Raw genomic sequence first — 61,250 nt, forward strand, 5'->3', positions numbered from 1 at the left:
TGCTAGGGGAGGAAGATCACCCTGGGGGCAAGGTCCCACCCTACAGTTGTCTGTTGCTAGATACCTGGGGCTTTCCACCTGGTGACCTTCTGAATCTGGCCCATTGTCCTTGCTCTGCTTACGTGTGGCTAACAGTCTACCACAGCTCTAGGCTCCAGGTGGTCAGATCCCCCATCACAAAACTGGGAAAGACAGATACTAGTATACTGGTGAAAAGACAGGGGAAACAACACAGAGAAAAGACAGCTCTGGGAACTACTATGCTCTTTGCCCTGTGTGTGAGTATATGATACACCTCCTTGGATATGCGACATAACAGATCTAAACAGGGCACGGTGGAGATGGGGAAGGAAAACATAAAAAGAAGGGTTATTCATAGTCATCAAGAGCCTATTATGTGCTGGGAGTTAGATAAATGTCATCTTTGATTCTTCTAGCAACCACTTAACGGAGATATTTGCTCCAGTGTACACTTGGGGAAATGGTGGCTTAAAGGGGTCTAGGAGACACACCTGAGGTCATGTAGTGAGTGAGGAACAAGGCTGGGCTCGGAAGCCATGCCTGCCTTTGAGCAGAGGCCACGTTTCTTTCACTCTGTTTTTCTTCCCCCAAGAGCAGCAGCCTCTGGTGAAGGAAGTGCTTGCTGCAGGTAGGCGATGACTGAGATATAGGGGTCAGAGGGGGAGAATCACAGAAAAATGTGGTTGGTGGTCTGGGTTTTCTATCCTGAAGAATTATGTGATAAAGGGAAAATTCTGCAAAGGAACTGCTGGGGGTCCCATCCTCTCAGACATAAATTACGTTGCATGGCATGGCGGAGGATGTGCCCACAGAAACGAGCCTTCGGAAAAGGAGGCTTTGTGTTGTTTTTTTTAGGGTTGTGCTTGTTTACCCAATAGCATTATTGCGTAATCTGCCTGGTCCATGAGGTTCCGTTAAGGTGGTTAGGGTCAAAAGGCATTAAGAACTTAGATTTTTATTTTTTTTAATCTGTCTGTGAAAAGCAGTGATTTTGAGTAAAAAAATGATTGGGGTCAAATTCTGGCTCTGCAGTGGAAACTTGGGCAAGTTAAATAACCTCCTGCACGTCAGTTTCCTTATCCGTGAAGTGAGAACAATATATCTAATCAACATAATCTTAACAATAGAACACTGTTATGAGCTCAGACACAGGAAGCTATTGGCACAGCCTGGCATACAGTAAGTACTCAGCGAATCCTGGCTCTGTTGTCACAATTTTTCTTTTACTTGTAATTTACAGTGTAAATAACTCTGAAGTAGATATCCATATGCATAGTTCTTTGACCGTAATTATGATTGTTTCTCTATGATAGGTTCCTAGGAGGATAATGACTTGGGTACAAGTATAGGATCATATTGAATAATCCTGTTTTTAAAGTTACCCAGAAGAGGCAATTCAACGGCTTGCTTCATTTGACTACCAGGGAATGCTTGGGCTCTGGAAATTCAATTCCTAGTGTATATGTTATTTGGCAGATTCCAAACCTAACTAAGGTGTGTGTAAAAGTCTAGTGTTCATTGAAATCGCTTTGTGATAAATCCTTCGCAGTAAAGAGAAAATAAAGTGGAAACAGTCCCTGTTTATAGCAAACTCCCAAGAGTCACAGAAATGCTTGTTCAGTTTAGGAGACCTTGGCCCTGGCTTCCCGTAATCCTTCCCCTGCATTCACTCCTTGGCATTTTGTAGCACCTGCCCCTTTAAATCCCTCACTTTGCACTGCCATTGAGAGTTTAGATTTCCTCCTTATCTTTGACCTTTTCCTTTAAGGATGTGGCTTTTAACTAACCTTTGGCCTGTGGGTCAGCAGTTAAGCTGTCCATTCTCCCAGACCCCTGAAAAGATGAAAGACCCTTTGCCTTTTTAAGGACAAAGCCTGTTGTGCATAACTCGCACATAGTTTGGTCATCTCAAGCCATGCTTGGGTGACGAAACCTCATGAGGCAGGTGCTGCAAGGGCCACGCTGAGTGGATATGATGGGAAACAAACCTTGAAGAAGAGCTTTAAGACTTTGGATTTCTCAGTAACATTCGGCCTGTCCACATTTCATGTCATCTTTTAAGGGAAGCTAGAGGAAGATACTTAACAGAGCTGGTCCTGACATACAATAGCTTCCTCACTCTGAAAGCAAGGCCACCTACAGGGCTGTCTTAGGGGTTAGGTGTTAGATAGACGCTGTCACTGTGTGAAGGAGACCTTACCTGGGGGCAGGGGGACAGACGATGCACAGGTACCTGAAAGACAAGGTAGAGGAAATAAGGGCCGTGAAGCACATAAGGGGATGCTAAAAAAGGAGAGATTGGACGGAGCGGTGGAAATCTAGGAGGACTTTGTGTAAGAGATGATGTTTAAGATGAGTGAAGCTTCCTGAAGGAGTGTTATTTCAGGTTAGCCATAAAAGATTTTAGCAAGTGGAATTTGGTGCAGATGGAGGGGTGAGTAAAACAACTGAGAATGGAACATTCATGCAAGCAGATGGAGTCACAAGAGGGAAATCAGAGATATTTGGGGGGGGGGGGATTGTTTGGGGACAATCAAGTGAAATGGTTTCATTTGCATGTACATTTCGGGGACTGTAAAAGGTAGAGAGAAGGGTACAGTGGGGTCAGGCTGCAGAGGTCCTTGTTTGCTGGGGAGCAGCATTTTTTTCTTGACTAAAGACAGTGAGGGGGAGGGGGGTTCAAAGCCAGAAGATTGACTGTGAGGATGGAGTGAATAGGCGGGTGAGCTTAGTTAATTATAAAATTCTTTTTAAAAAGAAAAAAAGAAAGAACACTTTCTTTTCTTAATTTATTTTCAATAAATTAATAGTTAAATAGTAAATTAGAATCAATGGTAAAAATATCACAAAACAACAGATAACATCTTTGGCTGATACTTCTAATCACTATAAAGCACAGAAATTCCATTTCAATAAAAAGGCGTAGAAGGAGATTACAGAGCACTATTAAGAGGAGAGGAGCCTGATCATAAGGTGCTGGTCCGTTTTCAATCCTAAAATACTTAGTGACTAAACAAGGCTGTAGAGCGGCTGGTGCTGGATCAGGAGACTGGCACGCACTGGGTTTCCATTAACTGTCCATGTGACCTTTTCGAAGTCACTTTGTAATGCTCTGGACCTGTTTTCTCCTCTCTCACATGAGCAGTAATATTAGCCAACTTAGTGACCTCTATAAAGAGATGGACTTGTTTATACCTAGTATCCAGAGTTTCCAGTGGCGTCTGGAGCAGCCCAAAACACTTGTGTTCAAGTAACAGAGTAGCATCGATGAGATAATCTGTCTAAACTCTTCTGTTGGGTTCCAATGGTCCCTAAGAAGATGTACCACCAGTGAACTACAGTACATTCCAGCCGTAAATTCTTACTATCGCGATTGCCAAGCCCTGAGTACTGGACAACAACGAAGACTATAGCGTGATTTTCGAATTCGCCTCCAGTCTTACAGCTACCTTGCCAAGGTTTAGGTCTGACAGTCATGTTAATGTAACACAACTTGATATACCAAAATCCAAGCATGCAAAAGAAATAACCTAAGAGGTGAATTACATAAAGTCATGTTTTAAATTCTATCAAGGGGCTTTCCTGCAGCGTTTCATTAAACAGTGATGCCCCTCAAATAGTTTAATGATCATTCAATCTCCCTAGGGCTTTGTAGGAGCAAAGACCCTCTGCACCCACAGACGTGGCCCCACCAGCAAAAAGGTGCTCTCACTCTGAAAAGAGCATTGAACCCTGTAGTCAGGCCTCCGTGCAGCCCTCAGCAACATGGTAAAATGAAACTGATATCAAAATATTGTCAAAAGTGTGATTTTGATTGAATGCCAGATGGGAATAAGTAGTGTTGCTCAATTGACAACTATCAGCAAAGTATTGGTAATCTGGGGGCACATTTAAGTCCCCGCATGCTTGTGAGAAATGCCCATTTGTTTCTCCGACTATTCTGGGTCCATGGGGAAGTGTGCTGAGTGCAGGCAGTTTAAAGAAAGGACTCAGAAGGAAATGCATTGCTTCACAAACACAGTGTGCTACAAGTGTGAATGCTGCATTGAGTTTATTGACATAACGGCCTTGCTAATTTGGGGAATGAGATTTTGAGGGGGCCTCAGCCAATTTTCTCCTGATTACCAAACCAAAGGGGCTCATTTCAGCCTTTCATAAATCACATATCTTCTTTCCAGAGTGGCAGGAAATGCTAACTCCTCTGTTGTGTATACACTGGAAATCCATAACCGCAAATCCATCCATTTCCTATTGGTGATTCAGAAGGTTTTAAAACCAATGTACCATCAAGAACTTTGGAGAAATAAAATGTCCCAGAGACAATCAAATGACATCATTTGTATTCTGGGCTCAGCTGTGGGATTCATCTCTGAATTCAAGCATCATCAGGGTGGCACGTGGTGGTGAGTTATGCCAAATCCACACTGTTCCTTTGGCCTGTGGGTACCACCCCTCCCAACATAGGATGGAGCTAATGCTCCATAGCAGGGAAGACAAATTCCAAATTCATTAATTCATTAGAGTCTGGTATTACAGTCCTATTGTCTGCTCTAAATCTTTTGTTTAAACTAAGCTCTCTGTTAAATGAGTCGTTAAATGATAATGTTTGGATTTTCATAATTATATTTGAATTTTACAGGTCTTAAATCAGCAGGAATGCAGACTGAATTAGAAGTATTCATACCTGACTGAAACTGAGGGGTTAGAGAACCCATTTCAACTGTTTTTCATAAGAAAACTAGGAACTCTAATTTATAAGTGATCAAGTCCTTGCCTCTCTCAGATATAACCCACCATGTGGCTTTGGAGTTAACATATATGGGAATGGCTCATGGCAGGTAACACCTCCCATTTCTATAGAGATAAAGAACACAGAGCTCTTTCATAGGTATTTGTTGTATTCCTGTAGCCTTCCCATGTCAGGAGAGCCTTTTCTCCACCGATTTTCCCACAAGCCTCCAAGAATTTTTCCTGCAAGAGTCAACCTGAAGACTTTTTTGTTCCTCCTTGATCAAACATACTACATTTTTCAAAAAAAACTTTAAAATATGTTCTGTGGGCCCTAGCTGGTTTGGCTCAGTGAATAGAGCATGGGCCTGCAGACTGAAGGGTCCCAGGTTTGATTCCGGTCAAAGGCCCATGCCTAGGTTGTAGGCTTGCTCTCCAGTAGAAGGTGAGCAGGAGGCAGCTGATCAATGGTTTTCTCTCATCATTGATGTTTCTATCTTTCTTTCCCTCTCCTTTCTCCAAAATGAATATATATATATATATATATATATATATATATATATATATATATATACATATATATATATATATATATATATATGGAGTGTTCTGAGGGAGCCCTAGCCAGCTTGGCTCAGTGGATAGAGCACCATCCTGTGGACTGAAGGGTCCCAGGTTCCATTCCGGCCAAGGGCACATGCCTGAGTTGCAGGCTCGATCCCCCACACAGCCGATCCAAGATTCTCTCTCATCATTGATGTTTCTATCTCTCTCTCCTTCTCCCTTCCTCTCTGAAATCAATAAAGAAACATATTATTTTTTTAAAAAGTTCTGAGGAAAGCAATTTTAATCATCTGAAATGTGCACTTCTACTCATCTTGCTTATAACTGAAAACATATTGAGCGATTGTTTTTTCTTCAAACAACATCTTCTGTGGATGTTGGACATATGAAATAGACAGAAACAGGCCACGTTCCAAAGCCACTCCTCATGGCCTCCGGTCGGCTCCTGGCAGCTGTCCCTGAGCCACCTCCTGTGACGCTTAAATTCCTGCCTCACAAATTCTTCACCAAGTTGGCTCTGCAAAAGGCTGTCGGTGGCCAGTGACTGCCGAACACGGGTCTCCCCGGTGATGAGAGTCCGAGCTGTCCTAAGGGACGTGGTGGCTTGGGCCGGGGGAGGGAACCTGGTAGTCACTGAGCTGAGTCCTGTCAGGCAGGTGGGGTCCCGGGGGGAAGAGTCCCAGAAGGTTTCCTGGGGCTGCCGCTCCCGTGTGCTGCAGGCTCTGCTCCCCCAAGACCTTGACCAAGAAGTTGATGTACCTCATCGCCAGGCGCAGCGTTTCGTTCTTGCTCAGCTTCTTGTCTGGGGGGTGAGTGGGGATGAGCTTCCTCAGCCTGGCGAAGGCGCTGTTCACATTCTGCTGCCTCCACCGCTCCCTGGTGTTCGTGAAGATCTTCCCCGTCATGTCTGAGCTCCTGGCCAGGGAAAGAGAAAGGGCCCTGAGGGCCAACACCTTGTAAGAGGCCTGTTGGGTAGCACGTGTCCTGCCAAAAAAACCTTGAGGTGTTTGATCTTCTTGACCCAGATTTTAGGAAATTCATTTCCTCATTTTCAGGGTGTTTTTTTTTTTTTTTTTTTTTTTTTTTTTTGTTGTGTGTGTGTGTGTGTGTGTGTGTGTGTGTTTAATTCTCCTTTTGAGAAGGGAAAAAAAATGTGGCAGAAGCGAGGGCAGGCAGAATAAGAACAACACCCTTTGGCCTTTTTCCCCCTCGCTGTTTTAAAGGTTATTTTATCCCAATACCCCCATCCAGTGACAGGGTTATTTTTATCCTAATACCCCCATTGCTTCTTTTATAATGAACTCTTCCTAACTTTTTGGAGTCAGGCACAACATAGAACTGAGTAGTACATGCGTAGGATTGAATAATAAAATATATATGTAGTCAGTAGGGAGTTAACTATGGATTCTTTTTTTAAAAAGCTGTGATCCTAGGTTTCATGAATAATACAATATTTGGAGTGATGAAAATAGAATGCCTCTCTGCTCTTAGCTGGCAGACCTCCCTGGAGGATTGGACCCCATAGCATAAGAACTAAAATATCCAGAGTGGACCATGTTTAGAGGAGGGTGAACAGGGTGCTGAAGAGTCTTGAAAGCCTGTTGTGTGAAGAACAGAAGTGGGGTACTTCGGGTGACAGAGAAGAAAGGCCAGGAGCATATGGGGGTGATGATTTGGCACGGATGCTGTAGAAGGCTCCATTTCTGTGACCTCTCCAACCCAGGGGGAGTAATTATCCTCATATATGGCCAAAAACGACTGTGCCATTTTTAACTCTGAGAAACATGACCCCCCTTGTCACATGGTTTGGACTGACATGCATCAGTGGGAACATTTTGATGCGTCAGCAAACCAGCCAAAGCCCAGACCGCAACAGTTGGGTGCTCTTGGCTCACTGCCATCAGCTGGCCATTCCTGTTCCCACAGAGAGTCACAGATATTCCAACTCCACTCCTCTACACCTGCCTTGCTCTGTGCCTTGAATTCCCTCCTCACTCTCTTGCCTACTTCTACACATTCTTTAAAGAGCAGCTCAAGTCCTCCCTTTCTACAATATGAAACCGCCCACTCCATCCCAGAGCCCCCACGCCCTCTCTTCACTGAAGGCCTTCAGCCCTTGGTGGTAAACAAAGGCTCTTAAGAGAATGAAATATTTGTCAATCACTTATAGCAATGCCTGACACACAGTGATTGCTATAAAAGTGATTGACAAAAGTGATTGCTACATACCACAAAATAATAAATATATTTATCAGAAAAATGACTTGTGGGTACTGAATGATTCTTGGGGGTGATATCTTGTTCTTCCATAACCAAGCCTGCTGTAATCTCTTTGTCCTTTTATTTTAATCCTTAACCAGTTGTACGCTATAAGCATCTATAGATCAAGTGGTGAACCTTTTTTAATTAAATTCAAAATATAGAATGAGCCAAAGCCAGTTTGACTCAGTGGATAGAGCATTGGCCTGCGGACTGAAGGGTCCCAGGTTCGATTCCGGTCAAGGGCATGTACCTTGGTTGCGGGCACATCCCCAGTTGGGGGTGTGCAGGAGGCAGCTGATTGATGTTTCAGACTCTCTATCCTTCTTCCTTCCTCTCTGTAAAAAATCAACAAAAAATATTAAAATATATATATATATGAGGACCTGCAGCTGAAGGCTGTGGGCTAACTGCAGTCAATGCAAATGCACCACAAGGTCTTCCTCAATGTGAGGTCCAAGGTCCAAGCCACATACTTCCATGTGAACTCAGTGTGTGGCCAACGTTGAGAGCCAATGCTCTACTCTCCAAATCGGAACACTGATGCCTCACAACACCACGCTTAGTAAGGAAGCAGTGTATTCACATATCAGGTACCTGCCATCGTAGAGGAAAGCACAGCAGGACAAAACAGAAGAGAAATGCCACCCTCTCCCTCACAGGTGGTATTCTAGTCACAGCACCAAACACTAAGCAGTCCTGGTCCGCCCCCTGTCAGTTCATGGGCCTCAGTTCCTCCCCTGTCAGATAGGTTAACGGTACCATTCTCTCCCTGTGTGGAGAATACATGAAATACCGCATATGAAGGCATCCTGTGAACTACACAGTGAGGGAAAATAAGAGCAAGCAGAGCACTTGCCTTGTGGCAGGCACTGTTTCTGTGTTTTAACTCATGCTACAGCAGCACTGGTTGTGGCAAGCGTGTTGTAGACATTGCTGGTTGGCCTAGTGACGGAGACACGTTCCAGAAGTTATCCAACTACTCAGTATGCTTCCATAGGAACCAAATGAGGATGATCCCAGTTCATTGGGATAAGCACTCAGATATCACCAAGCCCTGACTCTGTAGGAGTCAGATAGCGGTGGAGGCATCCAAGCGATGGTTAAAAGTGTAGGCTCCAGACCCTGGTTTGGCTACTGCCTCTACGCCTCCTAGCTGTGTGACCCTGAGCAATCTCTTGGGGTTCACATGCCTCAGAAGTGAAGGACAACTGTGAGGCCACATAGAATGATACCTTAGTGCACTGTCTGGCACATAGTAAGTGCTCAATAAAGGATAAATGATCACACTGATCCCTACCAATAAAACAGAGAAAAGAAAATGTTCATTGTAATTTATTTTTTCCTAATGAAGAAGCTACCATAGCTTTATTTATGTATTTGTTCATTTCACTCTATAGGAGTGTATGGTTGTATGTGCACATGTGTGAATGTATGAGTGTGTGTGTGTATGTAGATACAGAGCCAAACACCTGGAAGGATTCAGGCCAAAACATCAACAGGGCTTCCCTCAGGGGAAGGAGAGTGGGTTGGGGGGGAGATAGAAAAAGAAGACTTGTGGGTTTTATTCTGTATACTTTGGTATTATTTTACATTTTTATAATAAAATATTCATATATTACTTGCCTCACAATAAAAAAGAAACTAAGAAAGTTTATAGGTTTTAATGTAGAAAGACCTGGCTTTGAATCCCAGCTCTCAATTTCCTAGGCTCCCAATTCCCTAGTGATGCCATTCTGAGAAAATGCGTTAACTTCTTTAAGCCTCAGCTTTCTTTTCTAGAAAACGGGAATAAAGCCATGCTCAGTTTCTTGTGAGAACTAAGTGAGATCCCCTATGAAGTAGGTAAGGATATCAATGAGACTCCATGTGCCCAGCACATAGGCACTTAATAAACACGAGGGCTCTCTTCCCTATACAAATGAGACATGTCATTACTCCAGAGCCTGGCATGTGTCAATCCTCTGTACGCCCAGCACACGTCCCAGCCGGTTCTGATTGCCTTTCCTGCGCTGTCCCGACTGGAGAGTCCAGTGCTGTGCCGGAACCGGTGCTGAGCGAAACCCCGGCAGCGCATGGCAGGCTTCCGGCTCCCTCCACCAGCCACTGAGGTCCATGTCCTCGCTCTGCGGAGACACTCCCATTCGGGGCCCTGGTCCAGTTACAATCCTATGCCCTCCAAGCTTTGGCATCAGCAGTCACCGACACTGCGTGCCAGATACTGTGCTGGCAGTTGGCCACGGAGGAGCCAGCAGCTGCCTGTGTGACACGGAGAGGGAGGCGCAGGGCTGCTGGAGCAGAGAAACCGCACCAATCCCGGCCTGCGGGGGGCTTCCCGGCAGCCCACGTATCCTTCCAACTAACAGGGTGGACTAGTCGACCCTGAGGCCATTTTCTGTTCTGAAATACCACGCCACCCCCTTACTGCCAATGAGCTAACCTCAGTCAGTTCTCAATAACCAGGCCGTTGGTTTGACAGTGAAAATATGAGTGTTGTCAGAACTGTGCTCACCTGTACCTAAAACTGAAAGCTTGAACAAAATCGGGAGGATTTTAAGATCGAAAGAAAACGGTCATGTTCTCGCCTGGCAAGGCTGGCTGCTTAGCCAGGACTGGGAACAAAGTTATTTTCAAGCTTCTCTTGTCAAAAGAGGGTTTAACTCATTCACTAAGTCAACTCCGGCCCATGGGGATTCTTTTCAAAGTGGCAAGAAAAAGATTAGGCAGGATAAACTAACTGGTGTTCTCTTCCGAGAGGGCTCCATTCCACTGTGCTGGACGCAGACAGAGGAAGACAAGCTTCTGAAGCGAGGCCTGCCCTCCCAGGAGCTGCTGCATAATTATTTGCGGGTTTATCCTCAAGTGCGCCCCCCTCCTTCTCCATGGGGGGAAATACAAATCAACGACCTAACAAGCTGGAAAAACTCAAAGCGGAGGCCACTGGAAAATAACAAAGCCCTGACTGGGGTGGTAAACACACAGTGCGATATACAGATGACGTATCATAGAACTGTACACGTGAAACCAATGCCACCCCAGTACGTTTCATTTAAAAAATTTTTTTTAATTTTATGTAGTCTTTTTCTAGTTGTGAGGACTGACTGCTGCTAATCTTGATTTCAGAGTAAGTAAAGAGCTTTAAAAAATATGCCAGATGCCACAGAATCAGAAAACATCTGGTAGATGTCAAAACAGGGGTGAAGAACTTTGTCCCAGGTCACACAGGGAATCAATCAGTGTCCCAAGCCTGGGTGTTTATGCATTTGTGTCACCACTGACTCCTGCTGGGTCAAGGTGCATAACCTTTTTCTTGTGCCATGGAACCTTCTGGCAGTCTGAGGAAGCCATCTCAGAAAAATGATTTTCAATACATAAAGTAAAAAGACTTTGGTTCTCGTCTCAGAATAATAATTTTAATTGCATCGCTTAAAACACATTGACCCATCAAATAATCAATTATGCTTAACAGTTATGAAAATAATTTTAAATTTATATACAATAATGCGTGTGCTTTGCTTCATCACACATTAGGTGCATTAGCATAATTGATGTATAGTGTATATAAATGATTTTTTTTCAAAAGATGTGAACATCTGTAACATGGAAGTGTCTATGATTTCTACTCGTGACTGCTACTACCACTGCAATTTACTGCCCATGAGCATCAACAAAGGAGAGGTTACATTTGGATGAAAGGTTAGTGGCAATAAAGATGTAACTTTTTCCCAACTAAATATACAGAACCCCCGAATTCTATCTACACACCCCTGAGTGGACCCCGGGAATGCCAGGGCAGGAGGAAGGTCATAGGAAACAAACCTGTGTTGTATCGTCACCACTGGCAGTACAGGTCACCAGAGACATGAAGGACAACCATGCCCGCAGAGAAGGTGACTCATGTCCCAAATAGGAGCTGCCTCTTATTTGTGCTGGTGGTTCCGGGACACAGCCCAAGCCAATGAGCACGCCTGCCACACAGGCACCCAGCCAGCACGCCCATGGGCATTCCCACACCTACGGCTCACAGGAGCCGTAACCTTTCTCCTCCTGGCCCTGGTCCTGGCCCTGCGTCTTTTATCTTTCTCCTGACAGTGAGTGAGAGCTCTCTCCAGACAGCCGGAGACAAGGGTGGTCTACAGAGTTGCCTTCGTAGGAGATGCCCAACCTCCAACACCAGGCACAGCTTTGCCTTTGGAAATGTTTGTAGAAGTAATCTATGCTCATTTAAGGAAAATGATCAAGCAGTATACCAGTTCATAAAGAAAAACCAAATTTTAAAAGATTAAAAAACGGCAGTCTCCCTCCCTCCCTATCTATCTACCTATCTAATCGCATTCCACAGCAGTCACCAGTTTGATGTGTACATATACACTGTTTATATCCTTTATATGTAATATAAACATCAGAATACCTACGGTTATGCACGTTACTGCTCTCCTTAGACAACTCTGCACATTGATGTTCTCAATCAGCTCATTGGCCGCGAATGCCAGCCCAGGGGGGGCCCTGAGAGAGCCACCTGTTCCAGGTGCGCTCACCACCCGCCCCTCAGGGCTCACCCCGCCCAGCCTTCCCCGCTGTCTTTTGGATAATCTCAGCTCCCCAGCCCGAAGCCCTGCCTGTGAGTCAGGAAAGCCTCTCCTGCTAACGTTTCGCACCTGCCAGGTGCCGGGAGCCGCTCACCGCCGCACCTGAGCCATCGGGGTGCTCCGGGGTGTCTGTCCCTGGCCTCCCCGGAGCGGCGCCTGGGCCCCGCCCGGCCCAAAGCCCAGGTCTTCTCACCGAGTTGACTTGGTGGCTGCTACCTAGTCGTCTCCACATTCCTGTCCCCAAGCCCAGTGCTCTGGGACTGGACTCCCGGGCTGCGGAGCCCCGCGGGCCCACTGAGCCCCTGCCCCCCGCTCCCACTGACCCCGCGCCCCGCGCCCACCCGGCGCCCGGAGCCCACGCACCTCTCCGCCCGGAGCCAGCAGCCGCGCCGTCCTGGCCATGTGCGCCCTCACCCGCCCGCCGCCGCCGCCGCCTTTATAGGACCCTCCCTTTGTTAGCCAGGCCCTGGGGGGCCCCTGCCCTCCCAGGACCCCGCAGGCCCCGCCCCACCCCCGCGCCCCCGCGTCCCAGCACCAGCCCTCCCCGCGCCCTGGGAAGGGGGTAGAGGCGGCAGGAGAACCCGCTCTGGGTAAGCTCAGGACAGGAGGGGTCCTGCGGCTCACCGGGCCGCAGCTAGAGGCCCCGCGGGCAGCTCACCCGCCCTCTCCCACGTCCACAGCCTCGGGGTGTGCGTGCCCGCGGTTAACGCATCAGGTGTGGACTGTGGACGGTCCAGCGAGGCTCCAGCTGCGCTCCGAAAGCCACTTTGGAATCAAGGGTTGAGGGGAGGCAGGTCTCAACCACCACAATCCAGCCTCACCAGACCAGGTGTTCTGGGGTGGGAGCTGAAATTGGCGTTTTTAAATATACATTTTATTGATTTTTTTACAGAGAGGAAGGGAGAGGGACAGAGAGTTAGAAACATTGATGAGAGAGAAACATCAATCAGCTGCCTTCCGCACACTCCCCACTGGGGATGTGCCAGCAACCAAGGTACATGCCCTTTATTGGAATCGAACCCGGGGCCCTTCAGTCTGCAGGTCAATGCTCTATCCACTGAGCCAAACCAGTTAGGGCTGAAATTGGCGTTTTTAACTACCGTATTTTTCGACCATAAGACGCATTTCCCCCCCCCCCCCAGAAGTGGGGGGGAAAAGTCCCTGCGTCTTATGGTCCAAATATAGCCTACACATATACTTTTAAAAAAAAGTTTTTTTACTTGCCCGGCTCTGTGTGGTCTCTGTGTGCTTGCCCGGCTCTAAAATGGTTCTAAATGCTGCTGTTTACTTTACAGGGTTGATTACATGTGTTTATGACTGTGATGTTGGGTTTTAATGCACATAAAATATTTTAGGACACTATTTGTTTCAGAATCTTTTTTTCTTCATTTCCCTTCTCTAAAAACCAGTGCGTCTTATGGTCCGGATCGTCTTATGGTCCGAAAAATACGGTAAGCTCCAAAGGAGAGTGAGGAGCACCAGGAAGTCAATCACTGCACTGAGCGGATTCCCAGTTTCCAGCGCCCAGCACTTGGCAATCACTGTGGCCTCTCTGCCTCTACATTTGCTTCTTTCTGTCTGTAGTCCAGCATCACCCAGAATGATGCTGTGAAAACTCCAGCCAGATTCCATCAATTCTCTGCTCAAACCCTCGGTGTCTCTACATTTCACAGAGACTCAAACTCAGGTCTTACCTGTGGCTCTGAAGACAGCCTTTCCCTGACCTCTCTGCTCCTTTTCTCCTGTTTTTTTTTCAGCTCTAGCCCCTCGGACCTCTGTTGTTTGAGGAACACACCGCATACCTGCCCTGCCTCTGTTTCTGTTTTCTCTGCCTACAACATTCTCCCCCTCGGTATCCACATAGTTGCTCCATTCCTTCCTTTCATTCATCCAACCAATTATTATGGAGTGCCAACCTCGGGCCAGTGCCTGTCCTGAGCAGTGGGATCACAGCTTCAAACAAAACAGACCAATCCCTGCACTCAAGGAGTTGTCATTCCTCAGGCCTTTGCTCCCATGTCACCTTCTCAGTGAAGGTTTCCTCTTTGACAGCAATATCTGAAATCGACCTTCACACCCACAAGTACTCTTCATCCTCCTGTCCTGTAATATTCTTCTTATCACTCATTTTCATTTAGTAATATTATACGTATTTATCTTGCTGCCTCCTGCCCAGCCTAGTGAAAAGACATTCATCAAATGTTGGTTGATTAATGCAATGGATTATTGATGAATTTCTAGCCATCGCCCTCTCTGAATGACCAGCATAGGATTGACACAACAAATGCACAAATACACCACAGTTTAGTAGATAAGAGCACAGGACTCTGGAGTTGCATATCTGGGTTGAAACCCCTGATTTACCCACTTGTGTGATTCCAGGCAAATTAGGTAACTTCTCCCTGCCTCCGTTTCCTCATCTCTAAAATGGGGACAATGATAGGCATGTGAGCATTAAGTGAGGAAAACCAAGCAGGCAATGAGTTTAGCACTGTAGGGTGTCAATGACAAAAGACAAATAGCTGAAGGATCAGAAATGGCTTGTGGGAGGGGTGGCATTTAAGCCAGGCCTGTGGCAGGGCTGCCTCTGCCTGACATTTGTGGGACTCAGGGCAAGGGTACAAATGCAGATTCCTGACCATCCCCAGCCCCATTTTTTCCTCCCCTCCAGTTCTATAAAAGGCCCTGTGCATGTGAAGTGGGCTCCCAGCTCACACGGATCTCAGGAAGAGCCCTGTGCAGGCTCTCAAAACAAAAGCAGGGCCATTTGAGCAGAAATCCAGAAATACCAAGAGCGTGGTCTAGAAGGTGGGAAATGGGCACCAGATAGGTACTGGGGGAGGCCCAGAACCCAAGGCTGCGTGGGGAAGGCTAACCAGGAAGTACACATGAAGGAGTGGAGGAGAGGGCAGTCCATGTAGAGGCATCCATGTGCCTTGAACATGGGAGTCGTATGTTTAGGTTTACACTGGCTACAGAACTCATTCTGGTGGTAAAGAAGGGATTGGAGAGAAGGTAGGAGAAAATTAACTGGTCACTTTGTCCACAGGCACAAAAGGGCCTTCATAACCTACTATGTGCAGTAAACATCGCCAAGCCGTTGTCTTTCTGCCTCTGCCTTCTCTGTGCCTCGAGGTGCCCATGCTTTCCCACCTGCCTACTGTGCCACAGCTCAGCTAGGGCTCTAGTTAGAATTTGCACCAAGAACCCATATAACCTTTCATATTAGCCAAACGCCTGTGAGATGATATAGGTTCTTAATGGCATAGCCTACAGCTAAAGGAAGGAAGGAAGGAAGGAAGGAAGGAAGGAAGGAAGGAAGGAAGGAAGGAAGGAGGCACCTGAGTAGCAAGATCGGATGCTAACTGAAACAATAAACTGTGAAGTAAGGTCTGTGTACAGCTGGATTGGGACTGAGAGGGCGAGAGCCACAGAGAAAGGAGCACCGTTGTGTTGGTACGTTGGAACCATACTGTCTTACATATGATTGCTGGTTTCACAATTTTTAACGTGGGGAAGGATTCTGATGCACCATTCCACTAGCCGTGACTCTTCAGAGTGACCAGTCCTCTCCATCCCGTCTCCCAGTGAGAGCTTCGGGGCTGGGTCCTGCAAGGGATGGGGTTGAAGTAGGAATTTACATAATCTGATTATTGCGGATTAGGTTTGGGCAGCTAAATGCCTCAGTGTGCTTCAGCTAAAACCCTTACTATTCATGGCTCTCACTGCCCCCCGGAGAGACTGCACCTGCGGGCTCGTGGGGAGGGGAGGGCGGCTGGGGAGGGAAGGGCAGATCCTAGGAGGGCTTGGGCATTGTCAGGATCTGGCTTTCCTGGCTTAATTGATCTGTCTGGAGGGGCCTGTGAACACTGGACCTCTAGTCGTGTGTATATGGCTAGTCAGCTTCAGGGAGGACTAAACCTGAGGTTTTCAGAGGGGATTTCTGTCAGCCCAGAAGGTTGTGGGCCATGGTCATTTGGCAGGAGGTCATCCAGTCTTTCTTTTTTTAAAAAATGTATTTTATTGATTTTTTACAGAGAGGAAGAGTGAGGGATAGAAAGCTAGAAACATGATGAGAGAGAAACATGGATCAACTGCCTCTTGCACACTCCCTACTGGGGATGTGCCTGCAACTAAGGTACATGCCCTTGACCGGAACTGAACCTGGGACTCTTTAGTCCACAGGCTGACGCTCTATCCACTGAGCCAAACCGGTTTTGACGGGTCATCCAGTCTTAAAACTCCCTTCCTCCCACCTCATTCTTAACCCCTCTCCATTCTCCAGTTCTGCATGTCCCAATGTTTCTCTCCATCTATCCATTCCTTCTCTGTACTGATTGTGTCTGCATCCGTCAAATTATTAATCACACGAACTAGCTGGTTTATTTTTTTAAATATATTTTTATTCATTTCAGAGAGGAAGGGAGAGATAAAAACATCAATGTTGACAGAGAATCATTGATTGACTGCTTCCTGCACACCCCACACTGGGCATGTGTTCTGACCAGGAACTGAACAGTGACCACCCCAGTTCACAGGTCGATGCTCAACCACTGAGCCGTGCTGGCTGGGCAGTGAGCTCGTTAATGGAATTTACGAGTAAATCCTCTTAGGTAGTTTTTGTTCCTTGAAGTGTCCTATCTCTTAAGGCAATTTTACTACTTTGACATGTAAACTTTGACATTTTCAGAACCTTTAATAAAGTGTTACATACAGTAATGTGACGATGTAAATAAAGTCTCTGTATTTGCGTTACTGCATTTCTCATTCTTCATTTTCTGCGTTCATGACTTCTCTATGCTCGATTAGCTCTGCAGAAGCTGGTACATTTTATTGTTCTTTTAAGAACCACCCCGTGATTCATCATTTTTACGGTTTTTCTAAGGCATTAATTCCTACTATATCTTTATAAAATATGCTCTTTCTCACTTGCTTATGTTTATTTTGCTCTCTCTCCACCTCCCATTCTTAGATTCAGTGTTTATTTTTATTAATCTGCATTCTTTCCTGTTCAGTAAGAAAAGCGTTTTGAACTATGACTTTTCTTCTGATATACCTTCCTGTCATTCTGTGTTTCCATTTGCAGTATCTCTGTCATTTGATTCTAACATTTGTTGTTTTTTAAATTTTCTTTTAGAAAGTAGTGTCCCCCCCTGCCTTTCTTATTGTTGTATTTTTTTGTGACCATTTGCTAATTGTACTGCACTGTAGGCAAGAATATTCCCTGAACATTTTTTGCTTTAGGATATTTATTGAGATTTTCTTTTTGGTAAAGCATGATCAACTTTCATAAATGTTCCATCGGTAATAGAAAAAGAGGCATATCCTCTGTTTTAAAAATAATACATATCCATTAAATCAATTCTTTATATTTTTAGGAGCCAATTCGACTAGGAATAATAGGTACTCATTGATTTGCTGTGTATTAAGTGGGATAAAGTATTGAGAAATACCAAGTGGGAGGTGGTTTAGTGCAGTAGCTAAGAGAAGGCTTTTCTTTGGAGTGGCTGTGGAGTCAGACTGACCAGTGTTTGAATCACTGTTCTAACAACAGCTGTCATCCTGGGCAAGTTGCCTCTCCCAGGCTCAGTTTTCTCAGCTGTAAACTGGAAATAATACCAACTTCACGGGTAAATGTGAACATTGAGTTAATGTGTGTAAAATTAGTTATTTGGAGCAAATGCTTAAAGGTATCTAATAAACTCGTAGTTGCTCAACAAATAGTTTTACTTTTTTATTATCAGAAAAACTCTATTCAAAAAGCTAGGTGAATAATCTGAATACATGCCTCTAATTAGCTCCAAAGGGTACTGTCATTTGCTCAACCCAGCATCTTGCCGGCCACCTCTCTCCCTCCAGTTGCTTTGGGCCCTGTGCCGCTAAGAGGCATCTATTTCTTCCCACCATGTGAAGCAAACAGAGCCCAGGACTGGATGAGGGAGATGTCCAAGAGGGAAAAGAAAAGCTTCTCTTGATTATCTTTTTAAAAAATATATATATATATATTATTGATTTTTTACAGAGAGGAAGGGAGAGGGACAGAGAGCCAGAAACATCGATGAGAGAGAAACATCGACCAGCTGCCTCCTGCACACGCCCCACCGGGGATGTGCTCGCAACCAAGGTACATGCCCTTGACCAGAACCAAACCTGGGACCCCTCAGTCCACAGCCTGATGCTCTATCCACTGAGCCAAACCGGGTTTGGCTCTCTTGATTATCTTTTAAGACTCATTTTTACAATTAATTTCTACTCTCCAGCCCCCAGACCCAGGACCCCTTGGTAACACCCACACATCCACATGCACACACCTTTCCCCACCAAGACACTTGGTGCTGAGGCCCGGCAAGCATTCCTGTCCAGAGCACATGTTGACTATTGCAGCAGAAAGCGGGGCACGTAACTGACCCAACTGAGTGAGTTTTTCTCCCCGTAGTTACCAATTGGAGGGACGGACAGCCCTGGGTGTGCCCAGCTGCCGAGGCGGCTCAGACCCAGGCTGGCTTGGCCTTGACTCTGCAGGTCTGGAGCTCTGAGCTTCCATTTCCAGCCAACAAATCTAAAAAGGCAGTTGGAAAGCAAGGGGGATGGGATCAGAACCAGGTACTAGAGAAAAGGAAGGTTGGGGTACAACTACCCCTTTCCTCTTTTTTCTCTGGTCTTTGTATAGGACATCACTCATCAACGGGTCCCCCAGATGAGGATTTAGATGCTCTGTGGGCAGCAGATAAGAGAGCAGCCTCCTGGCAGAAAGTAAATTCATTGAATGCGGCCCATAAAGTCAATAACTGCCAGGCTTATCAGCTGTCCTCATACCGCCTTTAGCCCCCTGGGGACCAGACTTGAAATAAAGGCCACAGCACCAGGGTCTGGAGACTGGAGGTGCAGGACTGGGCTTTAGGGGGGCAGGATTCTGCCCTCCCACCCCCCGGGCTGAATTCCGGGCAGGTGGGGGAAATCTGCCAGGCCTGAGCTGCCCAGAGCCTCCAGCTTTCCACACTGACAAATCCCAAACCAAACACACACCCCCCCGGGGGACGAGGCCCTGTCTCCCTTACCCTTCAAAGCCAGCAGATGTTTTCCGGAGGCTTCACTGGGGCTTCTTAGAAAAATGAGAGGATGTTAGTTACCTCAAGTCTAACCAATAAAAAGCCTGCAGAGGAAACCCTGATTCCCACCACTCCTCACCTGGCTCTCCATAGCACTTAGACTGCTGCACTGGCTAAGAGCACATGCATCTTTTCCAGCTGGTGGGGATTCAGTTTCTTTGAAAATTATCTGAAATAAGTAGGCTACCAGCTGGATTTTATTGAGACTCACACTGTAGCTGAAGCTGACTGTATTGACAAGATACACCCTCTCACCGGTCACCCTGTGATCCGGGCAGGCATTACAGGCTGGCCCAGGTCCCACCAGCCAGGGCCCCCGTTTGAGCTCTGACCCAGGCAGCAGAATCTGGGTGGGTGGAAATGGGGAAGAGTGGAAAGCGGATGGATGTGACCAGGCCTGATTAGTTGCCTGGAATTACCCAGAGAACCAGTGAGTCCCAAGCCTTCTCAGGGTAGCAGGTAGGCTGGGGACAAAGAGGCATCTGTCAGCATGAATTGTGCTCCTAGAACGACAACTCCTCGTTGCCCTTTGGAGATGAGAGTCTGCAGAGGTGAGCAGTCAACAGGGAAAGGACGGATTCAGACCCAGAATTTAGCATCTCTACTGAGCCCACATCCTTCCCTAGCTCCTGCTTTCCCAGCAGTCTTTCCTGGTTTCTAGCTAAGGGAAGCAGCAGGTGCAGAAATGGCACCAGCCTCCTCCCCACCTCACTGCCTGCATCGGGCCAGACCTAACACTGACCACTGTGTCTCCACCCCAACCCCTTTCCAGAAATTGCCTTCATGCCTTTCCCAGAGCCTAGGATCTCACCAACTCTCCTGTACCAGTTCACCTCGTAAACTTTGTCTTGGGCCTTAGATGCCTGCTCTAACTCCCCAGAGCCCTCAGGAGACCTACCTTGGTCCACTATTCTTCCTCCCTATGGCTGGCAGCCTGGCTCTTGAACTCGACTTTCCAGACCAGGGATGAGGAACGTCCCATCAGGCCTGTGGGCCATATAAGGCCCGAGAAATTGTTTAGTCTGGCCCTGCCAAGGCATTAGAGGTTAGTTAATTAAATGTTGGACCAAATATAGCAGGCTAATTTTTAAGTTGATAATTTTGTATGACCGGTGAATGATGTTATAAATATCCAAATGGCCTTTGGCAAAAAAACAAACAAACAGTTCCTCACCCCCATTCCAGAGCAATACCAAGTACCAATCAGACTCACAAACTTCTTGTCCTTTGACTCAGTGTCTGTGCCTGACACTGGCTGGGAAGGCCTAGGAGTGACCTTATGTGGGCCACCTCGGGTCTAACGCCCACCTGGCTAAGCCTCTGTCCTCTTCCCTGCAATTTTAGGGATCTGAGATCAGTCTCAGTGAATCTAAATTTCCCCAAATTCCTGTTTTCTTCCAGGAGTGTTATGGTTTTAAGGTCTCATATTTAATTTTTTATTCCACTTTTAGTTAATTTGGGTAAGTGGTGTAAGGCAAGGTTTTAGTTTCATTCTTCTGTACACAAATATTAAATTTCCCAAGCTCCATTTATAGAAGAGACTGCCATTTCTCTAATAAATATTTTTGGCTCCTTTGTCAAATATTAGTTGACCATATATGAACGGGTTTGTTTTCAGGCTCTCAATTCTGCTCCATTGGTCTATGTGTCTGTTTTTAATGCCAGCACCACATTGGTTTGATTACTGTAGCTTTGTTATATACAGGAAGAGTGATGCCTCCCGCTTTGTCCTTCCTTCTCAGGACTGATTTGATTAATGGCGCTGAACATCTTTTTAATGTGCTTGTCATCTGTATACCCTCTCCAGTGAAATGTCCTTTTTTGTCTTTTACTCATTTTTCAATTTCATTTTTAAGATTTGTGTTACCTCTAAATTACAGCTTCTTGGTATGCAACATAAAGGATAAAATACCTACCTTATAAGGTCAGATGAGACATCTACTGAAATGTAAGGACAAACTTAAGTCTTCCAATTCCAAATCTTTCTGCTACTTTGTTCTTCTTTGTCAAGATTGCTTGAGCTGTTCTAGACTCTGTACCTTTCCACATACATTTTGCAATAAGCTTGCCTATGCCTACTAAAAACATTGCTGAGATTTTTATAGGAAATGCATTAAACGTATAGAAGTGACATTAAACCTATTTTGAGTTTCCCAGTCCATGAACATGGTATGTATCTCTATTTATTTAGGTCTTCTTTGATTTCTTTCATCATCATTTTCGTATACAGATATTGTATATGTTTTACCAGATTGCTTATAAATGTTATTATCTGTTATTTCTACTGTAAACTTCAAAAATAAACACAAACTATTTCAAGAAATTAGAAAAATTTTATTCATCATCACAAACTGGATTATATATTATAAATTTTGATCAAAGGAGTAATAGTAAAGGTATTTTCAGTAGTACCACAAATTATTTGTACCTGAAGTAAACTGGTAAGCATACACTAAAATTTACTCATGTTTAAAATATCACTTTGTTTAGAAAATTCACATACATATTTTTCTGATTATACAGTAGAAGGGACAAAGAGCTACATTTGATTTTTATTTAATGGGCACATGAAACACTCCTCACACTGAGTCATCAGAAGGCTACAAAATCTTGTAACTTTTTAAATATGGTACACGAGACAGAATAATTGTTTTATAGAAATACAGTACTTTTAATTCTCTTAATTCTCCCTTTTAACCTCCTTGTGGGAGCTACTCACAGTATATAGCTGCTTGGCTGGCTAATGTGTTCTCACATAATCTCTGCACTGAGTTGGGGTGGGAGGTGGCAAGAGGGGCATTCTTGGCTGGAAGTTCTGAGAATATAGAAGCAGGGATTTCTCATTGGAAAATTTATGCTTGCCTACTTTAGCAATGGTTCCTGTACAAAAGCTATCACCACTAAACTGGTCTGTCTGACTTATGAACTATAATGAGAATTTCTCTCTGATGGGGAGCAGCTTAAAATAGCATCATATACCCTGTTGATTCTTTCCTAGTTGAGATAGAAGCACAAACTAGGGGAAAGAAGATGGACATGGGTACTTTCAATGATCTTTTATTAATATGATATAATCATTTATTCATCAGAATAGACAACTAAACAAAACTAAGTATTCTAAATCCTTTCCTTCTCCAAATCACAACTTATATCTGATTTTGGCTGGGCAGAGATTTACTAACAAGGAGGTGACGTGTTACCTGTAGGAAAAGGTGGAATACTGAAAAAACAAACAAACAAAAACAACAACCCAACAACAACAACAAAACCACACACAAAGAAGTCCAGGGTAGAGCAGGCACCAAATCTATAATAGAAAGGTACAGAGAGTGGATTGCTTGAAACTAAAGAACTAGGTAGCATATGAGATAGTATAAGAAGATCTTAGGAGACAACAGCTTGACCAATAAAATAAAAATACAAAGTTCGTTTTAGAAAAAGAGGCAACTTGGTAAAGTCTCTGAATTCACAAACCATACAATTTGTTCTTTAATACCTTGATGAAAAACTTGTTTCCTAAAGCAAATTGAGTTATGCAACCTTCTCAGTAAGAATTGTGTCCTGACCCAGTTTCTTTTACCCCTTTTGAAGAATAATTAGAAAAGGACTTGGAAGTACAAAATGAAAAATTTCTTGAGAACTTACTTAATCCTAGGCCTTATGCTAAGCACTTTATATTTCATTCGTTCCTTACAAATACACATCATTTCTCTAATTCACTCACGTGAAAATTAAAGCTGAGAGGTCCTTTGCCCTAGGTCTCATGTGATGAAGCAGGGATCCAAACTCAGGTGTAAATTAAAAGCGTGTTGTCTTTTTAGGCCAACATATTGCCTTCTCTTAGTGAGATGTCAGAGGAGACTTAGCCCAGGTCTTAACGACAAAGGAAAAGGAAAAAGAAATAGCTGCGGGAAATTTCTTCAGAGAAAGGCATTTGGTGGGTCAGAAACTAGAGCCATTTCAAAGGACGATTATGGGTTAGAAGGTGGGAATGTGGCACTTTCTCTGAGTAGGTTTTGAGAGGAAATTTCCCCTGGGGTTTATAACATTGAGGAGAAAAGACCTGTTCATTTCCCAGGTGAAAATAGGGGGAGGCAAAGGAACATTTGCAGCCTTAAGCTTGTGATATTGGGTGGTTTCAGGCCAGCGTGGGAATTCATCCCAAGTGTGTTTCCCAGATACTGTTCTGGTCCCCGATCTTTAAGCCTCTGCTTTCCTGTAACACCTGCTGTCCACACCTCACTGTGCTGCCATTTGTAGTCCTGTAAGACTAGAAACAATGGTTTGGGGTCACAAAGCATAAAAAGAATGCACAGTCTGGTTTCAAATAGTCATATCAATAAAAGAATAGCAATAAAGAGGACGGGGAGAGGCTTCAGATACTGGCACTTAGCAGACTGATGGTAATGCTTCCTGGGAAGCAGTGGGTGGCAACTGGACACCTCTTGAGCTTCCAAGTAGGTACTCCTGGATGTGAAAAGCATCCTGACCAGAGGCTGATGTACCCAATAAACTATTTCTTTCACCTTTTGAAGCTAAACCATTTTTCAGTAAAGGTATAAGATAATCTAAGAATTTTGGACAAGAAACAGTCCTTCTTGACCTCTTTGTCACCTTGGGTGCTCTATCAAATCAGAAAGATAGTAAATGGGGAATGGCAGAAACACCCTGAATTGTCATCCAGTTGGGGATGAGTTCTTTGTTGAGCATCTCGAGCTGGGTTAGACATGCTGTGCTGTGAGCAATGAAACAGGCACGGGCTGGAAGTCATGGCTCTTGGGTTTGAGCTTCAGTTGTTTCTTGATCAAATCACTCATTTCTGATTTAGCTACAAAATAATGGAGTTATTTCCAATTTAGCTACAAAATAATTGAGTTAGAATGAATGAGGCATGAGGCCCCCTCTGCTTGTAAGATTCAAGAGAAAGGTGGTTTTCACTTGAATGCTGACTTGTTTGGGGGAATGGGCATACTCCGCCACGTGAGCGTCACATTTCAGGTTTCCAGCCTGGCCTGCAGTCTGGGGAAAGGCATCACTCCCTCTGACTTCCCTAACATTTAGCTTCCCTTCCTGGACCAAAAAGAAAGATAAGTAAAGGTGTTTATTGTGCCTACACATTCCTTTACTTCTCACTTAGAATATGTAATCAAAGTGACTCAGGCAGAGTCATCCCAGCCCATGCAGGAAAAGGAGTTCAGAGTGAGAGGTATTTGGTCAGGTAGGGAAGTCTGAGCTCTTACTCCACTGATGTTCAACAGACAGAACCACTAAACCTGATACAGACTTTGCGAACACTGTGATCTGGGACGGGGAAACAGTTACAAGGTTTTCCACTTATCCTCATTTTGGAGACCTGGTGTAGTTTTGGAAGAGAGAGGAAAGGGGCAGGCTTATATACCATTTAATCAGTTTATAGCCATATGTGAAAACTGTGGAGCTATAATTAATTAACAAGTACACTGAAGAGAACATTTAAAACACGAGGTATTTCTATGAATATTTTAGTGTTAAAATTGGGAGTGCAAGTACTATACATCAGAAAATGTTAAATGTCCATGATTAGCTCATGTTTTTACCCAACAGATGGTTTAGAATGAAAGAAGGAAAGTAAATTTTGTAAAAAGACAACCCTTTCAACATCGTGTCCGCTAGCATGGTCCCACTTGCACGCTTTGTCAACAAGTGCTATCAGAAGTCAGTGAACATTCTCAGGATGGCTAGAGATGCAAGCATTACGCACACAGAGGCTTTCCCCTCACTTCAAACATGAAAATGGAAAATGTACGGAAATGCAGGGATCTTTGACAAGGCTAGAAATGCGCTCTCCTCTCATTGGATGCTGCCTTATGCTTTAAATCAATTCCAAAGCAGGATGCTTATCAAATGAATGTGCTGGCCTATTGTCTTGATGCCACCTAAAATCTGATCACTTGAATATTAACTCAGAAACCACAACCTTAAAAGCTGCACTGATACACAAGCTTAAGTGTTGAGAGCAAGGTCACTCTTTTTAGCTTCTTCCTTAACCTCGCAGGGCAAGCCCATCTTGCAGTCCAAACATTATCCAACATTTGAAAGCACTTAGAGCTCTTCAAGGAGTGAGGGTGTTTCCCTCAAAGGAAAAGTGGGGTGCTTAGCAAAGGGAGGGAAAGGCAGGCCTCTGTCTCACTCATCTCTAATCTCCCCGGTAACTGAGCCCTGTACCTGGCACGCGAAGACGCCTCAATAAATGCTAAAATGAGAGAATTAAATGGCCTAGGACTTAGAACTCTTTCTGAGTTTTCAAACTTGTTTTTCTTTGGCTCCCACTTATGCTTGACAAATAGATATGTATCTTTTAAAACAGTTTTCCGCCTGGTTTTCAGGAGAGGAATTCTACCGTTTCAACCCACTGTCTCAGTATAACTGGATAACCTCATCCCACTCAGAAACTGGCCAGACGCCGTTGGGCTGCACGTTCGGGGGTGAGCGCTTCCAGTCCCACGTCTTCACGGGAATCTGCCAGGTCTTCCCATAGTTGGCTTCAATGTACTCGATGGTTTCGCAGGGCACGTGGACCTTCATGTCTACAAACTCAGTCCAGCACAGTGTAAACCTGGGAAACAGGTATCTGTGGCAAAACAGAGGCAATGGGGAGAGGGCTTAGGACTCCACATTGGACATTTTGGCTGAGGAACCAGCTGTTAATAACTGTTGCTGAAGGACAGTGCTCTCTCACTAAATACCTTTGGGGATAGATGTTTTTGACTGTCCAGCATCTCTTTTCCCTTCTAATGTTAACAGCATCCTCATTTCCCTCCTCTGTCCCCAGTCCCAGGGACTCAGGCGGGCTGACCCTATCCCTGGGTTCCACAGATGGGTAACAGGCCCAGGGCTAACCAGTTAACTGTAACCATCTATTCTCTGTTGTTTTCTGGAAAATGTTTCCTCTCTTCACAACCTGGGAAGACCTTTCAGCAATGAGACTTGAAGTCACCATAGCACATCACAGAAATCTGAAATATCACAGGATTAAAGAAAAAAAAAAAAAAAAAAAGAAAAGAAGAAAAAAAAAAGAGGAGCAGGGAAAAAAGCCAGATGTCAAAGTATAATCATATGGTGGAAATGAGATCTAACTGGGACATTCTCCAGGGAAAGGTCAGTTCTCACATATTCTGCTTTTGAACATCATCTTTATTACCAGAAGAACGAACATAAAGCCATGCACGAAAACGAGAGGCTGAACAAGTTCTAAAGAAAGCAACAAGTTCCTTCCACCCAAACCATGGGTGCTGGCAGTTTCGACAGCCCCAGCTGGCTTCTGAGAAAGGACGGCCACAGCGAATCTCAGAGCTGAGGAGGAAGACATAGCGGGGCCCCACCATCTGCTGGTCCTACATATACTCGGCACACTCAGGATCATAGAGCTGCTTATTTTGTCATCAGACACATCCCTCCATCACCAGCCTCCCCCTGATGCTGATCAGCAGAATGTCCATCCACCTGTCCCATCCTATCAGGTTGACACACTAAAGTCGAAATGAGGCGTAAATCATGGTCTACCTAGTTAGATAGGCCAAGAAACTTCTCTCTTAAATATTAATCTCTACAGTCTCACCAAAACGGTGACAGAAAGAAAAACCATAGGCAGACAGGGTGAATAAGAATACCACAAACTTTACAAAGGTAACATACTCCTTCCATTCATTTTCTATCTCATATCATTGTTATTTTATTTTTTATAAAAGAGTAGTTTGTTGGAGTAGACCATTTCCCCCCTCACAGACATCCTTAAAATCTGTAAAACTACTTATTAGTGGTTAGATAAAGTAATTTATCAGTTTAATTGTACAACCTATACACATAATTGTTAAAGAAAACACATTTTATTATTATTAGTTAGCAAGACTGAATTAGAGACATCAATTACAATTGAATCTGACCTTTTTTAACATAAGTTTACATTAATCTCTAAAGCTGGAGCAGCAGAGCCATTTTATTAACCACGTGTCTAAAATGGAAACCATCCCCACATGCCACGATATTTTGAATTTAATTAAAAAATCAATTTGTAACGATTATTACAAAAATAAATATATTACAATCTGGGTATTCTTGAATATTTTCAGCTGAAAATTCCCACGAGAAATGATTTTAAAGTTGGTCAGGGCTGCCACTTAGGGAAAACATTTTTTTTTTTTTTTTTTAATAGATGTGCGTGGCATGTGGGGAAGTTCCGCCGCTTGCGTCTACAGACGCTTATGGCGTACAATGGGTTAAATAAGAATTTCCTGTGAAACAACACAAATGGTTTATTCTCTTTACCAATTTTGTCTCTTCTTTTAACTCTTAACTTCTTTTTCTTGTGTTATTTCAGTGCCTTAAACCCTCTAGCTTAATAGAAGTAGGGACAGCATGCATTCTTATATTCTTTTCTAATTTTAATAGAAAAACTTCTAAAGTTTTATCACTAAGTATGACTGCGCACTCTAAGTTTTTGGTATATTTTCTTAACCAGATTAAATGAATTCAAGATCCCTTTTATTCCAAGGATACTAAAAATCCTTCCTTTTATTTTTAATCAGGAAATTTATCAAAGGTTTAAATATCATCTACTTAAACAATCACATAGTTTTTTTTTTCTCCCTTTAATTTTTTAATCCTTTAATGTTGAGAATTATACTAATATACACATAGTATAAAATTGTATTCGTGTTTCATTTAGGATATTTTTATCTGTGCTCACTTAACTGTAGTATTCCTTTTAAAAAATGTTCTTTATCTTGATTATTGTAGTAGTTACATATGTACATGCGTTTGTCAAAACTTAAAATGGGTGCATTTAATTATATGTAAATAAGGGGGAAAAAGCAGGTACAATAAAGCATGCATATAGTAAATAATAGAAGATAAATTTCGAATCCTCGAGGCATAATTATTACTTCATTACTGTTTACTGGTGACTGGGACTCTGAAGAACAAAAATAAATATAAAAACGCCAAAATTTCAGAGAAGAATTTAGGTTTTAGGTCTGGAGTTAAATCTTGGCTCTGCCATTATGGCAAGAAGACCTTGAGTGAGTTACTTCTCTCCTCTGAGATTCAGCTTCCTCATATCTACTGGGAGTGAGAACATATAACCTATAGAGATAATGTAAAGCAGACAATATAGCAGATACTGTGGTAACAATATCTTTATTGATGCTGTTAATATTATAATTATTATTAAATCTTGAGCCAAAAACGTAATTCTGAAGGCAAAAAGTAAAGTTTTGAAAAGGGAAAATTTTTATTCCTTCCTGAGTTTCTCTCCAATCTTTTAAAAATGGTAAACATTCTATGATATTAAGCTTTTCTCAGAATTAACTTTGTTGAAAAAATAGTAGAATATTATAAAGACCCTTAGATTAGCTCTAAAGGTTTTTCCCTGCCCCCTATCTAGAAAATACTGTAGTTCTTTAAAGCAAATAGTGCTGCAAAGAATGAAAATGGCATATGGCTGGGGGAATCTTCCAAAGAAACTACTCTACACAGCCATCCCGTTCTTTTCTCTGCCTTTTAAGGTCACAGTAACATGATAGAAAATCTGGGACTCACACCATCTGTCCAGACAGCTCTACCACTGCTCATTTCTTCTGTGAAATCATCAGAACACTTCACACTTCCCAAACACTGCCACCATAAAGAGCAGTTACAGCAGAATGAACGAAATGAGTGCTTAGAAATGAACAGTTCTTTTGAGATTTATGGGTTTCAGATCATGTCAGTGAGAAGACATGCAAGCCTTAGAAGGAAATTTATGAATAACAGGATTATTATACTGGCTCTAGAAATTATTTTTCTTAGAAAAAGGTGATATTATCATATGAGTTCTCTAAGAATAGATTTGGCAATTTAATCTCTAAATTTCTCATAAGACTAAGAAAAGGAATAGTTTTCTTTACCACCACCACCACCACTACTAGTCCTATGTAATCCTATATAATAAAAGACAAACATGTAAATTGACCGTACCTCTGCTACACTCACCAGCCAATCAGGAGTGAGTATGCAAATTAACACACATAGATGGTGGTTAATTTGCATACACAGGCACCATGCTGAGAGTGGAGAGGATTGGGGAAGTTGGCTCCCCAAGCTGCCAGACGAAGAGCAGAGAGGGAGAGCTGGCGGCTTGGAGGACTTGGCAGAACAGGAGGTCCTGGGACGGCCACATAGCAGGAAGGGAAAACCAAGAATGTGGGAAGGACCAGGAATTTTGGGAATAGTACTTCTGATGGCAGCCCCAGGACCTGAAGTGGAAGCCCAGGGCATGGGGAGAACTAGGAATGCTGGGAATCGTAGTTCTGGTGGCAGATGGAGCTCCTAGACACTAGTGCAAAGTGAGTCTGGAGCAAGTTACTGTTGCGGGTGAGGGATGGAGGGAAAGCAAAGGTGAGAGACACAAGTAAAATCAGAGTATCTAGGAAAAATTAAAGGAAAGATATCCTAAAATGTATAGGAAATCACCAATGAAGCAAAGGGGGGAAAAAAAAAAAAGCCTCTATTATTCTGTGAACAACAAACCAAACTGGGTTGGAGTCTCAGACAATTTGCTCATATGACTGCACAGATGGACAGACAGAAATTCCCAGATTGGAGAGGGATACCCTGAGGGATCCCAGATTGGAAAGGGTGCAGGTTGGGCTGAGGGACTCACCAGCCTGTGCATTAATCTTTGTGCACCGGGCCCCTAGTAATATTAATAGCAGCTAATAATTACTTAACATTCAGGACGTGATTATTCTCTTAAAACCCTTTTGTCTATCAACTCACTTAATTTTCAAAACCACTCTATGTAGCAGTTTCTATTATTATTACCATTTCACACTCGAGGAAACTTAGGTACAGAGGAGTTAAATAACTTTCCCAAGGAAATATATCCAGCTAGTCAAATGTAGAGCTGGGATTCAAAAGCAAATGGGCTGCCACCATGTCTTTAATTTCTATGCTATACTTTCTTATAGATTTTTTTTAAAGCCTCCAGATTATACATGAAATTTGGCATCTTTATCACATTCTAAATAAACAAACTGTGGCTAAATGTCAACCCTCCTTCCCCCTTTCACCTAGCCATGAGAGTGTCAATTATATATTCGTTAATTTATCATCAGAACTTACTCAGCATGAATGTATTTGTCAAAAAGCAAATAAGTTTTTATCTATATACTAGAGGCCCAGTGCACGAAATTCGTGCAAGGGAGGGGGACTTCAGCCTACCCTGCACCCTCTCACAATCCAGGACTGCTGGCCCCTAACTGCCTCTGCATAAACTCCCCTAACCACTCACCTTCCTGATTGCCCCTAACCACTCACGTACTTGCCTGATCACCCCTAACCACTCTGCCTGCCTGCCTGATCACCCCTAACTGCCTCTGCCTGCCTGCCTGCCTGATTGCCCCTAATCACCTCTGCATGCCTGCCTCATTGCCCCTAACTGCATCTGCCTTGGCCCCTGCCACGGTGGCTTTGTCCAGGTCATTTGCCTGTCCGGTCTAATTAGCATATTACACTTTTATTATTATAGAAGATATAAAAGCCTGAGTAAATGTTACAATGAAATGATCAGTTACTATGATGCACACTGACCACCAGGGGGCAGATGCTCAATGCAGGAGCTGCTCCCAGTCTGCAGGCCCCAATCGCCAATGGGGCCTGCTGGCCAATCGCCTGGCCTCTCCCCCTGGCCTCAGGCCCTGATTGCCCCATCGAGTCTGGGCCCTCAAGCTGGAGTGGGGAATCAGGGGTGGGTGGTGGCAGAAATGGCCCCTTTCCCAGGGAGCCCTAGGGTTGGCTCCCTCCTTGGGTCTGGTGTCCAACTTCTTGGGTCTCTCCATCCATCCCTCCCCACAGCCAGCAGGCCCCAATTGGCCCACTGCCCGCTCACCTTGGTGGTGGTTGGCCCCTCTCCCTGGCCATCAGCCCCCAATCACCCAATTGGGGCCAGGCCTTGGGCTGGGACAGGGAACTGGGGGTGAGTGGTGGTGGATGTGGGCGGCAAGGGAAGGAGGAGGTGGGGAGGCGGGGAACCTGATCAGCCCTGATCACCGTCCACACCTAGGGATCCCACCTGTGCACGAATTTCGTGCACTAGGCCTCTAGAAATATATAAAAAGTTTTAAGAATATACTCTGAGGTCAGTGTCAACTTGGAAATGCTTTATAACTTTGAGGAAAAAGGTTTGTATTACCTCAAACCTCCGGACCAACATAAATTTCACATGAAGGCTCCTTGCCTTCAAAAAGAACCCAGCAATTCCAGGAGGGTATGCCACAGTGCACAAAAGAAACCAGGACGAGTGTGGATTCCCTTTCTCTGTTACAGAACATTCCCCACTGTGCCCAATGGCTCCACACACTCAGTGATCGAAGTCATAATCTCAGCTTATTGGTGAGGTAAATTTATGCCACTAATTAATATCATGACAGTCATGATATTAATCAGATTAGTAATTACAGTATTAATAATATTAAATAACTAGAGGCCTATCACCAACTTACACCATATACAAAAATAAACTCAAAATGAATACAGGACTTAAACATAAGACGGGATACCATAAAAATACTAGAGGCATCCACAGGCAGCAAAATCTCAGACTATGCCAAAAGAACTTCTTCACTGATACTGCCCCTAGGGCAATGGAAACTAAAGAGAAAATAAACAAATGGGACTACATCAAAATAAAAAGCTTTTTTACAGCAAAAGAAACCATCAACAAAACAATAAGAAAGCCCACAGCATGGGAGAACATATTTGCAAATGTTACCACTGATAAAGGTTTAATCTCCAACATCTACAGACAGCTTATACAACTAAATAAAAGGAAGATGAATGATCCAATAAAAAAATGGACAATGGACCTAAATAGAATATTTTCAAAAGAAGACAGAAGGAAGGCCAAGAGGCACATGAAAACATGCTCAAAGTCACTAATTATCCGAGAGATGCAAATCAAAACAACAATGCAGTACCATCTCACACCTGTCAGAATGGCCAACATGAACAAATCAACAAATGACAAGTGTTGGCAAGGTTGCGGAGAAAAAGGAACTCTAGTGCACTGCTAATGGGAATGCAGACTGGTGCAACCACTGTGGAGAACAGTATGGAGCTTCCTCAAAAAACTGAAAATGGAACTCCCATTTGACCCCGTAATCCCACTTCTAGGATTATATCCCAAGAAACTAGAAACACCAATCAGAAAGGATATATGCACCCCTATGTTCATAGCAGCACAATCTACAATAGCTAGGATTTGGAAACAGCCTAGGTGCCCGTCAGCAGACGATTGGATCAAAAAACGATGGTACATCTACACAATGGAATACTATGCTGCCATAAAAAAGAAGGAATTCTCATCATTTGCAGCAACCTGGATGGAATTGGAGAACATCATGCTGAGTGAAATAAGCCAGTCAATGAAAGAGAATCACCACATGACCTCACTCATTTGGATAATAAAGAACATTATAGACTGATGAACCAAAAGATAGATATAGAGACAGTAAAGCAACAAGTTGACTGTCGAATTACAGCGGGGAGGGTAGGGAGATCTGGAGGAGATAACAGAAGGACTTGTATACATGCATATAAGTACAACCAATGGACACAAAACTCTGGGGAAGAAGGGTATGTATGGGGGGGGGCACATGTACACAGATAATAATTTAATAATAATAAAAAAAGATAAATAACTAGAGTCCTGATGCACGAAATTCATGTAAGAGTAGGCCTTTGCAGCCCTGGCTGCCTCGGCCCTTGCAGCCCGGGCTTTGTTGTCTGGATAGTTGTTCCGCAGTCCAGCCTCATATTAGCATGTTAGCTCTTTATTACTTAGGATAACAGCACTGATAACCACTATTTACTTAATAAGTATTAAGAACTACACTAAGTGCTTCCAATTGTCAAGTGTGTTGGAGAGGCAGTGGGAAATAGTGGTTAAAAGTATGAATTCTAGAGACAGGCTGGGGTCTGATCCTTTACTTACTTGCTATATCCTTCATAGAATATCTACCTCTTAAGGATGTTTAGCATTAGCTGTGTTAATACATGTGAAATGTTCATAATAGTGCCTGACTCACAGTAGCACTACCCACATTTAATAGATGATAAGATTTATGTTCAGAAAAGCTAAAGGTCACATGTTAGTTGTCGTTGAGGTTTTCCAGGTAGGCCTGACCCCAAAACCCCAGCTCTAGGTTCTCCTTCCCATTCATTCTCTCTCAGAACTGAGAACAGGCCAACTGCATTACAAAGGAGAGCACAGTTACTCTAAAGTTATTTCTGTTTTCTCTCATCAAGGACTTTTACCATAGCAGCATTAAAAATATTTAAAATGCCAAACTAATATACTACATTCCTTCAGTTCTGAGATCCCTCCCCCCAAATTCTTCCATCTGTGACTCATGTGTCTTATGATTGTAACTGGCAGTTTTTCCTTTCTTAGTAGCACATAAAATAATAGTGCATCTTACAATGTGTATCATCTTACATTTGACAAAATATGGTAGCTGTTACGCCCAATGGGCATCTTTCAAGGATTAGCCCTCAGCCTCTGTTAAGCGCACAGATCAGAGCTTGCCCAGCACTCAAGGCCTCATTCAATCCCAATTTCCTCACTTCCCCTTCACTTCACAATGATCGCCTCACTGACCTTTACCCATTCCCAACCTTACAGTTTTAAAGGTCAATCCGTGTTTGGGCTCAGGCTCCGGGTCTAGTTTTTGTGTTCCTTGTTTTGGTTTTATCTTTCAGATAACATTCTAATCATAATGACTCTCTGGACTGACAAACCCAGGCATACTTCCTCCCACAGATGTCCTGATAGATGGTTCTCACATTGCAAACATACCTGGGCTCTAAGGGCAAGCTGAGAGAGTATTACCTAATAATGGAGCCTTGACAGAGTCTCCCCCACCCCCAACCTCTGAATATTTCTATAGCCCCCTTTATAAGTACTTATCTGAATCATACTTAAATTTTTTTCCTGTTTTGGCCTGAGTGCCTCCATTCCACATATGGTCAGTCTCTTCATAGAAGAAAAAAATGTCAAGTTTTACATCATCTTTTCCCTGGAAAGATAGTTCCAAGCTGTCTTCTACCTAAAGGGAAGATGAAAATCTTCACAGACTGAAACAAAGGAAATATATATCTTTTTAATTAAAAAGATAATGTTTTATATAGAGTATGGATTTAAAGACACATGTGTTTTCAAATTGGAGTACCACTGAATTGGGGATGCATCAGTAGCACAGTATCATTTCATTTCTTTTTTAAAAGCATATAAAATAATGCTGCTTCTTACAACTGATGACAACTCAGGGTAATGACTTAACAGTAGCTAAATTATCTCTCTGCAGAATTTCCGCTCTGTTCCTGAGCCCCTTTCTGACTAAAGAAAGAAAAGAACCACAGATAATCACTCCCTTAAATAATCAACTATAAGGAAAGAAGTTTTTAATTACAATCAACCAATAAGTACTTGTTCTATTACAGAAATCCATATACATACCATATGTACATGAAAAACATAGATAAAAGTAAAGGTACAAAGAATTTTGAGAGTATTTTCCTAAGAAATTTATCCTACAAATAATTATGTTCCTACTGGACTTGTGCCTCTATTACAGAATCAATAACATAATTATTTATGCAATTTTTTCTCCCACTTAGTGGACTATACCTTATTCATCTTATGTCCCAGGTGCCGACCACAGTGTCAGGCATAGAGTGAGGGTTGAGTAAATGTTTGCTAAATGACTAGAGTTCTATTGCTTCGACTTTAACCACAGGAAACATTGTATTAAATTTTCTTAATAAACTAGAATGTTTATGATAAGGAAAGTAATTTTCCAGTGACTAAACATACTTCTATTTTATTTCCTGGACATTACCCTTCTGGAAATAAGAAACTTAATAGGAAGGTGATTGCAAGGGATCATAGGCTTAGGGCATAGGAATCAAATTGTCTAAAAGGAGATTTCATCTAAGCTGCAATGACCTTTTCCCAGCTGACCTGAGAAAATTGCTGTGACCTAGGGCAGATGAAATAAACAAGAAGTTCAAGCACTGTTTGAAATGAGTCTGTATTTCTAACCCTTAGCAAGCAATGAAATGTTTCATGTTGATAATGATATGATGCCAAAGTGAACATAAAACTAAGTTACTCATGAGAGACAATATAATTTTAATAGGGTAGATGGACTTCTTATATTAATTATTACATACTGTATTAACTATATATCATATTGTTGCCAAATATAACGGGAATAAATTCATCTGCAAGAGTACAAGGTCTTTCTCTCCTGATCATTGTTAACAGAAAGCCAGATTTTCTCGTTTTCCTTAAAATGTAGAAGTCACAAGTCACAAGCTTCTGTGACTCACACTGGCAAAAACAGAGTGACAAAACAACACATGCAACGGTCTTAATCATTTCTGAGTTAATTCAAGTTTTACTTTTGAGACATGTTATTTACGAAGTAAAGCAGACTTTTATTACTGACCTTCCCGAATTTGTGTTTGAGTGGAAGTCCTGCATCCTGAAATGCTGAAATAATATTAGATCGATAATCTTGTATAAAAATTCCTAGGTCAACATCTTTACTATAAGGAATAATACTGCACTGCCGATACCATCCTAAAAATAAAGAAAAATAAGAAAAATAAGAAAACAAAACAAAAAACTGAGTTTAGAAAAAAATCAGTCATTATTATAATGATCTTTGTACCAGTGGATTTTATTTCATAGGAGTAGACTTATAGTGCTTCACTAAAATTATTTATTAAAAATGTTCTGGTTGATTTTACAGAGAGAGAGATGAAAGGAGAGAAAGAGAAACATTGATTATCTACCGCCTGCACACCCACTACTGCCCTAACTGGTCATTGAACCAGGTGACCTATTGGTCCATGGGACAACACTCCACCAGCTGAGTCACAGTGGCCAGGGCTTACTAAAATTATTTTTAAAAATTAGATCCTGCCTGATCGGTTTGGCTCAGTGGATAGAGCTCTGGCCTGCAAACTCAAGGATCCCAGGTTCGATTCCAGTCACGGGCATGTACCTTGGTTGCAGGCACTTCCGGGGTGGGGGTTGTGCTGGAGGCAGCTGATCAATGTTTCTCTCTCATCGATGTTTCTAACTCTCTATCTCTCTCCCTTCCTCTCTGTAAAAAGAATAAATAAAATATATTAAAAAGAAAAATTAGATCCTAAGATCAAATATGTGGTTATCGGACCCACCTGCTGACGAATCAATCTTCCTTCCCTTCCTTTCTCCTTCCCTTCTTTCTTTTTACTAGTCTGAGCACTAAGCATCCTCACAAATTTTCATAATGTATTTAAAATTTATCTTTATTGTTGAAAGTATTGCAGATGCCCCCTTTGTGTGTTGTTTTTTTCCCCATTGATTCCTTCCACTCTGTACCCGCACTTCCCAGGCCTTCACCACTCTATTGTCTGTGTCCATGTGTTATGCATACCTATATATAAAAAAGTCTAAGCAACTGAAATACTGATAGCTATCACACGCACTGACCACCAGGGGGCAGACACTCAATGCAGGAGCTACCCCCCCAGTGGTCAGTGTGCTCCACAGCGGGAGTGCTGCTCAGCTGACTGACTGGTGCCAGACGCCAGAATCATGGCTGGCAAGCACAGCTGCGGCAGTGCGAGTCTCTCCCACCTCTGTGGCAGCGCTACCAAGCGGCAGTGGCGGCAGGCACAGTGGGGCTGGGATGAACAAGAGCAGAGTGACGCCTGGCTCAAGCTCAAGCTCAGCCTCCTCCCCAGCCACCTGCTGCTTTGTGCACCACTGCATCCCTCGGGGGATGTCGGATGCCTGTTTTGGCCCAATCCCTGCAGGCCAGGCCCTGGATCAGGCCAAAACCAGCACTCTGACAACCCCTGAGAAGTCCCGGATTGCAAGAGGGCTCAGGCCAGACTGAGGGACACCACCAGTGCACGGGGCCTCTAGTCCTATCTAATAAAAGAGTAATTTGCAAATTGATCATACCCTTGCTACCCCCATAAGCCACGTCCACAAGCCAATCAGGAGCAAATATGCAAATAAACTCAACCAAGATTGCTGCGGCCACGGAGAGTAGGAGGGAGGCTTGAGTTTCCTGGTAATGGAGGAAGCCACGCTTTCTGCCTGCCCTTGCCAGCTGAGGCTTCCACTCCAGGCTACAAAGTTTAAATGATATAAGATAAATAAATCCCCCCCAAAACATGGCTGTGGCACAGAGCGGCTGAGGCTTCCACTCCAGGCTACAAAGTTTAAATGATATAAGATAAATAAATCCCCCCCAAAACATGGCTGTGGCACAGAGCGAGCAGGAGGCTTGGCTCCACTCAAGGCTACAGAGTTTCAATTATAGAAAATAAATAAATGCCAGATACAAGGGCCTCTGCTTGGGTTGCTAGGAGGCATGGCTGGCCTGCAAACCACCACAGGCTCCTTGCCCAGGCCACTCCATGCCCCAAGGGAATCCCACCCTAATCCGGACACCCTTCAGGGCAAACCAGCTGGCCCCCACCCCTGTACCAAGCCTCTATCATATCTAATCCAACCCAATAAGAATAATATGCAAATTGACCATCACTCCAATACACAAAATGGCTGCCCCATGTGGTCAAAGATGATTGTTCCCATGTGGACACAAGATGGCCATCATAAGATGGCCAGCAGGGGAGGGCAGTTGGGATGGACCAGGCCTGCAAGATAGGGCAGTTGGGGGGCAATTAAGCCTGCAGGGGAGGGCAGTTAGTGGTGACCAGGCTGGCAGGGGAGGGTAGTTAGGGGCAAACAGGCTGGCAGGGGAGCAGTTAGGCATCAATCAGGCTAGCAGGGGAGTGGTTAGGGGGTGATCAGGCTGGCAGGCAGAAGCGGTTAGGGGCAATCAGGAAGGCAGGCAGGTGAGCAGTTGGGAGCCAGGAGTCCTGGATTGTGAGAGGGATGTCTGACTGCCCATTTAGGCTTGATCCTACCTGGATAAAATTGTAGTTTGAGAAAAATCTACAATTCACATTTGTCAAAGAATAATAAACTATTAAAAATGGAAGGCTCTTAAATATTAGGTCTAGTAATAATTAGTGTCGTTTTCTAATACTTTTTTAAATCGAATTTATTTAAACAATTCAACAAAATTTAATCAACAATATAGTTGCCGTTGTTTTCTACTACTTGTGCCCAATGCTCAGGAAGCATTTTAATCCCTCTGTTGTAAAATTCTTGTGATTTTGATGCAAAAAATTCGGTCAATGCATTTTTGAGGCATTCTTCATTATTAAATTTTTTTCCAAGAAGAAAGTTTTGCAAAGAACGAAACAAATGGTAATCGGAAGGGGCAATATCAGGAGAATATGCAGGTTGAGGGAGAACTTCCCATTCCAACTGGCGCAGTTTTTCAGCAGTGATTCTTGCAGTATGCGGTCGTGCGTTATCGTGGTGAAGAATTACGCCCTTCCGATTAATCAGCGTGGGTTCTTTTTCTCTTAAAGCTTGGGCTAACCTTTCCAATTGGGCACTATACACTGCACTTGTAATGGTTTGGTTAGATGGTAAAAGTTCATAATGAAGAATTCCTTTAAAATTCCACCAAACACACAACATCACTTTTTTCGCATGCAAGTCAGGTTTTGGCGTGGGCTGCAGAGCCTCATTTTTGTCCAACCATTGAGGCCGCCTTTTCAAATTAACATACAGCACCCATTCTTCATCTACGGTAACAATTTGCTCTAAAAACGGCAAACGGTTTTGACGAGAGAGGAGCGAACTGCAAATTGTGACTCTTTGATTACGGTTGTTGTCGGTCAACTCATGAGGAACCCATTTTCCAAACTTTTGGACTTTGCCAAGTGCATGCAATTGATTGGAAATTGTTTTTTGTGAACAATTTAAAGTTGTCGCAAGCTCTTGTTGGGTAATTTGAGGATTTTGCACCAAAAGAGCTTGAAGAGCTTCTTGATCAAAGTCGGACACACGGCCTCGACCACTCTTGTCATCTAACGAAAAATTTCCCTCGCGAAATTTCTCAAACCAACGCTGGCATTTTCTGGCGCTAACTGCATCTTGACCAAGAGCACTACAGATGCTTTTTGCAGCCTCACTTGCTTTTCTTCCTAATTGGAACTCGTAAAGCATGCAGTGCCGAATATGCTCTTCATCCGCCATCTTCTTAGCCCTAGTTTTGCAACCAAAACCAAACCAAACACAAACTTTTTCAAGCAAAACTTGTTAATTGCACTTCACACGTTCTGTAGATACCACGTGTTTGAAGGTTATGTCAATACAAGTCAACGCCAAGCAAGATTTTAAACGAATGTTTAAAAACGACATTAATTATTACTAGACCCGATATAATCTAATACAACTCCCTCTTTTCATAAAAAACACACACACACACACACATGGGGTTAAAATCTCAAAACACATCACAACAAATAATTAAGAAGTATTTTTGATGACAATCAGTAAAACAATTTTGCTTCAAAAGTTAAACTTGCATATATCACATAAGTAAGTGAGATGTACTCCTTTTTGGCTTACTTTAGCTGTAAACTCCTTCTTGGGGAAAACCATGTGAATTTTTCACAAAGTCTAATAGGCTACCAAATATCCCAGTCTAGGCCTGTTACCCAACATAATTATTAATGGGACTCCCTTTCACTCTCAAAGGTTTCTTGAATTAGAAATAAATGATATGGAAATTCTATAAAAGCAGGAGCAAAATTAATTTTTGTACACATATAGTTATACTTAAGAAAGGAACAGTTATAACTAACTACAGTTACAAAAAAGAGGGAATAAAAACAACAAAATTTAGATTCTAAGTAATTTGAAATTCCAAAGGGATTTACTCCAATGCACAGTGAAAAGAGATCCAGAAATCTTTCTCAGATTCTAAGAGCAACTTGTCTAAGGACTCTAGAAGCGTCTACATTCCCCATCTCGAATAATTAGAACGTGGCAAGGCAGTGCCTTCCCATCAGTGATGCTACCGATGACCTGGAAAGGCTTGTGGCATTCCTTTCAATCTTCCTCTCAGTAGCAACTTTTGGTGCAAGTAAGTTGTTTGTATGATGTGCAAGTAAAGAAAATGAATAGTTTTTGTTTAAATGCAACAATAATCGTTGGGATAGAAATAATAAAATGGTAATGTAAGGCTTACCTGAGAATCAATAATTAGTCTATAAGTTCTGATGTAAAGTTTATACACGTGAATTATTTTTGGTAAACACACAGATGGCCTTCCTAACTCACTTCTGAAATTAATTTCTTTAAAGAAATTCTTGCTCCATGCTCTATATTTATTCTATCTATAAATATGACACTTAACTATCACTGACATTTTGCCATCTCAAGCAGTTATTCCTAAAGGGAAAGAGGACAAAATGACACAAAGACAAATGTAAAGTAAGAATTTTACCTAGACAAGTCCCACTGCTCAGCCAGAACCGCACTCCCAATTGCTTTAATGTTTTGGCTGCAAGTTGCAACAATTCCTTTGCACTCTTCCGAAAGGTCACAGCTTCCACAGTGCTATCATCAAGGTACTGCTACAGATATAATAAATGGTCAGCTATTACTGCCATTTCTAAATTGCTAGAAACATTTCTGTGACATACAAGTTAAATTTGAAAATTAGCCCCATATATTTTTCTATTATAAAAATTAAGTTTCAGAGTTCTCTGTTAGTCACACACTTATTTTATAAAACAAGACTACAGGAATAGATTCTAGGAGACAAGTTAAAGGGGAAGAACACAACCAGGATGAGGATTACACCTTTATTAACTCTCTCCTCCACATCACAATTTAGCAGGCTGGGCAAGTAGGGGAAAAGACGGCTAATTCTGAGTGCTACCAGCATATCTGAAGCAAAATACAACCTGAGTCCAGGTGTCCACATATTTCCATATTCCCTGCTTGTTTTTCACAGACTGGAGCTCATTAATTATTATTATTATAATTTTTATATATATATTTTATTGATTTTTTACAGAGAGAAAGGGAGAGAGATAGAGACTTAGAAACATTGATAAGAGAAACACCAATCAGTTGCCTCCTGCACACTCCCCACTGGGGATGTGGCCACAACCAAGGTACATGCCCTTGACCGGAATCGAACCTGGAACCCTTGACTCAGCAGGCCGACGCTCTATCCACTGAGCCAAACCAGTTAGGGCTCATTAATTATTTTTTGATAATTAACAAAATCAAGTTCAGAAAAAAATGTATACTACCCTAGTTCTAAACTTCTTGGTAGATTGAGAAAATAATTAAAACTAAACAAAGGAAGTCAGGAGAGCACTTCCCTCCCCCACCACCAGCCAAACTATTAAAAACCAGAGCCATTAGGTGAGGCAGAGCCAGCAAGTGCACAGTGGTAGCATCAGAACCTGAGCCAGTGATGAGGGCTCCACATGGAGGGCTGTTCGGTGGGGGGGAGCCAGTGCCTTAGCAGGGTGAGAAGGTGTCTGCGTAAGGGCAGTCCAGCAGGGGATAGCAACATCTGAGCAGGGAGAGGACAACAGTCACACAGGAGAGGGGCAACAGAAATGATGGGAGGTTCAACAAAGAAGTAAATACATTAAGGATACTGGAGTCAGGTTTCTCACTGTTTGAGAAGGGAGTCACAAGTATGAAAACAAATTAATTAGACTGGGGATATTAATGTGAATACACACATACAAGTACACACTCTACTCCTGTCATCAAGAGGACCTGTGTGCAGCAAAACCCAAATAGCAACAAGCACAACTAGCATCCTAGAGAAACGGTCGATTCCAGGATTATGGCAGGGAAATTTATAATATGAACCTAGTACATCTTATGCCAAAAATAAGGAAGTGCTCAAAAAATGACAGAGACCTATCAAAATCACATAGAAGCATTGTGAAGGGATTCCCAGTGGCAATATGGAACAATTAGGGGACCAAAATAAATAGTGAAAATTAATGAAAGGATAAGAAACCATGAGTTCATACTGGTATAAACAAATAAATTGAAAGTTTGATGATATTGACAATATTTACATAGTTTTAAAGTACCTTCATGCCAAATACTATTAATGACAAAGGTAAAAAACAGAAACTCCACAGGGGTGAAGCCAAGTGATCAACTTGAATGTCAACAACAATGGAACATATCAAAGATTTGTACACCTGAGAGGATATGAGAAGAGCACAGCATCACATCTGTGTGATCCCAATAAAGCTTATAACCTGAGTCAAACATGAGGGAAGACCAAAGCCACAAATAAGAGACAATTTTTAAAACCCAAAAGTAACAAGGTCGTAAAAGTAAAAAAAGGACTGTGAAACTGTCCCAAACTGGAGGAGACTAATGAGACAAGGGAATTAAACACAACGTGATGCTAAACCGAATCCTTTTGTTATAAAGGCCATTATTGGGACAACAGGAAAACTTGAATGAGGATTAAATAATAATCTATATGTTCATTTCCCAATTTTTGTATTAATACCTGTAGAGAATATTCTTGCTTTTAGGAAATGCTAAATTATTTGAAGTTATGGGGGATATGATCTTCAACTTACTCTCAAATGGTTTAGGAAAAAAAATTATCTGTATTATATTTGCAATTTTTCTAAAAGTTTGAGAATGCTTCAAACTAAATCATTATTTTAAAAAAAAGTTTGTAGGCTGCTTTTATGAGATTTTAGATTAGTTGCTTGTTTTACACAAGGCATTTTATTGAAGACTGGCGCCATCAAGTGCTCAAAGTTATGTATGTTTGCTTCCATTTGAAAATGAACCCTCATATTTTAGTTATGGTTTTAACATAAGAAATGATGAAGAATGAAACATCTAAAAGGATAAAAAAAATTAGAAAGTTATCTATCCCATCAGGCACACTATAGCAGTAATACCAACACATTAGCAGAATCACATGTCTGTTCTGGAGCAGTGAAGGACACATAACATGGTGAAGAATGGATACAGAGTTCCCCCTGATCATGTTACAAATAACAACCTCCAGACAGCATTGTAGTCTTGCTATGTGATGGTGTTTAAACATAAAAACTATGAGGCTATGATAAACAGATCAGCCCTCTGAACATCGGTCATCTATACTTTTTGCTCAAATGCTGATTCCCCCCCCCCTCAAAATCTCAGAATGAAAATATGGAATTAACATGACACTATCCCTATGATTTCTCAATAGTTTGAAACATTTAACATTTTATACTGCCTTCCCACAAAGATCTACAAACGAATCTGGGCAAATGCTTACTAAATAATGAAGTAGCTCTAATAAGTGTCCCTAAAAAAAAAAAAAATCATTTAATTCAAATGAGCACATTCTTCTCCAGGCATTTTGCCATGATTGTACAATCTTTTTTTGTGTGTGTGTGCCAGGTACCATGCTAGATACTGAGGCTATGGAGGTGAGTAAAGTAAGATGTCTGCCATCGAAAAGCGCACATGATCTAGTAGGGGACAAGACAGACAGTCACAGTTCACTGTCATTATTAGCATGCCAGAGGTAGCTACCAGAACAAACTCCCTTAGGGCAAAAAGGGTGACCGGTAAAGTTCAAGCACCAGACTGCATCTCTTTTCCTTCTTAATACTTTGTGGTGCGGATATGATGAGCAGCCCTTTAAGGGAACAAGGAAGGCTCACTTGGGCCCTGAAGCCTAGGTCCTGGGGGTCAGCACAGCTGACCAGAAAAACATCACATTTTCTGGTGCTGGGTGCTACACCAATGATGATGTAGTAGCTGGGACCTCTTCCCATGCTGCTCCTGTCCTTGTGTACACACAAGGGAACCCCAGAAATAAAAAGCAGGTGGAAGAAACAGGGTACCAAAACCTCACTGTGAATTTCACCGTTTTCCCATTATTTCTGTTTCATGTCATCTCTTAGAGCTGAACTGTCATGCCCTTCAAAATCATCTTTATATCCCCAGGCTCAGCAGAACTCCTGGGAAACAGGCTTTCAATAAATGTTTATTGAATTGAAAGCTAGGGCAGCCGAATAAAGTAAAGTTCAAAGGCACTTGGTCTTTGTGTAGCATTTACTATCTTCAAAAACCCTCATAAATGCAAAAGTTTCATATTCAGTACCAACCCTCTGAGAAAACGATATTTCCCATGAAATATTCTCTAAGATTTTTTCCCCACGGTACGTCTTCTGCAGTGGCTTCCTCCTCATTGGAGTGCTTTAAGAACAGAATACGCCATAAAGTTTATGGGCTGTCCTAACTGAAATCAGAGGCCAGTGCTAAACCTACCAACATCTACCCAAGTAAATGAGGTCTCCATACATATCAAACCATATCAAATAGTTTCTTAAGGTTAATGTTTAATCTACTTTAAAGAAAATAATCTAGAAGAAAATAGACGAATCAAAAAAATGTTTTCTACCCCTTTTTCCATAAGTACCTTTATTTCCATCCCCTTCCCTATAACTCTTATAAACAAACACACTTCCTTTAATTTAAAGAGTATACTACTTGGTTATCTCTAACCTGAAAGAATGCCCGAGCTTCTTTATACCTACACTCAATAAACCTAGAGTGTGGTATTTCTTCTAGAAAGTGCATTGGGTCTTTTGGAATGAGAACTTCTAGTCCATCAACAGTAACCTGTTGTAATTCTGGCCTGAAAAAACAAGTTAAGATTTATTATAAGGACTTAACACAGAGTGAGTACTGATAGCCTTCTCAAAATATACAACATAAGCAAAATAGCTAAACATCAAGCATATTTTCTTCAATTACCTCAGATATCACTTTTTAAGATCTATTCTCTTAGCAACTTTTAAATATTCAATGCAGCAATGCTATCGATAGTCACCCTGCTGTATATATATTATATCTCAAAACTTATTTTCCTCATAACTGAAAGTGTGTTCCTTTTGACTACTTTCACTATGTAAGTCTGAAGTTTTGATAACTAGAATCATAAGGTTTACAATCTTTTATGCCTTGCTTCTACCACCAACAATGCAGGATTCATCTATGTTGCTGCACAGAGCACTAGTACAATTCATTTCTCTGCTCTATAATATTACTGGTTGTATGAATATAGAATGGTTAGTTTGCGGGCATTAATAAGAATTTGTTATGAACATCCTATATAAAAAAAAGCCTAATATGCTAAGTGTCCAGTTGACCAGTCATCTGTTTAACCATCAAAGCATAATATGCTAATGATATGCTAATGCACCTCAACTGCTCGCTATGACATGCACTGACCACTAGGGGGCAGATTCTCAATGCAGGAGCTGCCTCCTGGTAGTCAGTGCACTCTCACAGAGGGAATGCTGCTCAACCAGAGGCCGGGCTCACAACTGGCAAGCACAGTGGCGGTGACAGGAGCCTCTCCCGCCTCTGTGGCAGCACTAAGGAGTCTGACTGACAGCTCAGGCTCATTGGGAACAGGCCTAAGCCGTCAGTTGGACATTCCTCGAGGGCTCTCAGATTGCAAGAGGGCACAGGCCGGGCTGAGGGAGCCCCCTAAGTGCACGAATTTCGTGCACTGAGCCCTTAGTATTTATATATATTTCTTGGTGCATTTGTGCATGAGTTTCTTCCTGTTGAATATTAACATTTCAAAACTGAGTTATATGAACTACATATTAGATGCAATTACTAAATGTCAAAAAAAAAAAAAAAAGAAGTAAGAATTCATGACTGGACAATACAGGTTTCACATTTCTCCTACAGACCCCGAATTTACCTGTCGAAAGCTCCTGGATAACGACCAAACTGTAACTTTCGAAAAGGAACAAACTTCCTGTCCATGTGACCTTTGAGGCGCAGATGGCCATGCCAGAGGTAGTTGCCACTCCTCTCGTGAAAGACCACCACGTGAATGGCATGTGTGGCCAGTTTACAGATGTAGTGTAGGGGGATTTCAGTTCCAGAAAGTGAGTCTATCCCATCCAGCCGGGGATCTTTGCTCTCGATCTTCAGGCACTGAAATCCCATGTTTTCAGCTATCCGAAACCAGCCTTCCTAAAACCAAAGAAACATCAAGCATGAATATTTAAAACCAAATACTAGCAGCAAAACTAAAATGATTTGTACTGAATTAGGCCATACATATTTTTGTGCTAATCTGTTCTTTGCCAGAAGATTTGAAAATGAGGGTGGAGAAGGGAAGGAGATAGTAAGATAAGAAAAAAAAAATAGAGAGAAACTACATAGCTTGGAAGACATGTTCAAAGACTCTCTTTATGAAAATAGATATAAATATTTTCCTTGAAATGAGAATGCTCAGTTTAGTGGTCTCTGATTAGTATCTATAAAATAAATGTTAGGACAGCACTAAACTAGTAATTCGCAATTTAACTTCTAATAACCTATATCTTTAAACATGCTTGAGAAAAGTAGTTTTTTCATCCTACAGTTTATATCCTAACACCTTACACTGCTTCTATAAAAGAAGCCCATTATAATGCAAATCAGTAGAAAACAGACCAAGACATAATATAAAACTAAGTGCATTTTCCAACATCATTAGTTACTAGAGGCTCGATGCACGGATTTGTGCACCAGTGGGGTCCCTCAGCCTGGACTGTGCCCTCTCAAAACCCAGGACCCCTCGAGGGATGTCAGAGAGCTGGTTTTGGCCCAATCCCCACAGGCCAGGCTGAGGGACCCCCGGGTGCACAAATCCATGCACTGGGCCTCAAGCATGCATACAAGATCTTTGGTTAATCTCTTCCTGCCATTCATCAATCTGTCCCATGCCTGTGCGTTGAGTGTCTGCCCCCTGGTGGTCAGTATACATCATTGCTACCGGTTGAATGGTTGCTTAGGCTTTATATAAACTAGAGGCCTGGTGTCTGTGCACCGATGGGGTCCCTTGGCTTGGCCTGCAGGGATAAAGCCACAACTGGTTCTCCTACATCCCCTGAAGGGTCCTGGATTGCAAGAGGGTGCAGGCCAGGCCAAGGTACACCACTGGTGCATAATCAGGGCCAGGGAGGGACCATAGGAGGGCTCCAGGATGTGTCCAGCCCATCTTACTCAATCCTAATTGGGGCCAAACAGGGCCGGCCAGCTAGGGAGGGACCGTAGGAAGTTGGCTGGCTAGGAAGGGACTGCGGGAGGGTCCAGGGTGTGTCTGACCCATCTTGCCCAATTCTGATTGGGCCAATCGGGGCCATCTCACTCAGTCCTGATCAGGCCCAAGAAGGGACCGCGGGAGGGCTATAGGGCATGACTGGCCTGTCTCACCTAGGCCTGATCAGCCGGACCTCAACGGCAAACTAATCTACTGGTCAGAGTGTCTGCCCCTCGTAGTCAGTGTGCGTCATAGTGACTGGTTGAATGGTTGGACACTTAGCATATTAGGTTTTTATTATATAGGATAACATAAATCTCATAAGACAAGACTAATATAGATGGTAGAATTTTAGTCCTAATCTCAACAACCAGTGCTATATATCATTAAACAGTGTTAATGATGAAGACCACCTTACATTTGAATAGAATTTACAATATTCAAGGGACTTTTATAAACATTATTGCATTTATTTATGATATCTATCCTCTGAGAAAATTTTTACTTCTAAAGATGGACAGTATCACCGTCCCTTCCTGAACACCTTGAACGTGAACCTGGTGCCTGGGAAGTAGGACAGCTATCCTGTGAAGGTGAGAGAAATGAAGAATGAACTTCAGTGATGCTAGGCCTGATGCCAGTGGCCACCAACAGCCACCAACCTTTATACAAGGAAAATAAATTCCCTATTCACTTAAGCTATTATTTTTTATTTTTATTTATTTATTTTAAATATATCTTATTGATTTTTTACAGAGAGGAAGGGAGAAAGATAGAGAGCTAGAAACATCAATGAGAGAGAAACATCGACCAGCTGCCTCTTGCACACCCCCTACAGGGGATGTGCCCACAACCAATGTACATGCCCTTGACCGGAATCGAACCTGGGACCCTTCAGTTCCCAGGCCAAACCGGCCTCGGCTATTTTTATATTTTTTAATTTCAATTACAGCTGATATTCAGTATTACATTAGTTTCAGGTGGCCAGCATAGCGGTTAGACATTTATGTAACTTACAAAGTGATCCCCTGTTAAGCCTCTACCCCCGTGACACCACACATAGCTATTAAAATATTATTGACTATATTTCTATGCTTAAACTGTCATTCTCTTGTTACTTACAGCTGGAAATATTCCTAATACAATTTATAAAAAACTTTAAATTTTGTTAAATGTTTTACATTTTAAATTGGTATTATCATACTATTTTGTAAAGATATTCCATTATCTGAAAGCAAATCATCTTACCTCATTCTTCCACAGATGATACTGTAGAGCAAAGGCAGTAAAGTCTCTTGGAACACAGAAAAAGTTGCATTCTGAAGTGGAGCCATGAGAAGTATTTTTTAATTGTTCCAAGTTTTTATTAATCAATTCCAGAATCAAAGGATCAATAAGGAACACGGGTACATTTTGGCTCGATGTTAGCATAATAAATTTTTTAACTGCACGCTGTTTGAGAGGAAAAGAATTCCCTTAATGTTACTAACCCAATACAATAATCTAACTTATTAAATTGTATTCATTGATTTTATAAGTATATATAAATTGTTTATTCAGTAGACACCATCCTTACTCTTATATTAAAATAATAATAATACACAGTTTCTATAGTTTATTAAGGAAGATGAACAGATTCAGGTATTTATAAAGCAAAATAAAATATACACAATATTTTATAAGGTACAGAATAGTAAGCTACTAATTAATTGTACAATAAAAGGGTAAGAAAATCTTTAATAGAGAAAGTGGTATCAGAGATGAAACTTCAATCTTACACATTTTTCTCTTGGTATTATTAGCTAAATCTTTTCAAGCAAAAGTGGAAGATAACAGATCTGTCAACTTTTAAAAATCAGTCATGTCAACCTTTTAAAAACCAAAAATAATTGTAGGTGCATACTGCTTAATAATCTTTCTAAATAAAGACCTCAATTAAAATATATTACCAGCTTGACCATCCCCATATACAATTCAACTCTAATTATTCTACAATATTGTTAGACATTTTTGTGCTGGGCAGTAATCAGATTCCTCAACTGAAAAAATAAATTTTAAAATTAGAACAGAAACAGACTAAATCACACTGAATACCACCTAAGAGGAGCAAACAGTAGCAAATATTAATAAGAGTAAATAATACCTACTAGTAGCAAAAATAAAAAGAATAAAGGGTGTACATTATTGCTTACAAGCTTACTTCAATGAAAGCAATTATGATCTCAAAGAAATGTATGCCCTTCAAAAAAGAAAGAAAATTATAGACTGCTAGCCTTCTTGAACATAGATACAAAAAATACTTAACAAGATATTGAAAATCAATTCTAGCTGTGTTTTTTTAAAAAGACAAAAAAAAAAAAAAAGTAAATATCATGACCAAGTAGAATTTATCCCAGGAAAAAAAGACAGCATTTGAAAATCAATCAATGAAACTCATCAACAGAATAAAGGGAGAAAAATCTCTAAGAATTTCAATACAGAAAAAGTATTTGACAAAATTTAATACCTATTAACAATTAAGAACTCTCAGCAAACCAGGAATAGAACACTTCCTTAATTTGATAAAAGTTATGAACCAAAAATCTATTATTGAGTTGTAGAAGTTCTTTATTTATCATTGATACTAGTTTTTTGTCTGATATGTTTTGCAAATATTTTCTAGTTTTTGGCACATCTATTCATTTTCTTAATGCTGTCTTTTGATAAGAAATTTTAAATGCTGATAGTCTGATTTTTTTTCTTTCTTTTTGTGCTTTACACTAGGAGAATAAAAGAGAAAAATGGTTTTGAAAGAAAGATGAAAAGATGACAGACACTAGTACAAATAAAGTGCTTAATAAATGTTTGTTGAATGAATCTCTCTCAGCTTGGTGTTAAATACAAAAACGATGAACACATATATGGCTTCATTATGATTATTAATATAAATGTAGATTAGAGCAGGCTCAAAGAGAGATTCACCTTCAAAATCTGCCTTCCAGGTTGCTATCAATGAAATCACCAATGCTCCTTGAAAACAGATGTCCAATTGACTCTAAACCCAATTAATTCTAAATCAACATGACTATTATCATCTGGCCTTCAGTATTCATTTTGTTTACAAGAAAGAAAAATGTCTTGTTGAAAACAGGACACTAGGATAGCCTGCCTATTCATCTGCCAGTGTATACAATTTTATCAGAACCTGAAGGGCTTGGTGGGACTTGTTCTTAGTGAAAGGTTAGGTCCTAACAATCATCATTTTCTCTTCTAAATGCTCTTAAGATATCTGTTTAATAATTCATTCTAGAATTTTATCAGGGCTCAGTATTATACTTATTGATTAGATTCCACCTTTCATTCCTTCTAAAATATTAGAATAAAATTATTTCAGTCTTCTTTCCCTGTGATTTTGCAACTGTTATAAAGAGTGATTTTTAAATGTGCTGTGAGCTACTCTCTGGGTTTTTGTTCATGTACCTTGAAGTAAACCCTTTTAAAAAAAAATCCATTATTTTCTTCCACCTCAAGAATCATTCCCTGAATGAAAAAGATGGGGCCGCCCTACTTTTTTTGTTATGTTAAGCTTTAAATGATCTGAAAATCCCATTAAAAAACCAGTGAATCTGCACCCCTGCTGACTGGTTTATACACCAAAGGTTTTGGAAATGTTGTTGGTTAATCCGAACAGAGTAAAAGCACCTATCTCACGGATGGTATTTCAGCTTTAAAACATTTTCTGAACATGCTCTTTCATTTTACATATGAGGACTCTTAATAAATGGAAAAACTGTAAAGTATATATTATCATAAGTATCATCATATTTTAGAATGTTAAAATTTATGATAGAGAACCCCCATTATTTTCAGATGGGTGTATTTCCCAGATGTTAAATACAGAATTTCAAATTTCAACAAATTTTTTCACTCACAGGACAATAAATCTGGTCCATGTATTATACAGGTGTTTTTCTCAAGGGTGGGATGAGGTAGAGTAGGGCTAAACAGAATGCACATTTCCTCTGCTAGTCTTTATAACTGTGACTGGGGAGTATGCATTCCAAGTGTACTATCCTTCCCTTTTCCTCAGACTATCCTAAGTGCACAGAGCACAACATCTGCTATGCTCAATAAATTAAAAGTTGACATGGGAATATCTACCTATGGTGTCACGTGGGTACTACACTTATCAGGGGGGTCACTTTGTAAGTTATATCACTATCTAACCACTAGGCTGAACACATGTGTCAAACACAAGGCCCGTGGGCCAAATCCGTTCCGCCAGGCCTTGCAATGTGGCCCGCACCGCGCTGTCATCACTGCACTCCGCTGTGTTTCCATCACAATGACAGTTTATGACTGTTCAGTAAACCATTCGGCCCGCGATTTAGGCTGGATTTTAGATTTTGGCCCCTTCTCTGATTGAGTTCGACACCCCTAATAACCACTAGGCTGAACACATGACACTAATATAATATTGAATGTCAACTGTAATTGAAATATTGTTTTTAATGTTTTCAAGTTCACACTGATACTTCTAGACTTGATAGTTGAGGAACCTAATAAAAGATTATCTCAGACTTTACCCTTGAAACAGTTCAAATACAAATGGTGCCACTAATGACCTAAAATTATCACTTTATTGGTGCTGGTGACTTGAAAGTCTATTTCTAAGCTACAGCTTTTCATGTTTCTGGTTAAACAGAAGCAAAAGACTAAGAAATATCTGGTCATATTTAAAATGTATACTAACAGGATAAATTTAATTTTGTATTAGTAACCTAGCATTGTTTTTCATTTTAAGAATAACAAAAAAAAAGGGGTAAGCAACTATGTTTTATAAATGTGTAGGCTCTGAAATTAATAAACCAAAACAGGGATATAATTTTGCTAGTTTCCCTTATCTTATAAAAGAAACATGTTGAATAGGTTTTTATTCCTAATCATTATTTTATAGTTCAATTCTTAATAACATATTTATTCATTTGGGGAAGCACTATAGCTCAGTAAATGAGAGTTTGGGAGGCAAACAGAATGTGGACTCAGTCACTTACTACCCTGTTTCTCCGAAAATAAGACAGTGTCTTATATTAATTTTTGCTCCCAAATATGCGCTAGATCTTATTTTCAGGGGATGTCTTATTTTTCCATGCGCTAGGTCTTATTTTTGGGGAAACACGGTAACAACCTAACCTGACTCTAACTGAACTAAGGATAACAATGTACTGACTTGGTAGGGTTTCCATGAGGACTAAATGAGATACTGCATATAAAGCACTTGGCATAGGGCTTTCACCTTCTCCTTGACCACCTACCCCCACTCCTCACCAAGGTAGCTATTATCACTGTCATCATTCAACAAATACTAATTGAATATATAAACAAATAAACTAAAATGAACATTGTAGTTGAGGAATTTCTTGCTTATTGTACATACCCACTGTATGCTATCAAATCCAATTCGGCTTCCTTTGGATTTTGATAAACCAGCTCCATTCTAGGAAGATAACAAAAGAACATTTTAGTAAATTCTGTAACCAGCAAGCAACGTGACATTTAGGGGAGGCATGAGATTCAAACTACATAACTGGTTCATAATCTATAAGAAAAAAAAGGTGTAATATGCTAATTAGACCGGAGGACCTTCCAGATGAAGCTCCAGAAGCTCAGGTCCCAGTGCCTGCTGGCGGCTGGAGGGAAGGCTGGGTCCTGGGTGCCACAGGGAAGCTGTGGCCAGCAGTCAGGAAAAGGAAGGCCTACTCTTGCACGAATTTCCTGCATCGGGCCTCTAGTCATTAATAAGCATTCAGCAAATACCTATTTTCATAGAGTTATGAGCTAAGAATTCTACAGTTATTCATCTATCTAAGATAGAAAACAATGACAGATTGCAATAAGCTAATTAAATTGTTAAACAATATACATGGCCAGCATCTCCAAAGTAATTAATTTCCATCAATAAATAGCAAACTCTTTGCTATTCTAAATCTCTTTTGGGGAATTAGGGTTTTTCCATTTAGCTCCTTATCCCTAATTTCAGCTTATCTCCACACAATGAGTTAGTGTTAGGACATCTTGGCAAAATGGCAAGGAAGTATAATAATATTTATTGAGCAGCTCCTAAGAGTACTGTGTTTGACACTTCCATACATGAATTATGTATTCTCATCTATCCCATCAGCACCTCATGTAAATCACTAGAATAACCCTCTAACTGCTCTGTGTTTCAGGTCCTGCTCCTACAATCTATTTTCAACAGAGATGTTCTATCAAACTTCTTTACCATTGAATTCTTTTCCATGAGAGGCAATCTGTTTAGAAGAATAAGAATTTTTATATAACTACATCAGAAAACTCCAATAGATTAAACATCACTGCAGCCTGGCACCTTTGACTTTTAGTGTGTTGTTAGAATAACATTTAATTGCAGTTTTGAGTTGCTTGCTACACCCACAAAGATGAAAATTGCAGTAAGAAATATTTCTACAAAGATTTGAAAAACTGCGATTAAATTATGTGCTGCACAAGGGAAGTATTTAGGAAACCATACAGCTAGAATGAAACCTAATGATGAGAAAAGAGAAAAAAATTACCTTTGCTGATAAATAGTGCTTGTAGTAGTACAACTGAAACAACAGAAATGCAGAACTTGTCAAAGTTAAAAGCGCCAAAATCACGTTCTTATTGATTCTATTCATCAGTCTTCGATGCTCACTTGGTTGTCTTTGGAAAGTGGTTTCATCTTTTTGGATGAGAAGATAATCTTGTTTTTCATGAACAAAAAGATATTTCTAAAGAGGAGACAAAAATCTGTTTTAATTCTTCACTTCTAATAACCAACAACTGAAGGAAAAGTTATCTAAAGCTCTTTAACTTGGTATTTTCCTTCCTGAAGAAATAATCAGTTCTGAGATAAAACATGAAAGGACAAAAATGTTTATCATGACATTCTTCACAACTGCAAATAACAAAAACCATAAATAAGATATGTATAAAAACTGACCAACAGAGATTAAGGGCTTCTCCCCCAGAGTTTCTGATTCAGAAACCTCTGAATTTACATTTCTGACAAGTTCTAGATGCTACTGCTGCTACTGACCATGCTAAAAACTACTTCCATAGGTAGAAGAAATCAAGGCAGTTTTGGTCAAGGAACATAATCTGTATAATAGTTCTTTGTTGTTTTCTGTGATCTAGGTAGGATGTGATGTTTTTACAAATATGGATGTTTTCAGTTTTTACAAGTGTAAAGGCTATGAGAAAAATTTTTGTTCTTTCATCTTTAGACCCATCTGATTATTTCTTTAGGATAAGAAATTTAATATCCTTCTATTATACTTCTTACCTCTTCTCCACTGTTGTACTAGGGGCCCGGTGTACGAAATTCGTGCACAGGGGGTGAGTTCCTCAGCCTGACCTGCACCCTCTCCAATCTGGGAGTTTCTGTCTGTCTTTGCAATCACATAAGAAAATAGTCTAAGACCCCAACCCAGTTTCTTTTGTTGCTCACAGAATAATAGAGGTCTTGTTTTTTTTTTTTTTTTCTTTGCTCCATTGGTGGAGATTTCCTAGAAGTTGCAGGATATCTTCCCTTTAATTTTTCCTCGACACTCTGACTTTACTTATGTCTCTCACCTTTGCTTTCCCTCCATCCCCACCCGCAACAGTAACTTGCTCCAGGCTCACTGTGCTCTAGTGTCTAGGAGATCCTGCAATGTGTCTGCCACCAGAACTACGATTCCCAGCATTCCTGGTCCTCCCCATGCTCTTAGTTTCCACTTCTGGTCCAGGGGCTGCAGAAACCAAAAGGACTTGGAACTCTAGCTGCCCCCAGGATGGGCTAACAGGACTGGACACTCCAGTGGCATCCCTGGGACCCCAGCTGTTTTGGTGTCTGCACTTGCATGCTGGCCACAGGCCATCTTTGTTGGGTTAATTTGCATACTCACTCCTGATTGGCTGTGGGCATCGCTGAGGGACTGCCAATTTACATACTTGTCTGCTATTAGTATAGATAATTATAATCATCGTTATTTTGGCCTTATTGTTAGTTACTATGTTCCCTGCCATTCCTTTTGCTATACAATCTCTGTTCATTTACTGGATGGCTGATACTCATCTTCTCACAGTTCATCAAAAAGAACTTATGGGTATTATTTACCCTGAGTTCTTGCATTGTTTAAAAACAATTGTCAATTGACTCTTTTGAAGTTATACTACCTTTCCCCTGATGACTTATAAGTTTCATGCCATTCTTGTTATGCTAAATATTCCCGTTTTTAATATCTGATCCTTCCTCCAGCATTCCTGTATATGTAAGTTAGTCATTTTAATAGGATGAGCAAAGAATGCATTCCTTATGTTTGAAATTCAATTTTCAAAAAACTAATATGTAATGATGTTTATGACTGTCCTATTATTTTTTCCTCTATGTATGCCCTATAGTCTGTAGAATTAAGATTTGTTTGTGTAAAGTTTTCTTATGTTTGAATATTTTTCAGTTCCAATGTTTAATTCTGTTTCCAAAACTACAAGCAAGCACTTGTTTTATCTCCTTTCATTCCCATTACACTTTGTTCAGCTTTCCAAAGATTGTTATCCTGTCCTTTACTAAGTTCTCTTTGTTTCCAATGTGGACTCTTATTTTTTATTTCCTGCCCTTTTTGCTATTTCCATTTCTTTTGTATAGATTTTTATTGATTTTGAGAGAGAGGGGAAAGATACAAATATTGGTGAGAAAGAAGTCTCAATATCGATCAGCTGCTTCCTGCACGCCTCCTACTAGGGATGGAGCCACCAACCCTGGCATGTGCCCCGAGAACCCTGGTGCATGGGTCAATGCTCAACCACTGAACCACACTGGCCAGGCTTTCCTTTCCTTTCTTGAGCTCTACCCGATTATAATTACCATATACTGTTTTCTTACTATTTCTTCCTAGCTCTTGGGCCAATTAATTTTGTTTCTTATTTTTAAAAAGCAGTTGTTTCATTAAATTTGTTAGGCCAATACAGTTTTTTCCTGGGCCTTTGTTACTGATCTTTCTGTTTCTTTTCCCCTTTCTTCTTACAATATTTTTGTATAGACACTTTGGCCATTTCTTTAATTATTATTTATCTTTGAGTGATGTGAGCTCCTTCCGGATCAGTTCTTTGCAAGATTGTGGAAGAAACAAGCTGTGTTCTGATCCAGAGGATAGTCTCTCTGGAACACAAGAAAGCTCTTTACGACAGTGTTTTGTGCATGTTTATGTGTGAGAGACAGAGAGTACATGTGTGAGAATAACTACTGAAAAGGTGTTTAGCCACAACTTCTTGCCTCGCAAGGAGAGCACTACCTTCAAAGACAGTGTTCTGTTTGCTTTCTCTTTTGCTCTTCCTTTCTTGCTGGTTCACCTTGTCAAACAATACAAGGAAACTCCCACTGCCTTCCTATGCATCCTGACCCCACCGCAAACAGATCTCTCTCCTCGTTCTGCCAGCTCTATCTGAGACTTCTTTCTACCAACATCCTCTTTTAATTTCTTCCTGTTTACATCTGACAACCATTTATCAAATATTTTGATTTGGGGTGAGAGGACTCCTAGGTTTTCATTGAAGCTGTGATCTTCGTCTTCATTTGCCTTGCTTTTTCAAAGTAATTTCAGGTAGCAGAGGGCACAAATGACTTGACTTTGCCATCTTAAGTCAGAAGTATTGGTTTGGGGTCTTAAAACAAGCCAAATGAGCTTCCAGAGCTGAAGCTTATATAAAGCAAATACTCTTAGGAAATTATATTAGGTCAATAAACCACTAAAGAGAAATTACATCAACAGTGCCATTAGATCTTCAGATAATTCATCTGTGGGGCAAAAGGTTTACCACTGTGGGTACACAAAACTCAAGAGTTTATTCTTGTATTATTAGTTTTAATAACTGTATTATTTTCTACACGAACAACTGTAAACTCACTTTTGCCCTGTATATTAGGCAAAGACAACAGAATATATCATGATTATTTTTTATCTCATAAAACTTGGAAAACTAGCAACATAAAATAACATTGATGGTATTAAATTTTGTTGAAAATCTGCTTAAATAAAACAATAAACTCTGATAAAGATAGCTCACAGGATAATATCCTTCATTTTCAAGATTTCAGCTCAGCTTCTTGTATGTGTATTAAATCGTGCATCAATGTATACCAATTCTTTTTTTTTATTTTTATTTTATTGATTTTTTACAGAGGAAGAGAGAGATAAGAGAGTTAGAAACATCGATGAGTCATTTATCAGCTGCCTCTTGCACGCCCCCTCCTGGGGATGCGCCTGCAAGCAAGGTACATGCCCTTGACAAGAATCAAACCGGGGACCCTTCAGTCCGCAGGCTGACGCTCTATCCACTGAGCCAAACCGGTTTCGGCAATGTATACCAATTCTTAATGAAATCTAAAGTGGCATTCAGATTGTGCCAAAGCTCAGCCTCTTCTACACCTGAATTAATTACGGTACTTGGAAAGGAAGCATAAAAGGCCCACACATAAACCACCACTCAAACATAAAGTTCAAATTAATATCTTGTTCTCTCTTTGGACACATCTCTAATCTAAATTAATTCTTACATGAAATAAGCCTCCAAAACACATCATCACTTAACTGCATTTTTATTATCAAGATGATATCCAATTAACTATACTTCATTATTTATTTTCTACAAATGCCAAGGCAAACCAATTGCAAAAAAAAGGAATATTAGCCTGTCAAAACATTCCGTTTTGCTAGCACTATCTCTACATTAGGAATGGAGTTACTACTTTAAAATGAATAATGTGATCCTTACAAAAAATAAGGTACTCAAAAAATTTTCACTGGTTCTCTAGTACTTACAAAGTTTGAATTCCATACAGTGGCATCCAAGGGTACTCACAACCTGACTGAACAAAGGCAAATTTTCTAGGCTTTTCCCCTCTTCACACTCCATGGTTTTGCCCAAGTATTTCTAGAATACATCCCACACGTTCCTGCCTCCTTGCTTTTTATGCCCTCTTAACTGAAATACTACCATCCATTTCCATAAAGCCAGTTCCACACCTCTTTTCTGAGCTCCTTTCAAATGATTCTTCTTTTGGGACATTTCCCATGCTCTTCCCAATCAGAAGTGACCTCTTTTAGCTGTAAACTCCTAGTTTTACCTTGCAGGGAATAAATATTTACTCTCTATCGTTATAGGCGAAGATGCCAAAGAAATATTAAGCACTACAGATAAAACGATCAATACAAACAGTTCCTGTCTTCTCAGAGTTTAGAGGTGAGTGTAAGAGTTTTCAAAGGAAGAATGGCTATGAGTGTAAGTAGCCCAAGTGTCTACAAGTTCTAATGCAAATATGAGATTAATATGAAGATGGTATCTTACAGCACAGAACCATTCTTAGATGATATGGAAGCAGCCTGTAACCAGTGCATGAACTGAGATTTGGCAATGACGAAGGAACGGACAGGTCTGTTTCCCAGCTGAATCTTGAATGGGTTACAGGTGTCAGAGCTGTCGGATCCTCTCAGTCTTTGGGCCTGCGGGAGCTACAGCCCGACTGGTCACTTCCAAACAAACACACACACACACACACACACACACACACACACACACCCTTTCTTAGCAATCTTACTATGTGTCAGGACATGAAAAAGGTTGTAAACAATAGAAAGAACCTGATGTCATCTAGATCCCCTTTTTTTTACATCTGAGAAAACGGAGGCTCAGCGAGAAATGACTTGCCTCGTGTTACTTGAGAAACTGGTGATGGTGATGACATCTAAACCCACTTGTCCAGACCCCCATCCAAAGCTTCCACAGTCACCTCCACACACACATCCGGTCTTTCCCTCAGCCCCCGACTGACACCGCAAACAAAAGGGACATGTCCAAGCCACGGGAAACTTGATGTATCATGGCTAGCAGTATCCACCCCGTTATTAAGCCCATAAAGAGAGTGCTCCAGTAAAAACCCTCCGAGTAAACTAAAAGTTGACAGCATCCGAGGAGAAAAGGGACAGTGGATTAAAAGACGCCCTCTCTCTCGGTAAAGCTGTAGGAGCTCCGCAGTCCACGGGAGAACTCCCACCGCACAGGGCACCGCGGTCCTTCCAGCTGAGACCGCTGCCTCGGCCACCACCCTAAAAGGCAGGCCCGGCCCCCCGGGGGCTGCGCCCGGGCCTCCGCACACACCGGCCCCGCAGCGGCCGGGCTCCCCCTGCCCGCCCCCAGGCCTCCCGCACATCCATCCCGATGAGGCTTTCACCACCTGCTCCAACGCCACTCCCCAACCCGGCTCCTAAAAAGGTCTGGATCGTCCCCCCCCCCCCCCAACCCGGTCCTAAAAAGGTCTGGATCGTCTCCCCCCCCCCCCCCCCCCCCCCCGGCTCCTAAAAAGGTCTGGATCGTCCCCCCAACCCGGGTCCTAAAAGGGTCTGGATCGCCACCCAACCCGGGTCCTAAAAGGGTCTGGATCGCCCCCTAACCCGGGTCCTAAAAGGGTCTGGATCGCCACCCAACCCGGGTCCTAAAAGGGTCTGGATCGCCCCCTAACCCGGGTCCTAAAAGGGTCTGGATCGCCACCCAACCTGGGTCCTAAAAGGGTCTGGATCGCCACCCAACCCGGGTCCTAAAAGGGTCTGGATCGTCCCCCACCCAACCCGGGTCCTAAAAGGGTCTGGATCGTCCCCTCCCAACCCGGTCCTAAAAGGGTCTGGATCGCCACCCAACCCGGGTCTTAAAAGGGTCTGGATCGCCCCCCCCCCCCCCCAACACGGAGCCCGTCCCTCTCCGAGGATTTTTCTTGCTGACACGCTACGGAACGTGGGAAGGACCGCCCGAGTGGACAACCACCACAGGATGCTCGGGGACCGACCTCGAGGAGCCCCCTCCCGGGTCGCGCTCATCCCTGGGGCCCGCCCCGACCTCCGGGGGAGAGGAGGGTCCCACCACGCCGGGGGGACGCCCTGCGAGGACACCCGAGCCTCAGGCGACATCTGCCTGAAACACCTGCCCACCCCCGGCGGCTCCGTACAGCCTCCCATCCCTTACCTCATCCGCGGCGGCGGCTGCGGTGGCGGCGGTAGCTCTGCTTTACGGCACTCACGGCAACCGCTGCAAAAGCGGCCGTCAAGCGCGGAGCGGCCGCCGCCGGGCTGGCAGGTGGCGGAGGCTTTTCCACCTTCCCCGCCGGCCTCAGCGCGTCCGTGACTCTGGCTCTGCCTCTGCCTCACCCCCGCCTCTGCGAGGGTGGCCGAGCCCCGGCGACGTTCAAGTCCTTTTCTCTCTCGTCGCCATAATCACAGCGGGGCACCCAGGCGGCCTGCGATTTTAGGAAGTGGACCAAGAATGGGAGAGGCACCTGCCACGGTGTTTGCCAGATAGAAAATACGGGATGCCCTGAAACTGGTTTGGCTCAGTGGATAGAGCGTTGGCCTTCAGACTGAAAGGTCCCAGGTTCGATTCTGGTCAAGGGCATGGACTTTGGTTGCGGGCACATCCCCAGTAGGGGGTGTGCAGGAGGCAGCTGATCGATGCTTCTCTCTCATCGATGTTTCTAACTCTATCCCTCTCTCTTCCTCTCTGTAAAAAATCAATTATATATTTTAAAAATGTATTTAAAAAAACAACTTTGAGACAACTGAAAATACAGGATGCCAGTGAAATGTGAATGTCAGGCAAACCATCAATACTTATTCAGGATAACTCCTTGAATTCGGATGGGTACCAGCAGGGGAGGTGGGTGCAGGGAAGCGGCAGCTCCGTTCACGTTGCTTGGGAGGTGGAAGGGCACGCAGGTGTCCACGCTCCCGCGGACTGCGGGCCGGGTTCGGTCTGGGAACGGACACACGCAGAGTCCCAGAACTGGCTCTTTACCTTCTAACTGTGTAATCCAGAAGACCAGGCATCAATTTTGACATGAATTTTGGAAA

General features: G+C 42.1%; 2 protein-coding genes across 4 annotated transcripts; both read right to left on the reverse strand.

Moving 5' to 3' along the window:
• Positions 1 to 5,620: 5,620 nt before the first annotated feature.
• Positions 5,621 to 6,362, reverse strand: TAL2 (TAL bHLH transcription factor 2). The gene has a single exon (XM_036433126.2). It carries the CDS (start codon positions 6,216 to 6,218, stop codon positions 5,901 to 5,903), a length of 318 nt encoding a protein of 105 aa, XP_036289019.1. The 5' UTR covers positions 6,219 to 6,362; the 3' UTR covers positions 5,621 to 5,900.
• Positions 6,363 to 21,583: 15,221 nt separating this feature from the next.
• On the reverse strand, positions 21,584 to 60,515 carry FKTN (fukutin). 3 transcript variants are annotated; one of them, XM_045579944.1, is made up of 10 exons: positions 60,370 to 60,515; positions 53,907 to 54,104; positions 52,751 to 52,810; positions 48,583 to 48,786; positions 46,003 to 46,280; positions 44,790 to 44,922; positions 40,723 to 40,849; positions 35,797 to 35,930; positions 34,265 to 34,392; positions 21,584 to 25,880 (listed from the first exon to the last, which is right to left on the reverse strand). In XM_045579944.1, the coding sequence occupies exons 2-10, from the start codon at positions 54,009 to 54,011 to the stop codon at positions 25,667 to 25,669; spliced, it is 1,383 nt and encodes a 460-aa protein (XP_045435900.1). In that variant the 5' UTR covers positions 54,012 to 54,104; positions 60,370 to 60,515; the 3' UTR covers positions 21,584 to 25,666. The 3 variants fall into 3 exon arrangements, with proteins under 3 accessions (XP_045435900.1, XP_045435899.1, XP_045435901.1); XM_045579943.1 differs by having other exon boundaries at positions 40,723 to 40,852; XM_045579945.1 differs by lacking the exon at positions 48,583 to 48,786 and having other exon boundaries at positions 40,723 to 40,852.
• Between the last annotated feature and the right edge of the window lie 735 nt (positions 60,516 to 61,250).

This window comes from Pipistrellus kuhlii, unplaced genomic scaffold (genome assembly GCF_014108245.1).
Source record: "Pipistrellus kuhlii isolate mPipKuh1 unplaced genomic scaffold, mPipKuh1.p scaffold_m20_p_12, whole genome shotgun sequence".
NCBI classification, from domain to species: Eukaryota; Metazoa; Chordata; class Mammalia; order Chiroptera; family Vespertilionidae; genus Pipistrellus; species Pipistrellus kuhlii.

Coding starts and splice junctions, on each gene's coding strand:
- TAL2 (XM_036433126.2), bottom strand. CDS start 6,218: ATGACGGGGAAGATCTTCACGAACACCAGGGAGCGGTGGAGGCAGCAG.
- FKTN (XM_045579943.1), bottom strand. CDS start 54,011: ATGAATAGAATCAATAAGAACGTGATTTTGGCGCTTTTAACTTTGACA. Junction 40,853..44,789: donor AAGCTCGGGCATTCTTTCAG/GTTAGAGATAAC, acceptor TTATATCTGTAG/CAGTACCTTGATGATAGCAC. Junction 35,931..40,722: donor GAGCAGTGGGACTTGTCTAG/GTAAAATTCTTA, acceptor CTTTATTTTTAG/GATGGTATCGGCAGTGCAGT.